Source organism: Apostichopus japonicus, chromosome 17 (genome assembly GCF_037975245.1).
Source record: "Apostichopus japonicus isolate 1M-3 chromosome 17, ASM3797524v1, whole genome shotgun sequence".
Classification (NCBI taxonomy): domain Eukaryota; kingdom Metazoa; phylum Echinodermata; class Holothuroidea; order Aspidochirotida; family Stichopodidae; genus Apostichopus; species Apostichopus japonicus.
Window position 1 is genome coordinate 34,884,987 of NC_092577.1, and position 52,467 is coordinate 34,937,453.

At 36.0% G+C, this 52,467-nt stretch overlaps 4 protein-coding genes and 2 long non-coding RNA genes across 7 annotated transcripts; all 6 read left to right on the top strand.

Annotated features, from left to right (window-relative positions):
• Positions 1–5,291: 5,291 nt before the first annotated feature.
• LOC139984927 (solute carrier family 35 member G1-like) lies at positions 5,292–10,535 on the top strand. Of its 2 annotated transcripts, none has more exons than XM_071999070.1 (3): positions 5,292–5,652; positions 6,707–6,823; positions 7,759–10,535. In XM_071999070.1, exons 2-3 carry the CDS (start codon positions 6,768–6,770, stop codon positions 8,735–8,737), a joined length of 1,035 nt encoding a protein of 344 aa, XP_071855171.1. In that variant the 5' UTR covers positions 5,292–5,652; positions 6,707–6,767; the 3' UTR covers positions 8,738–10,535. The 2 variants fall into 2 exon arrangements, with proteins under 2 accessions (XP_071855171.1, XP_071855168.1); XM_071999067.1 differs by having other exon boundaries at positions 5,324–5,648.
• Positions 10,536–13,221: 2,686 nt separating this feature from the next.
• On the top strand, positions 13,222–17,245 carry LOC139984928 (solute carrier family 35 member G1-like). Its single transcript, XM_071999071.1, has 3 exons — positions 13,222–13,709; positions 14,598–14,707; positions 16,193–17,245. Exons 2-3 carry the CDS (start codon positions 14,661–14,663, stop codon positions 17,169–17,171), a joined length of 1,026 nt encoding a protein of 341 aa, XP_071855172.1. The 5' UTR covers positions 13,222–13,709; positions 14,598–14,660; the 3' UTR covers positions 17,172–17,245.
• Positions 17,246–18,311: 1,066 nt separating this feature from the next.
• LOC139984930 (uncharacterized) lies at positions 18,312–23,138 on the top strand. The gene is made up of 3 exons (XR_011799233.1): positions 18,312–20,457; positions 21,536–21,654; positions 22,558–23,138. It is a non-coding gene; the product is annotated as an uncharacterized lncRNA (long non-coding RNA).
• Positions 23,139–26,437: 3,299 nt separating this feature from the next.
• LOC139954627 (uncharacterized) lies at positions 26,438–31,392 on the top strand. The gene is made up of 3 exons (XR_011788141.1): positions 26,438–26,959; positions 27,825–27,934; positions 29,427–31,392. It is a non-coding gene; the product is annotated as an uncharacterized lncRNA (long non-coding RNA).
• Positions 31,393–31,547: 155 nt separating this feature from the next.
• LOC139984931 (solute carrier family 35 member G1-like) lies at positions 31,548–45,170 on the top strand. Its single transcript, XM_071999074.1, has 3 exons — positions 31,548–33,689; positions 34,768–34,886; positions 35,792–45,170. The coding sequence occupies exons 2-3, from the start codon at positions 34,831–34,833 to the stop codon at positions 36,768–36,770; spliced, it is 1,035 nt and encodes a 344-aa protein (XP_071855175.1). The 5' UTR covers positions 31,548–33,689; positions 34,768–34,830; the 3' UTR covers positions 36,771–45,170.
• Positions 39,635–45,170, top strand: LOC139984932 (solute carrier family 35 member G1-like). The gene is made up of 2 exons (XM_071999075.1): positions 39,635–41,996; positions 43,339–45,170. Exons 1-2 carry the CDS (start codon positions 41,941–41,943, stop codon positions 44,315–44,317), a joined length of 1,035 nt encoding a protein of 344 aa, XP_071855176.1. The 5' UTR covers positions 39,635–41,940; the 3' UTR covers positions 44,318–45,170.
• Positions 45,171–52,467: the final 7,297 nt, after the last annotated feature.

A 52,467-nucleotide genomic window follows, 5' to 3' on the forward strand; every position in this document is an offset into this window, starting at 1 on the left:
CGCAAAATCCAACTAATCGAGAGTAACTTCCTCTGAATCTATGGGAAAATCTATGTTCAAAACTATTGTCATCACCTTCAAAACCTCAAGGACTAATTAGAAATTAACGTTTTAATATTCGCATCCAGAAACAGACCGCTGAAAAAAATGCGATTTCAAAACAAGACAACGATGACGTCATGTTAGGAACACATGTGCCAAGCCCAGGCATGTACCGGATGCGCGACGAGCATACTGTCACACATACACGCACATTTACACTGAGAGAACAACCACTATATAACGCTATATCGTTAGAAACTTCAAGTCAATTTCCGTGGACTTATACCAGTTTCTAGCAACTCAAATTGACATATACCTATTTAAATCGACATATCATCGATTTAGCTCATTAACATATGCCAAATCCCTATTTCGGTGATGATTGACATGTGAAGATACATCACGTGCAATCACCTGACAAGGCGGGCGAACAATTAAATAGTTCCAAAATTACGAAGCTAGCAAGGGTGTTCATCATGATTATGTCAATGGTAATTATGAGCAATTACTTGCAAAAAGGTTTCGGTGTAACAATAAGGCTGAAAAACTGATATGTCAAATTATGTGTAATTATCTCAATGCAAACTGGGCTTGTCTACTCAAACACGTGGAGCTATAGTATAGGAAAACACATGCAACTGCATAGGCCTACAGTATACGTACACAGATGCAATCACATACTCCAGTTACACCATAAGCAAAGATGATATTGTTCTGCAGTGAGGCCTACTGTAAGGTTACGTTTTACTGTAGCTAAATATATACCCAGGGGATTAACAATTACAGTATTCAAGCTCAAATCATGCATTCCAATGTGCTCGTGTTTATTTTCAATTATTCGCGCGTCTTGTCAGGTGACTACACGTGATGTATCTCCACATGTCAATCATCACCGAAATCGGGATTTGGAAAATGTTAATGATATGTCGATTTAAATAGGTATATGTCAATATGAGTCTCTAGAAACAGGTATAAGTCCACGGAAATTGACTTCTATACCGATTTAATTCGACATATCATCGATTTAAATGGTAGATGTCGATTTAAATGGACGTTTATTTTACATATCATCGACTTAAACTGGTATATGTCGAATTAAATTGGTATATATCGATTTAAATTGACATATACCGATTTAATTCGACATATCATCGATTTAAACTGGTAAATGTCGATTTAAATTGACATCGATTTAAATCGATGAAATGTCGAATTAAACTAGTATAAGTCGATTTAAATCGATGATATGAAGAATTAAACTGGTAGCCTATATGTCAAGTTAAATCGGTAAAAGTCAATTTAAGCTGCTGGAAACTGGTATAAGTCGAAGGAAATTGGTATATGTCGATTTAAATCGGTATAAGTCGATCTCCCACGATTTGAGTCTGATGGCCCGCCATAAGTCTATGTATCTGTACTGCATGAAAAACCAAATTATGAAAGTTCAAATGTATTAATGTGGGCCCATGATGTCCACAATAACAAGCAGTGATACATTGTACTGTTATGGTTACATTTGTTGTGAACGTACACCTTCCATGTTTCATGAAACATTCTTTAGTCTCAGACAATTTTTTTGCAAAACTCCAGGCCTTAGTACTAGCCTAATAATAAGTACAAAAGGACACATATGCCTACCTAACATGGCTGCATAATGCAGTTTACATCCACAAGCCAAACTCAGTATTCAACCAACCCTACTAGTAGTAGTACTACACAGCATACTGTACATGTATGATGTATTCTCATTAGCAGCACCGTGGTAGAACAATACATAGCCATCACACTTAACATATAAATTGTAACGATTCTATGGTTGTAAGTAACCGTAACACAACACACAATACGGTTTTCGCGAATTCCAACGACACATGCACAGAATGGACTGGATTTTTGAAATATTTTTCTTCGTTAAAAAATTCTTACCACGTTGTATGTTCCTTGCAATAGTTCCGAACGGTTTTCTACTTCGATATGTTGTGGAGCTTTTTCGGCTCGTTTAACAGGCTCGACCTGATACGGTTCTATGCCTAACAGCAACCCCTCAGGTCCACCTTCAACGTTCGGTTCACATGGGTTATGATCATCGCCTTCACTATCTGCTTCGAATATGAGACAGGGCACTCTAATTCTAGCAATTTCACTGCCTGGTGAAGAACCACTATCACTTTGAACTTCGGTTGCCGCAATTGGTTCTAAATCTGCCATTCCAAAGGAAAGTAAGATTTGATTTCGCGCTGAATTGTTATCGATTTTTTGTGTATTTATGTACATTTGTGTATGTGTAAGTACGTGTATATATGTTCGCAAGGGCGGCGGAACCGGGGGGGCACAGGGGGCACGTGCCCCCCCACTTTTCCTCAGGTTAAAAATGTGCCCTTTTTCTACATAAAAATTGAGGTGTCTCAAGTTAGCAAGAGGCCAGGGAACCAGAATGAACACTCGGGAAGGGCCGTTTCCGGCCATCTGAGGGGTTTGTAAAACCAAAAATTTTCTTGTACGCTCCGCGCCAACCTATGGTGGCGCTCCGCTCAGATAGTCGTGCATATACAACTTTGCAAATCCTGGCTACGCCCCTGACTTTTAATGCATTTCTGTGGGTCAAACTCAAAGCTATTTCGAATGGAAAAAATTGGTTAAGATATTAACAAGAAATAAACTCTATTTCGGAAGATTCCTACATTAGCAACTAGCATGATTTCCTTGTTTCCCAATTTGCACATTGGATATTGCAGTGCTAGTATGCATATTTTCCTTGAGGGGGGGGGGGGGGGGAGGGGACGTTGATGGAGTGATGTGTATACGCAAACAAGTTAATACAATAAGAGTTATCAAGGGTACTAAATATAAGGCTGCATCAGTCCAATCGAATTTCTGCAAAGTGCCCTTTGATGTCGGTGCCCCCCCAGATTAAAAGTGCTTCCACCGCCCTTGTATGTTCGGAGAAACCGGCGAGAGCAAATCATGTTCCCAACATGACGTCACATGTCGTCATGAAATTAGGAAAATTGTCTGGCGAACCAACTTTTCAAGCCCGAAGAGGGTAAGTTAATACTCAATTTTCGACTGGAAAAATCAAGTGTGTTAATGCCAAAATGGTTGATATATGTACTAGAGAACATGCTTAGATGAATCCCCAAAAGATAGGACATTAACATTTTCGTGCCATGGCCACTTTAACGGATATGGTCTACCAGTTCCGCTGCATAGAGGAAATTATTTCCGGAGGAAACATTTATACAAAAGCATAGTGGTTCCTAGTTTCACTTGCGGCGAAATTCCCATAGGCTCTTTATTGTTACAACTAGCGAAAACGTGGATAGGCCTTTACCCTGATTGCCTGACGGAGTGGGGTGTCGATAGGAGTGCTTTGAAGCGGTAGAAGGGGAGTTTGTGGAGGAAGCGTTTGGGGAGAATAGAGGTGGGGTGGGGGGGGGACTTTCGAAAATGTGCAAAACGGAAGAATGATACATTTCGGTAGAAACGAGATCTACAGGTGTATATTTTCTTGTATTTGTTTCTGGTATATATCATTGAGTGGGGGGGGGGGGGGTGGTGGATTCAATGTCATGTCGTTAGGTGTCTGTCACTACTGTAAGAACTGCTGACTAATGTGCATGTGAATATTACCGGCATATATGTAATTAAAAGATACATTTATGCAAACGTTTGATACGTCATAGTCTGAGAAGAAGAAGAAGAAAATATTCGGTGCTGGTAGCGTTTCTAGCACTGTTCCAGGTTGTGAGAAACTCAACTTTAAGATTTCTGTAAAACGCTTGAAATATCCTGTATAGGGCTAAATTAATGATGGGTTGGGCTCACCAATGCAGACGGCTTAAAGTTAATGTTATTGCCTCATGGCTGTTTCATCAATGCTACTTACTAAACAACAACAAAATAGTTTTCTGTTTTTACTTCATATTAACAACAAAGCGTCATTGGATTACATTCAACACCATTTATCCTTGGCAAATATGTAACAAAATGGAAGCATGCTATATTTAAAGCTATGAAAGTTTTATGTTTTCCCCATTTCAGTTTTGTGTTGCATCTGAGGAACTGATCTAATAGTCTGTGTGTATGACTAGGTAGCCCAGTCACTTTAATTGACACTCCTCTCTTGCTAAAGCGCCGTCACTTCTTTAAAACAAAGTGTTACAGAAAGCCTGGTATACAAATAACATGTACATATACTTACATATATAATTAATAAACCCCTTTCATTATACGTTATGTATTTACTTAATACAATCTAACAATCTAACATACATGGAAACAGGCCAAGTACGCCCTCATTAATTGGTACCTTTCTTCCTAACTCCTTTGCAATGTAAACGTTCAAATATGATATTTCGTAACCGAAGGTAAAAGTCAGATTTTTGTTGCGTTTTTATATTAATTTATACTTATTTAAATGACGTAGTTACCAGCAAATAATCAAATGTATAGGCTTTTTCTACAAACAAATCAATAGAAACATACTAGAGAATATACCGCATATGTTATGAACTGTATTCAGTCCGTAGACAATAGGTGAATTTTAAAGCGATATACCTAAAGTTAATTAAAGCTTAAACATAATAAAATACTGAAAGTGTTATGCATCTCTATAGTGAAAACCGCATCTTCATATCAATGGTTTATAGCAAAGATATCATTGTTTTTAAAGCCTGATCATATTTGTTGAATCCGTTCATCTGGCAACCACAGTGTAAATGATGCCATCATAACTATCGACTTTTTTGAAATGTTTTACTGTTGTTGTTGTGGTTTTTTGTCTTGATAAGGTTCAAAATCATTAATCGAATCAGGAAAATAATAATTCGTCAAACGAGTAGCATTTTAATAAAATTCTGACTACAGAGAACATTGACATCTATGCAATCATTATACTAAAATGCATCAGTTTTCACTGATTAATCAACAGGAGATTATGTTAGGGAATAGTTTTTCTCCCCGATAATATTAACTTACGAAAACCTTTTAAAGATCATCTATTCTATCATCGTACCAATAACACAAACCACCTATATAACTGTGATTCATTTTCTGAAGTAAGGAAGAGATACAATCTTTCCAAATATAGAATAAACTTTGAACAACAATATCTCGAGTTACGGACAAGATATTACGACGGGGGTGGGGAGGGGTTGCAAGTATATAACTCGTATATGATACTGTTTTCTTGTACTTTATGACAAGTATTATTACGATGTCTGCCACAGGATTACCACTTTAATCATTTCCATCTAACCTGTACATTTTATATATATTTTGTAATTAAATACCTGAAGTCAACAAGATGTTATATTCAATTTCATTTGAACCGAACGAAACAAGAAGAAGATGACAACCGCTGTACATATTTTTAATAATTACTATAATAACTGACAGACCAGCATACATATCTGGTTTTCGAAACTGAGATGAGACTAAACTGTGGGGTGTATAGCATCATTTATACGATATTAGTTGATACAGGAACATAACTTAACCTGACATCTTTTTTGAAACAAGAAGGACAATTCAATTAAGTATTTGATTATATGGAGTTAGTGATTGTATACGCATTCAGGGGAACTTAAAGAAAAACAAGGGATCAGGTGAGTGAGTAATGAATTGATTAATTTATGCATCAAATTTTCATAGAATTTGTAGATGATTGCGATGTTTCTGATCGATCTATATAAATATATTTTTAGACAAGTATGGAGTAAATGGGGATGAACGGGAACATTCTACAAAATTGTTATATTAATGTAAATGTGTTACCTGTATTTTTCATAACTAAATGCAAAAGATAGTCACCATGCAGGAAAAGGGTAGGCTTATTTTAGTTTAGATAAGTTTGATTATTATTGATCCATTTGTAATGATAACCTCATGTTTGATCGCAAAACTCTAAATTAGAGCCACGAAATAGTTTCCAGGGTTCGTAAATTTAAATATTGTGATGAGTTCGTGTCCCATAAATGGAAATTATGATTTCTTTACATTTTTCCTTTTCCAAACATCTGATTATATCGTGTCAGAGGCTGCGATTTTGGTGGAGTAACTTGAAAGGACAGACCCAGAGCACAATTTGATGAAAGAGAAAATATATTCCAGACATTGATGTGAAGCTTCCATCCACTTCTTAACAGCCGGTTTAAGGTTGACACGTTTTTGAACCAAAAGTAATTTTGAAACAAACATGTGCATGATGTTATAAAAGCACACACACTGAAAAATTTCTCTTAAAATTGACATCCAGAATTCCTACCTCAAACTTGAACAATATCTCAATAAATATGAAAACATCTCGCATATTCTTTGGGAAGGAAATATACCATTCCCTACCCATCCCCCATTTATCAAGACTTCGATTTTCAACAGACGTCGAACAAATACATCTTTATTTCGGGTATCTTGCAAGGTTTTTAAAACTATTTAAATTCTTTCTGATGAAATAGGATACAGACTCAGTGTACCCTTCATACATGCAAGGTATACTGCAGTTTTTCTTAAATTGTATCACAAAGGATTATACATGTTGTCAAAAACCTGAACAATTGATTACCTTTCTTCACAAACAATATAAAGTACAGGCCATTATAGCATATGGAAGTGACAGATTTGTGTAGTAATAATTTTTATTTTATTTTTGTGTATGGTTCTATAGCGTTAAACACGAAATCGTGACTATTATACCAGCAACAAAAATATCAGCCAATATCAGCTTTATGGAGCATATGGAGTCAATAAAGTTAATTGAGGAAGATGGATTTGATGATAAGAGGTGAGAAAAAATTATCTTTGGTTTTCTGTTTCATTTTTAATCTCACTCTCTTTCTTCTTCAATTAGATTATCTTTTTTCTTCTTCATGACCATATTTTGAGTAACAGTCCGTACATTTTTTAAAACTGACAGTGAAACGTAAACATGAAATACTCATTAATATAACTCATCGTGATAGATGCACACTAACAAGTTTGTTTAAGTGTTTTTCCTTAAAATATACCATTTTCTTTTTTAATTTCAACTATCATTGTCTCGAAACCCCCATTTCGAATTTCCATCGAATTTTCACGAGAATGCTTTAATACATATTCTTCGTTTATGAGTAAAAAATCAAGTGTCATGTGGACTATCGTTTTCACCCTGCACTGTATTGAAGATATATAATATATTTTAACAAAATCGATCATTATAAAGCGCAATTATTTTATTGGTTCTTCAAACTTAAAGTATTGTAACAACAAACCAGTTCTGCGGTTGGAATATGTTTAATTTCTTTCTCTCTTTAATGACCTAAAGTGAAGTCACAGTACCCAAAATATCAATTTAAGAAGTAAGAAATACATGATAGCTCATCCTCATCTGGCACACAAATGTTATTTTGTAGGAGGGAGGTGGAGGGGATGGTCGGAGGAGAATAATTCTCGATTCGAAATTCAAAAAAGAATTGGGAAAAAATGACAATTTGCTGGCCAACATAATGCAGGCTGACTGCACTTTGCTCACTTAGTGTAGTAGCGTAAATGACAAACCAGAAAAATAAGAAATCAGATGAACTATTGTTATCCGTTGATAAGAATTGTTCATCAAATGTGCATTTGGCTTGCCATGGACGTATCCTACTGATTACAATAAAGGTAACTTACACACTAGATAATAATACAATTCGATATTATATCATTTTATACATGAAATCAGTTTTCCTTTTTCTTCAGAGACGTGAATGAAGAAAGTAACCATGGTGATGAGGAGAGAGACGATTCGGTCGTTAAGAGAATCTGGAGAGCCACGTTGCACACTGTATCGGCGCGCCGCGGCGTATTTTATGCCATTACGGCGGGCGTTTTGTTAGGGTGTCAACTGTCCGCTGTGAAAGCAATCACGTTATCCCCTTATCAAATCATGGTTTTACGCAGCTTTCTGTTCCTCCCATGTATCATCTTCGTCTCCTGGAACAGAAGCAATGACTATGACGTCATAGATTTGATGTGTTACATCTCTTATGGAGTATTCAACTCACTTGGGTTATTACTTGCTTACGTTGCTCTACAACTTGCTCAAATCGGAAACGTCAGCGCTATCAGTTCAAATTTACCAATTCCATCTACTTTGCTTGCTTTTGTTTTTTTCAAAGAACCTCTCACCATATTTGGAGTGACCTTTCTAATCATTAATTTAATTGGCCTAATCCTCGTATCGCAACCGCCATTTTTATTTCCTAGTGGTGGCGAAGACGTCGCTCTGCAGGCGACCTTCGAAAACTCAAACGAATTCGTAGGTGCACTGATAGCTTTCATGAGCCTGATCGGGCTGTCTTTAGCTACGATCTTCACGAGAAAACTAACTTATCGAGGAAATGTCGACCCGGCTTTACTTTCTTTCATTCCGGGTACGACTGGAGTTGTGATATCAGGAGCGGTTCTACTTTTTAGTCAAACTTGGGATTATTTCCAGTCAGTAGAAGAAGGTTTTATTTGTCTACTTGTCGGGATTCTGTCTGCTGCTGGAAATTTATTGATCGTACTGGCATTAAAATATGAAGATGTCAGTTTAGTCACGATACAGTTTACGTTGAGTGCTCCAGTAGCCTTTGTTCTAGGATTAATACTATTTCAAGAGATTCCAGACTTCATATCAGTAATTGGAGCTACTTTAATTTTAGGTTCTACTTTTGGACTTTTGTGGAGAAAGTAAATGTGTTTCTTTTTATTAATCTTTTCCACGATAATTATGTAAGGTAGAATGCAGACTCTTTTTGGTTTTGTAAAAATATTAAAGTCGTCCATTAAATCGGACTGTATTTATACTGTATCTTTGTGTTATGCGTAAATGTTTTCTTTAAGTATGTGAACACTCAAGAAAGAGACGAATTTCGCAATGAATGTTGCAGTAATAATTTAATGTTGAGCTTAAATTCATGCATCTTGACGACAGATATATGAAGAAATATCTAACTGCACTGGAAGGGTGTTTAACGAACAGCGGGAGGGTGGTTGGATGGATTGGTTTGTGGGTGGTGAAATGTGTATTTTACCGTCCTGCTCGTATATGTTTGATGTATTCGCTGGTTTAAATCACATATTTAACCAAACTGAACACGCAAACAAAACACATGAGAACGGACTTTTATGTTTGCGTCTTTATTCTAAACGAGTAACACCGAACTGATCTATATATGATACATATTTATGTATATACAATCTGGTATAATGATATGTGGATGATAGGTCAACGGACGGACCAACGGGTGGTTTCTAACAACCCTGGGGAGACTGTATCAGAATACAAAAACTTGATCAATATACTACAATGTATAGTGTGCATCTAGCTGTTGATGATACCGGTCATGGGAACTTTGACAAAATAATTGTAACATTTTACATTATGTAAGCCCAGTGTCATTATATTGTGTGTGTCATGTGTGTTTAGGGAAATGGGTGAAAATTACCTGTAGCTATTGTTTCCACTCTCCTGTTGTCTGAACCGCCCCAACCCCCACACCACCCCCCCCCCCCCTCGTTTACTCTCTCTCTCTAGTCCAACCAGATCCCCTAGACATTATTATAACATTTTACATGAGGTAAACCCATTCATGTTTATATTTTGGTGCCATGTGAGTTTATCTTTGGGGAAAGTGGTGGAGATTAACTATTAACTATTGTCCACACTCCTCTATTGTCTTAACCGCCCAGCCCCTTCCCCCCTTCTCTCTCTGGCCCACCCTCGTGACAGACAGGCTTGAAAAGGAGTACCAATACGACGGCATTATCAATATAAAATATCATGGAGACAATGAACAAGGCTCCGTCCGCTTTTTCACCCTCCAAAAATTCCATTACACGGATAAAACAATATAATCAAACTGAATATATTACTTGCAGCATTCCAATAGCATGAGACAGACTCAGACTTAATATATATATATACATAGATAACCAAAAATTGTGCACCTATCTTCAGCTCTAACGTGTGCCGTAAATGTGGGTAACAGTGGGATCACGTGGGTAGGGGTGCATTCTCAATGGGAGCAAAACTGTCAGTTCTGCCAATGTATCAGGCGTCTGTAAACCCTTAATGAATGTATCCAAAAACTACAAAAACATTTCACACAACTATCTTGGTTTCACTGGGGAACACAAAAGGTCGCTTTCCAAAACCTGATGTAGAATTGTCGGGACGAACTGTACATCTTTCTTTGAAAGCTTTAAAGTGTAACACGTTTGCTTATTAGTACATCACTATATCAAGCTACAAACTATATTAAACTATCTCAGGCAGAAGCCAAAATATAAAATAGGAAAGCGTAATAAATATATAAAAAATCAGGAATTTGTAATGTATTATTAACTCTCCATTGAATTGAGCAAAATTTCACCTACTGATTAATATTGGAAAAATCGATCGTTATTAAGTCAAAAATATATTAAATGTTCTAGAAACTCGTCTTCCCAGCATACCAATTTAAAGAAAAGAACGACAAACCATTCCACGATATTAGCTCTGCTATTCTTGACTCGCAGGTAACCTAATCGTTTTGATTTGTATATCTGGAGAGACTATGTATCACATAGTATTTAACATTCATTGTGTTATTTTTATCAGCAGTCGAATGGACTTTGATTGTCTGAAAATATCAATTATCGGTAATTAAAACTGGGGTATTCAACCGAAAATAATGGATCAACAGATAATTAACGATATCCACTGTATCTCAACTTAATTGTTAATAAGCTTAAATTAGATCTTACGTTATATCTGGACTTTAGGACCTCGATGCCCCAGATTGGGCAGATACCAAATGAAGTTGTTACTGGCCATCTTTTTTCGCCAACTGTCTTTTACCTTTCACAACTTTTAGTGTTGTATTTCAGCTATCCAAATGAAGTTGAGATTAACTTGCTCTTTATTTTCAAAATAGTGTTAACATTTTGTGTAGCAGTTTTGAAGGCTCCAAACTTTGTTTCTCATCAATATTTTCGTTCCTGTGTTTAAAATCGATTAGGGTCCTTGGCTAGACCTATCCATATCCCTATGTATCTTTGTATTTTGTAATTAATAATTGCCTAGGCTATTATTTGCCCTTCATGCATAGCATGTTTGTATGCGATGTAGATAATATATTGCCAATCGCGTATTTGATTTTCAGGTATTTTTTGTTATGTTGATATTTTGTAGGACGACGCTGTAATTCTTTGTAATAAATGACAAAATCTCAATGGATACAGCAGTGATTTTGTTGAGGTTCTTGAGGTTGATGTGAGATACATCAATTTCATAGTGATCAGCAAGGCAAAGATGTAGAAACGTGGTATCGTCCAAGAATTCAATAATGTTGTTCGACATATTCCAGACAAGTTTCCCAAAACGAGTTATTCCAGAAAATGTATCCACGACTGTTATTTGATTTTAACTGATGTCCAGAACCAATTCCGGTATCAATGTGTTTAATTCCCTGTTCAAGGATAGAAAGTCACCTAAATTGAACTGTGTTAACGTATTATGAGATAAATGAAGCCTTCCAAATGGACTCAAATCTCCACAACTACTAATTTCATTGATATTCTTTAAGCCGAGACCGCTACAATCTAGTTTAAATGGGTATTTTCTTGATATTTTCGTAATACACCGACAAGACTGACCACAAACTGATTGAAAATTAGCTACAATACTCATCTTCCAAGTTAAAACGATCATCTCATACCAGAGCCAAAAAATCATTCGCGTCTTTATCTTGGAGAGAAGTTTCCAGATTCCTTTGCTCAAAGTAGAACTAAGTTATCGAAGGTGACTTTTACAGAAGATGTTTTCAAATTCACGAAAAGCAATAACGTCATTCGGGACGATAGACACATAGGCAAATAACAAGTAAACCAAATAGTCTACATGTACGATCACAAAGGGACAAATTAATATTTAGTTCCTCTTGTCAATGTATATGCGGGTTCTTTTGTATGCACCAGTACAATACGCTTGGTTTAACGCGAACACGGAACTATGCTGTTTTCATGATTACCATGTTTTAGTCTTTGTTTCACAGTAGGGTATTATATTTGGACTATTCTGTTTAGTCAAACCAATACAACATAAGTATGCACACAGTAACCGAACTCCCAAAATGTCTTGTGACTTGGCTATGTCTCTTTTTCAATGATATGGCTATAAGCCAGACCAACTGTTTACTACGTCATCTGTTCAACTTTAAATAATTAGAGGAAACATACTCGGAGTAAAACATCAAACAAAAGTTCTCGAAACCGAACTAGGTAGCCAACCACACAACAAACCGGAATGTATTGATGATATATGATTTTTTTATTATTTTTTTTGGCAAAGTCATGAGAGACAAATCGTCACATTTAGAAACACCAGTTTCACTTTAACGAATATGGTCTACCAGTTCCTCTCAGTGCATAGAGGACAATATTTCCGAAGAATTATTTGTACAAAAGCAAATTGTTTCCTAGTTTCACAAGCGGCAAAATTCCCACAGGCGAAAACGTTTACATAATACAATTTAACAATCTATGGAAACAGGCCAATTTATAATTATTTAAATGACGTAGTTACCAGCAAATAATCAAATGTATAGGCTTCTTCTACGAAACACATTAATTACTAGAGAATATACCGAATATGTAATAAACTGTATAGACATAGTCCATAGACGATGGGATGAATTTTAAAGCAATATATCTAAAGTTAATTGAAGAAGAGTGTTCTTTATTTCTATAAGTGAAAACCACAACTTCATATCAATGTGTTTATAGCAAAGATATAATTTGTTTTTGATAATCTGGTCCCATTTGTTGAATCCGTGCATCTGGCAACCACATTGTAAATGATGTCATCATATCAATCGATTTTTATTTAAATGTTTTCGAATCAGGATATAACATTTTGTCAAACGAGTAGAATTTTGGAATAAAATTCTGACTACAGTGAACATTGACATCTATGCAATCATCATTCCAAAATGCATCAGTTTTCATGAAGGTATCATCAGGAGATTATGGTAGGCAGTAGTTTTTCCCCTGATAATATTAACCTACGAAAACCTTTTAAAGTCATCTATTCTATCACCGTATCATTGCAACTGACAGACCACCTATATTACTGTGATTCATTTCCTGAAGTAAGGAAGAGATTAAACCTTTCGAAATATAGGATAAACTTTGATCAACAATATCTCGAGTTACGGACAAGTTATCGTCATGGGGTTTGCAAGAATATAACTCATGTAGAATACTGTTTTCTTGTACTTTATGACAAGTATTATTACAATGTCTGCCACAGGAATACCACTTTAAACATTTCCATTACTAACCTGCACATTTTATACATATTTTATAATTATATACACCATTGTAGTCGGTGTTAATGTAGTTTATTTTAATTGAATTCATTGATCAGAAGTGAACAAGATGTTATATTCAATTTCATTGTGATCCGGACGAAAGAAGAGGAAGAAGACAACCGCTGTACATACTTTTTAATAATCACTATAATTACTGACAGACCAGCATTCGTATCTGGTTTTCGAATCTGATATGAGAGTGAACGCCGACTGAGGGGTGTATAAAGATCATTATACTAGAGTTCCTTAATTATATGTGATTCAGTGATTATGTACGCATTCAGTGGAACTTGAAGAAAAATAGTGAATCAGGTGAGTGAGTTAGTTTTGAATTGATTAATTTATATATTAAGTTATTCCTATAACTTGTACATTATGACGATGTTTCTGATCGATCTATATTAATATATTTTAAGACAATTTTGGAATAAATGGGGATGAACGGGTGCACTCCACATCATTGTCATATTAATATTAATACGTTACCTGTATATTTCATAACTAAATGCAAATGACCGTCACCATGCAGGGCGCGGTATATATGCCTATTTTAGTTTAAATAAGGTATAATTTGCATATTTATTGTAGGTGGTTTTATTATTATTGATCCATTGATCATGTTTTATCGCGAAACTCTAAATTAGATCTACAAAATAATACCTGGGGTTCGTAAATTTAATATTGCGATGAGTTCGTTTCCCATAAATGAAAATTATGATTTCTTTATGTTTTTCTTTAATTTCCAAACTTTTCAACAATTCAAAGTACGGTATATAATTTTATCGTGTCAGAGGTTGCGATGTTGGTAGAGTAACTTGAAAGGATAGAGCAGAGGACAATTTGATGAAAGAGAAATAAATTCCAATCATCTTGGTGAAGCTTCAGTCCTTAAAGTTCCTAACAGCCGTTTACAGTTGACACGTTTTTTAATCAAATGGGATCTTGAAACAAACATGTGCACGATGTTATAGAAGCAAACAATGACAAATTTCTCTTAAAATAAACATCCAGAATTTCTACTTCAAAATTGGAGAAAACCTCAATAAATATGAAAACATCTGTAATCTTCTTTTTGGAAAGAAATTTCTGAAAGTATGACATTTCTTCACAAGTTGTTTAAAGTATAGGGCTATTATAGCATATGGAAGTGATAGGTTTATGTAATAATATTTTGTTTTCTATTTGTCTATGATTCTATAGCTTTAAACACGAAATCGTGACTATCATTTACCAGCAACAAAAATATCAACAAATATCAGCTGTATGGAGCATATGGAGTTAATAATGGAAGATGGATTAGATTATAACAGGTGAGAAAAAATATATTGCTTTCTGTTCTATTTATATCTATCTCTTTCTGCTTAATTAGATTCTTGTCTTCTCTCTTCATTTCCATATTGTGAGTAAAAGTAAACATGAATATACTCATTAATAAAACTCATCGGGGTCGTGGTCGTCATCATCGCTATCGCCATCGTCGTCGTCGTTGTCATCATCACATCATCATCATTATCACCACCATCATCATCATCATCATCATCATCATCATCATCATCATCATCATCATCATCATCGTCATCGTCATCGTCATCGTCGTCGTCGTCGTCGTCGTCGTCGTCGTCGTCGTCGTCGTCGTCGTCGTCGTCGTCATCATCATCATCATCATCATTATCATCGTCTTCGTCGTCGTCGTCGTCGTCTTCGTCGTCATCGTCATCTTCATCGTCGTCATCATCATAGGTGCACACTGACAAGTTTTTTTCAGTGTGTTTTCTTTAAAATCGACAATTTTCTTCTTTAATTCCAACCATCATTGTCTCGAAACCCCCATTTCGGATGCTTAATACATATTCTTCGTTTATTAGTGAAAATTAAAGTGTCATCTGGGCTATCCTTTTCATCCTGCTCTGAACTGAATACATATAATATATTTTTAATAAGTCGATAATTATAAAACGCAGTTATTTTATCGGTTCTTCAAACTTAAATATATTGCAACAACAAACCGGGTGGGTCTGCAGTGGAAAGATGTTTCTTTGCTTTCTATCTTTAATGACGTAAAGCAAAGGCACAGTACCCAAAATATCAATTTAAGAAGTTAGAAGTAAATCATAGGTTATCCTCATTTGCCACCCAAATATTATTTGGTAAGGGGGAGGCTGGAGGGGGTGGTTGGGGGAGAACAATTCTCATTTCGAAGTTCTTAAAAGAACTGAATAAGTTCAATATTTGCTGGCCACCATAATGCAGACTGACTGCACTTTGCTCAATTAGTGTAGTAGCGCAAATGACGAACCAGAAAAATAAGAAATCAGATGAACCATTGTTATCCGTTGATAAGAATTGTTCATTAAACGTGTTTATTTAGGCATTTGGTTGCCATAGACGTGACCTACTGGTTACAATAAAGGTAACCTACTCATTAGACAATAATAAAATTCCACAAAACACATGATAAGTTGCCTGTGTGGACGTAATACGCTACTACACAAACTGATCGTCATGATGTAAAAGTCGATATCCTATATCAGCTATTTGGGAGAAACCAGCAATTTGTTTTCTGGTACTACTTTGCATAACCAACAGAAACCGTGCTTTCCTATACTATTAATTTTCATGGCACTAGTGACGATTTTCATGGAGCGCTAAGCGAAGCGGGTGGGGACAGGAAGGGAGGGAATGTAAGAAGTTACAGATCCATTGGCAATCTGGAAAATAAGGTGTCAAAGTAAGAAGTGTGAAATAAGTCAATATTGTATCATTTTATACATGAAATTAGTTTTCCTTTTCTTCAGAGCCGTGAATGAAGAAAGTAACCATGGCGATGAGGAGAGGGATGATTCGGTCGTTAAGAGAATCTGGAGAGCCACGTTGCACACTGTATCGGCGCGCCGTGGCGTATTTTACGCGATTATGGCGGGCGGTATGTTAGGGTGTCAACTGTCCGCTGTGAAAGCAATCACGTTGTCCCCTTATCAAATCATGGTTTTACGCAGCTTTCTCTTTCTCACATGTGTCATCTTCGTCGCCTGGAACAGAAGCAAGGATTATGACGTCATAGATTTGGTATGTTACATCTCTTATGGATTATGCAACACACTTGGGATTTTACTTGCCTACGTTGCTCTACAATTTGCTCATGTCGGAAACGTCAGCGCTATTAGTTCAAATTTACCAATCCCATCTGCTTTGCTTGCTTTAGTATTTTTCAAAGAACCTCTCACCATATTTGGAGTGATCTTTCTAATCATTAATTTTATTGGCCTAATCCTCGTATCGCAACCGCCATTTTTATTTCCTAGTGGTGGCGAAGACGTCGCTTTGCAGGCGACCTTCGAAAACTCAAACGAATTCGTTGGTGCACTGATAGCTTTCATGAGCCTGATCGGGCTGTCTTCATCTACGATCTTCACGAGAAAACTATCTTATCGAGGAAATGTCGACCCGGCTTTACTTTCTTTCATTCCGGGTACGACTGGAGTTGTGATATCAGGAGCGGTTCTACTTTTCAGTCAAACTTGGGATTATTTCCAGTCAGTAGAAGAAGTTTTTATTTGTCTACTTGTCGGGATTCTGTCTGCTGCTGGAAATTTATTCCTCGTACTGGCATTAAAATATGAAGATGTCAGTTTAGTTACAATACACAGTACATTAAGCGCTCCAGTAGCCTTCGTTCTAGGAGTAATACTATTTCAAGAGATTCCCGACTTATTATCAGTTATTGGAGCTACTTTGATGTTAGGTTCTACTTTTGGACTTTTGTGGAGAAAGTAATTTTTTAATTTCTATTAATGTTTCTCACAATAATTATCAAAGATAGAATGCAGTCACTTTTAGGGATTCGAGTTTGGTTTCGTTAAAATAGTAAAGTCGTCCACTTAATCGGACTGCATTTATACTGTATCTTTGCGTTAGTTTTATGTTTTTTTTTTTAAGAACGTGAATCCTCAAGAGACAGTGTGTGACAAATTTCACAATGAATGTTGCAGTAATAAATGAAAGTTGAGCTTAAATTCATGCATCTTGACGACATATATCAGGAAATATCTAACTGCATTGGAAGGGTGTTTAAAGAAGAGTGGGTTGGTGGTTGTGTGGTTGTGTGGTAGAGGTGTATTTTACCGTCATACTAGTAGATGTATGACGTATCCGCTGGTTAAAATCACTTATTTAACCAACGAAACACGCCAACAACAAAAAACATGAGAACGGACTTATATTTTTGCCTCTTTATTCTAAACGAGTAAATGCCGAACTGTTCTAAGATGATACATATTTATGTATATACAATCTGGTATAATGATATGTATGTGATAGGTCAACGAACGGACCAACGGGAGGTTTCTAACAACCCTGGGGAGACTGTATCAGAATACAAAAACTTGATCAATATACTACAATGTAAATTGTGAATCTAGCTGTTGATGATTCCGGCCATGGGAACTTTGACTGACAGAAAAATTATATGAGGGACAAAGCGTCACATTTATAAACATCAGTTTCACTTTAACGGATATGGTCTACGAGATCCTCTTGCATAGAGGAAATTATTTCCGGACGAAACATTTGTTCCAAAGCATAGCGGTTCCTAGTTTCACTTGTGATGAAATTCACACGTGCTCTTTATTGTTACAACTAGCGAAAACGTAGATAAGCCTTTACTCTGATTGCTTGACGGAGTGGGGTGTCGAGGGGAGGGGATTTGAGGTGCATGGTAGAAGGGGAGTTTGGGGAGGAATGGTTTGAGGAGGATCGAAAGGATAAAACTTTCGACGATGTGCAAAGCGGAAGAATGATACATTTCGGTAGAAACGAGATCTACAGGTGTATATTTTCTTGAATTTGTCATATATCATTGAGGGGGGGGGGGGGTGGTGGATTCAATGTCATGTCATAAGGTGTCTGTCACTCCTTTAAGAATTGCTGACTTTTATGCACGTGGATATTACCAGCATATATTAATTAAAAGATAAATTTATGCAGAAGTTTGATTCGCCATATTCTAAGAAGAATAAGAAAACAATTTTGTGCTGGTAGCGTTTCTATAACTGTTCCCGGTTGTAAGAAACTCAACTTTAATATTTTGGTAAAACGCTTGAAATATCCTGAATAGGGCTAAATTAAGGTTGGCTTGGGCTCACTAATGCAGACGGCTTACAGTAAATGTTATTGTCTAATGGCTGTTTCAACGATGCTAATTACTCCCCCCAAAAAATCAGTTGCATCTGAGGAACTGACCTATTGGTCTGTGGACTAGGTAGTTTAGCCACTTTAATTGACACTCCTCTGTTGCTTAAGCGGTCACATCTTATAACAAAAATTGGAAAAGTGTTACAGAAAACCTGAAACAGATGCAATGTTTTTTGTTTTAGCGGTATACAAATAATAGATACAAATAATTACTAATATAATTAACAAACCCCTTTCATTATACGTTATGTATTTACATAATATAACAATCTAACATACATGGAAACAGACCAAGAATGCCCTCATGTATTGGTTTCTTTCTTCATAATCCCTTTGCAATGAAAACGCCCAAATATGATATTTCGTACCTGAAGGTAAATAATCAAATGTATTGGCTTCTTCTACAAATCACATTCCATCGTTTGAGATCGGAGAATGTTTAATCGAACCAAGTCAGCAAGCTCGCAACTTGGGAGTTGTGTTTGATTCGTCTTTAAGTGCTGACGTCCATATTGGTAAAGTATGCCAGAGAGCATTCCACAACATCAGGATCATTTCGATGATTCGACAGTTTATTAACTCCAAAACAACTGCCACTTTGGTGCAGTCGTGTGTTCTGTCACATCTTGACTATTGCAATGCTCTCCTCATTGGATTACCTAAACATCTTCTTAATAAGCTTCAACGTGTTCAGAACTGTGCTGCTAGATTTGTAACAAAAGCCAAAAAACACCAACATATAACACCAATTCTTAAGGAGCTTCACTGGCTTAAAATTGCGGACAGAATCAATTATGAATTTCTTCTCCTTGTGTTCAAAGCAAGGAATGGTTTAGAACCAAATTTACCTACAGGAGCTTCTCCAAGAATACAGACCTAGCAGGGTGCTTCGTTCAAGCGAACAACATATGCTATCTGTTCGCACTTCCACCTATGGGGATCGTTGCTTTGCTAGATCAGCTCCACAGCTCTGGAACAGTCTCCCCTTACATCTGAAAACACTCCAGCATGTGTCAACTTTCCAGAAAGAACCCAAGTCGTTCTTATTCATGAATGCGTATCCATTTGTTTGATAATTGTTGTGTCCCTTCTGTGTACTTTGCTCCTGCAGCGCTTCTGGGTTTTTTTTTTTAACTGGATACAAGCGCTTTACAAATGCTTATTATTATTATTATTACTATTAATTACTAGAGAATATACCGCATATGTAATGAACCGTGTCTAGACATTCATACCGTAGATGAATCGATGACTTTTAAAGCGATATATCTAAAGTTAAATGAAGCTTAAATATAAAACAAGGAAGAGATTTAACCTGTCAAAAATATAGGATAAACTTTGATCAACAATATCTCGAGTTACGGTCAAGATCTCGAGACGGGGTTTGCCAGTATATAACTCGTGTGGAATCCTGTTTTCCTTGAACAGGAATACCACTTTAAACATTTCTATTACCAACCTGCACATTTTATTTACATATTAAGTATTATTATAAACATCCTTGTAGTCGGGCTTTATGGAGTTTATTTTAATTGAATTAATTTATCTGAAGCCAACACGATGTTATATTCAATTTCATTGGATCCGGACGAAAGAAGAAGAAGATGACAACCGATGTACATATTTTTAATAATTACTATAATAACTGACAGACCAGCATACATATCTGGTTTTCGAAACTGAGATGAGACTGAACTGAGGAGTGTAGCATCATTTATACGATATTATTTGATACAGGAACATAACTCGTAATTCACTTAACCTGACATCTTTTTTGAAACAAGAAGGACATTTCCATTAAATATTTGATTATATGGAGTCAGTGATTGTATACGTATTCAGGGGAACTTGAAGAAATATAAGGGATCAGGTGAGTGAGTAATGAATTGATTAATTTATGAATCAAATTTTCCTAGAAATTGTAGATGATTGCGATGTTTCTGATCGATCTATAAAAATATATTTTTAGACAAGTATGGAGTAAATGGGGTTGAACGGGAACATTCCACAAAATTGTTATATTAATGTAAATGTGTTACCTGTATGTTTCATAACTAAATGCAAAATATAGTCACCATGCAGGAAAATGGTAGGCTTATTTTAGTTTAGATAAGTTTGATTAATATTGATCCATTTGTAATGATAACCTCATGTTTGATCTCAAAATTCTAAATTAGAGCCACGAAATAGTTTCCAGGGTCCGTAAATTTAATATTGTGTTGAGTTCGTGTCCCATAAATGGAAATTAGGATTTCTTTATATTTTTCTTTTCCAAACATTTCAAAAATTAAAAGTACGGTATATAATTATATCGTGTTAGAGGTTGCGAATTTGGTGGAGTAACTTGAAAGGATAGACCAAAGGACAATTTGATGAAAGAGAAAATATATTCCAGACATTGATGTGAAGCTTCCATCCACCTCTTAACAGCCGGTTTAAGGTTGACACATTTTTGAACCAAAAGTAATTTTGAAACAAACATGTGCATGATGTTATAAAAGCACACACTGAATAACTTCTCTTAAAATTAACATCCAGAATTCCTACCTCAAAATTAAACAATATCTCAATAAATATGAAAACATCTCGCATATTCTTTTGGGAAGGAAATATACCATTCCCTACCCATCCCCCCTTTATCAAGACGTCGAGTTTCAACTGACGACGAACAAATACATTTTTATTTCGGGTATCTTGCAAGGTTTTTAAAACTATTTAAATTCTTTCTGATGAAATAGGATACAGACTCAGTGTACCCTTCATACATGCAAGGTATACTGCAGTTTTTCTTAAATTGTATCACAAAGGATCATACATGTTGACAAAAACCTGACAAATTGATTACCTTTCTTCACAAATTGTATAAAGTACAGGCCTATTATAGCATATGGAAGTGACAGATTTGTGTAGTAATAATGTTTATTTTATTTTTGTGTATGGTTCTATAGCGTTAAACACGAAATCGTGACTATCATATACCAGCAACAAAAATATCAGCAAATTTCAGCTTTATGGAGCATATGGAGTCATTAAAGTTAATTGAGGAAGATGGATTTGATTATAAGAGGTGAGAAAAATTATCTTTGGTTTTCTGTTTGATTTTTAATCTCACTCTCTTTCTTCTTCAATTAGATTTTCTTTTCCCTTCTTCATGACCATATTTTGAGTAACAGTCTGTACATTTTTTAAAACTGACAGTGAAACGTAAACATGAAATACTCATTAATATAACTCATCGTGATAGATGCACACTAACAAGTTTGTTTAAGTGTTTTTACTTAAAATATACCATTTTCTTTTTTAATTTCAACTATCATTGTCTCGAAATCCTCATTTCGAATTTCCATCGAATTTTCACAAGAATGCTTTAATACATATTCTTCGTTTATGAGTAAAAAATCAAGCGTCATTTGGACTATCATTTCCACCCTGCACTGTATTGAAGATATAATATATTTTAACAAAATCGATCATTATAAAGCGCAAGTATTGTAACAACAGACCGGTTCTGCGGTTGAAATATGTTTAATTTTTTTCTCTCTTTAATGACGTAAAGTGAAGTCTAAGTACCCAAAATATCAATTTAAGAAGTTAGAAATACATGATAGCTTAACCTCATCTGGCACATAAATGTTATTTTGTAGGAGGGAGGTGGAGAGGATGGTCGAAGGAGAATAATTCTCGATTCGAAATTCGAAAAAGAATTGGAAAAAATGACAATTTGCAGGCCAACATAATGCAGGCTGACTGCACTTTGCTGACTTAGTGTAGTAGCGTAAATGACAAACCAGAAAAATAAGAAATCAGATGAACTATTGTTATCCGTTGATAAAAATTGTTCATCAAACGTGCATTTGGCTTGCCATGGACGTATCCTACTGATTACAATAAAGGTAACTTACACACTAGACAATAGTACAATCTGATATTATATCATTTTATGCATGAAATCAGTTTTCCTTTTCTTCAGAGACGTGAATGAAGAAAGTAACCATGGTGATGAGGAGAGAGACGATTCGGTCGTTAAGAGAATCTGGAGAGCCACGTTACACACTGTATCGGCGCGCCGCGGCGTATTTTATGCCATTACGGCGGGCGTTTTGTTAGGGTGTCAACTGTCCACTGTGAAAGCAATCACGTTATCCCCTTATCAAATCATGGTTTTACGCAGCTTTCTGTTCCTCCCATGTATCATCTTCGTCTCTTGGAACAGAAGCAATGACTATGACGTCATAGATTTGGTATGTTACATCTCTTATGGAGTATTCAGCTCACTTGGGTTATTACTTGCTTACGTTGCTCTACAATTTGCTCAAATCGGAAACGTCAGCGCTATTAGTTCAAATTTACCAATTCCATCTACTTTGCTTGCTTTTGTTTTTTTCAAAGAACCTCTCACCATATTTGGAGTGACCTTTCTAATCATTAATTTAATTGGCCTAATCCTCGTATCGCAACCGCCATTTTTATTTCCTAGTGGTGGCGAAGACGTCGCTCTGCAGGCGACCTTCGAAAACTCAAACGAATTCGTAGGTGCACTGATAGCTTTCATGAGCCTGATCGGGCTGTCTAGCAGTATTCCAATAGCATGAGACAGACTCAGACATAATAAATAAATACATAGATAACCAAAAATTGTGCACCTATCTTCAGCTTTAACGTGTGCCGTAAATGTGGGTAACAGTGGGATCATGTGGGTAGGGGGTGCATTCTCAATGGGAACAAAACTGTCAGTTCTGCCAATGTATCAGGCGTCTGTAAACCCTTAATGAATGTATCCAAAAACTTCAAAAACATTTCACACAACTATCTTGGTTTCACTGGGGAACACAAAAGGTCGCTTTCCAAAACCTGATGTAGAATTGTCGGGACGAACTGCACATCTTTCTTTGAAAGCTTTGAAGTGTAACACGTTTGCTTATTAGTACATCACTATATCAAGCTACAAACTATATTAAACTATCACAGGCAGAAGCCAAAATATAAAATAGGAAAGCGTAATAAATATATAAAAAATCAGGAATTTGTAATGAATTATTAACTCTCCATTGAATTGAGCAAAATTTCACCTACTGATTAATATTGGAAAAATCGATCGTTATTAAGTCAAAATTATATTAAATGTTCTAGAAACTCGTCTTCCCAGCATACCAATTTAAAGAAAAGAACGACAAACCATTCCACGATACTAGCTCTGCTATTCTTGACTCGCAGGTAACCTTTAAATAATCGTTTTGATTTGTTAATCTGGAGAGACTATGTATCACATAGTATTTAACATTCATTGTGTTATTTTTATCAGCAGTCGAATGGACTTTGATGGTCTGAAAATATCAATTATCGGTAATTAAAACTGGGGTATTCAACCGAAAATAATGGATCAACAGATAACTAACGATATCCTTGGTATCTCAACTTAATTGTTAATAAGATTAAATTAGATCTTACGTTATATCTGGACTTAAGGACCTCGATGCCCCAGATTGGGCAGATACCAAATGAAGTTGTTACTGGCCATCTATTTTCGTCAACTGTCTTTTACCTTTCACAACTTTTAGTGTTGTATTTCAGCTATCCAAATGAAGTTGAGATTAACTTGCTCTTTTATTTTCAAAATAGTGTTAACATTTTGTGTAGCAGTTTTGAAGGCTCCACACTTTGTTTCTCATCAATATTTTGTCGTTCCTGTGTTTAAAATCGATTAGGGTCCTTGGCTAGACCTATCCATGTCCCTATGTATCTTTGTATTTTGTAATTAATAATTGCCTAGGCTATTATTTGCCCTTTATGCATAGCATGTTTGTATGCGATGTAGATAATATATTGCCAATCGCGTATTTGATTTTCAGGAATTTTTTGTTATGTTGATATTTTGTAGGACGACGCTGTAATTCTTTGTAATAAATGACAAAATCTCAATGGATACAGCAGTGATTTTGTTGAGGTTCTTGAGGTTGATTTGAGATACATCAATTTCATAGTGATCAGCAAGGCAAAGATGTAGAAACGTGGTATCGTCCAAGAATTCAATAATGTTGTTCGACATATTCCAGACAAGTTTCCCAAAACGAGTTATTCCAGAAAATGTATCCACGACTGTTATTTGATTTTAACTGAAGTCCAGAACCAATTCCGGTATCAATGTGTTTAATTCCCTGTTCAAGGATAGAAAGTCACCTAAATTGAACTGTGTGAACGTATTATGAGAGAAATGAAGCCTTCCAAATGGACTCAAATCTCCACAACTGCTAATTTCATTGATATTCTTTAAGCCGAGACCGCTACAATCTAGTTTAAATGGGTATTTTCTTGATATTTTCGTAATACACCGACAAGACTGACCATAAACTGATTGAAAATTAGCTACAATACTCATCGTCCAAGTTAAAACGATCATCTCATACCAGAGCCAAAAAATCATTCGCGTCTTTATCTTGGAGAGAAGTTTCCAGATTCCTTTGCTCAAAGTAGAACTAAGTTATCGAAGGTGACTTTTACAGAAGATGTTTTCAAATTCACGAAAAGCAATAACGTCATTCGGGACGATAGACACATAGGCAAATAACAAGTAAACCAAATAGTCTACATGTACGATCACAAAGGGACAAATTAATATTTAGTTCCTCTTGTCAATGTATATGCGGGTTCTTTTGTATGCACCAGTACAATACGCTTGGTTTAACGCGAACACGGAACTATGCTGTTTTCATGATTACCATGTTTTAGTCTTTGTTTCACAGTAGGGTATTATATTTGGACTATTCTGTTTAGTCAAACCAATACAACATAAGTATGCACACAGTAACCGAACTCCCAAAATGTCTTGTGACTTGGCTATGTCTCTTTTTCAATGATATGGCTATAAGCCAGACCAACTGTTTACTACGTCATCTGTTCAACTTTAAATAATTAGAGGAAACATACTCGGAGTAAAACATCAAACAAAAGTTCTCGAAACCGAACTAGGTAGCCAACCACACAACAAACCGGAATGTATTGATGATATATGATTTTTTTATTATTTTTTTTGGCAAAGTCATGAGAGACAAATCGTCACATTTAGAAACACCAGTTTCACTTTAACGAATATGGTCTACCAGTTCCTCTCAGTGCATAGAGGACAATATTTCCGAAGAATTATTTGTACAAAAGCAAATTGTTTCCTAGTTTCACAAGCGGCAAAATTCCCACAGGCGAAAACGTTTACATAATACAATTTAACAATCTATGGAAACAGGCCAATTTATAATTATTTAAATGACGTAGTTACCAGCAAATAATCAAATGTATAGACTTCTTCTGCAAAACACATTAATTACTAGAGAATATACCGAATATGTAAAAAACTGTATAGACATAGTCCATAGACGATGGGATGAATTTTAAAGCAATATATCTAAAGTTAATAATTGAAGAAGAGTGTTCTTTATTTCTATAAGTGAAAACCACAACTTCATATCAATGTGTTTATAGCAAAGATATAATTTGTTTTTGATAATCTGGTCACATTTGTTGAATCCGTGCATCTGGCAACCACATTGTAAATGATGTCATCATATCAATCGATTTTTATTTAAATGTTTTCGAATCAGGATATAACATTTTGTCAAACGAGTAGAATTTTGGAATAAAATTCTGACTACAGTGAACATTGACATCTATGCAATCATCATTCCAAAATGCATCAGTTTTCATGAAGGTATCATCAGGAGATTATGGTAGGCAGTAGTTTTTCCCCTGATAATATTAACCTACGAAAACCTTTTAAAGTCATCTATTCTATCACCGTATCATTGCAACTGACAGACCACCTATATTACTGTGATTCATTTCCTGAAGTAAGGAAGAGATTAAACCTTTCGAAATATAGGATAAACTTTGATCAACAATATCTCGAGTTACGGACAAGTTATCGTCATGGGGTTTGCAAGAATATAACTCATGTAGAATACTGTTTTCTTGTACTTTATGACAAGTATTATTACAATGTCTGCCACAGGAATACCACTTTAAACATTTCCATTACTAACCTGCACATTTTATACATATTTTATAATTATATACACCATTGTAGTCGGTGTTAATGTAGTTTATTTTAATTGAATTCATTGATCAGAAGTGAACAAGATGTTATATTCAATTTCATTGTGATCCGGACGAAAGAAGAGGAAGAAGACAACCGCTGTACATACTTTTTAATAATCACTATAATTACTGACAGACCAGCATTCGTATCTGGTTTTCGAATCTGAGATGAGAGTGAACGCCGACTGAGGGGTGTATAAAGATCATTATACTAGAGTTCCTTAATTATATGTGATTCAGTGATTATGTACGCATTCAGTGGAACTTGAAGTAAAATAGTGAATCAGGTGAGTGAGTTAGTTTTGAATTGATTAATTTATATATTAAGTTATTCCTATAACTTGTAGATTATGACGATGTTTCTGATCGATCTATATTAATATATTTATAATTTTGGAATAAATGGGGATGAACGGGTGCACTCCACATCATTGTCATATTAATGTTAATATGTTACCTGTATATTTCATAACTAAATGCAAATGACCGTCACCATGCAGGGCGCGGTATGCCTATTTTAGTTTAAATAAGGTATAATTTGCATATTTATTGTAGGCGGTTTTATTATTATTGATCCATTGATCATGTTAGTTCGCGAAACTCTAAATTAGATCTACAAAATAATACCTGGGATTCGTGCGATGAGTTCGTGTCCCATAAATGGAAATTATGATTTCTTTATATTTTTGCTTTTCCAAACTCTTCAACAATTCAAAGTACGGTATATAATTTTATCGTGTCAGAGGTTGCGATGTTGGTAGAGTAACTTGAAAGGATAGAGCAGAGGACAATTTGATGAAAGAGAAATAAATTCCAATCATCTTGGTGAGGCTTCAGTCCTTAAAGTTCCTAACAGCCGTTTACAGTTGACACGTTTTTTAATCAAATGGGATCTTGAAACAAACATGTGCACGATGTTATAGAAGCAAACACTGACAAATTTCTCTTAAAATAAACATCCGGAATTTCTACTTCAAAATTGGAGAAAACCTCAATAAATATGAAAACATCTGTAATCTTCTTTTTGGAAAGAAATTTCTGAAAGTATGACATTTCTTCACAAGTTGTTTAAAGTATAGGGCTATTATAGCATATGGAAGTGATAGGTTTATGTAGTAATATTTTGTTTTCTATTTGTCTATGATTCTATAGCTTTAAACACGAAATCGTGACTATCATTTACCAGCAACAAAAATATCAACAAATATCAGCTGTATGGAGCATATGGAGTTAATAATGGAAGATGGATTAGATTATAACAGGTGAGAAAAAATATATTGCTTTCTGTTCTATTTATATCTATCTCTTTCTGCTTAATTAGATTCTTGTCTTGTCTCTTCATTTCCATATTGTGAGTAAAAGTAAACATGAATATACTCATTAATAAAACTCATCGGGGTCGTGGCCGTCATCATCGCTATCGCCATCGTCGTCGTCGTTGTCATCATCACATCATCATCATTATCACCACCACCATCATCATCATCATCATCATCATCATCATCATCATCATCATCATCATCATCATCGTCATCGTCATCGTCATCGTCATCGTCATCGTCATCGTCATCGTCATCGTCATCGTCATCGTCATCGTCATCGTCATCGTCATCGTCATCGTCATCGTCATCGTCATCATCATCATCGTCGTCGTCGTCATCATCATCGTCATCGTCATCTTCATCGTCGTCATCATCATAGGTGCACACTGACAAGTTTTTTCAGTGTGTTTTCTTTAAAATCGACAATTTTCTTCTTTAATTCCAACCATCATTGTCTCGAAACCCCCATTTCGGATGCTTAATACATATTCTTCGTTTATTAGTGAAAATTAAAGTGTCATCTGGGCTATCCTTTTCATCCTGCTCTGAACTGAATACATATAATATATTTTTAATAAGTCGATAATTATAAAACGCAGTTATTTTATCGGTTCTTCAAACTTAAATATATTGCAACAACAAACCGGGTGGGTCTGCAGTGGAAATATGTTTCTTTGCTTCTATCTTTAATGACGTAAAGCAAAGGCACAGTACCCAAAATATCAATTTAAGAAGTTAGAAGTACATGATAGGTTATCCTCAATTGTCACCCAAATATTATTTGGTAGGGGAGGCTGGAGGGGGTGGTTGGAAGAGAACAATTCTCATTTCGAAGTTCTTAAAAGAACTGAATAAGTTCAATATTTGCTGGCCATCATAATGCAGACTGACTGCACTTTGCTCAATTAGTGTAGTAGCGCAAATGACGAACCAGAAAAATAAGAAATCAGATGAACCATTGTTATCCGTTGATTAGAATTGTTCATTAAACGTGTTTATTTAAGCATTTGGCTTACCATAGACGTGACCTACTGGTTACAATAAAGGTAACCTTCACATTAGACAATAATAAAATTCCACAAAACACATGATAAGTTGCCAGTGTGGACGTAATACGCTACTACACAAACTGATCGTCATGATGTAAAAGTCGATGCTGTATATCAGCTATTTGAGAGAAACCAGCAATTTTTTTGTCTGGTACTACTTTGCATAACCAACAGAAACCGTGCTTTCCTATACTATTAGTTTTCATGGCACTAGTGACGATTTTCATGGAGCTTTAAGCGAGGCGGCTGGGGACAGGAAGGGAGGGAATGTAAGAAGTTACAAATCCATTGGCAATCTGGAAAATAAGGTGTCAAAGTAAGAAGTGTGAAATAAGTCAATATTGTATCATTTTATACATGAAATTAGTTTTCCTTTTCTTCAGAGCCGTGAATGAAGAAAGTAACCATGGTGATGAGGAGAGGGATGATTCGGTCGTTAAGAGAATCTGGAGAGCCACGTTGCACACTGTATCGGCGCGCCGTGGCGTATTTTACGCGATTATGGAGGCGGTATGTTAGGGTGTCAACTGTCCGCTGTGAAAGCAATCACGTTGTCCCCTTATCAAATCATGGTTTTACGCAGCTTTCTCTTTCTCACATGTGTCATCTTCGTCGCCTGGAACAGAAGCAAGGATTATGACGTCATAGATTTGGTATGTTACATCTCTTATGGATTATGCAACACACTTGGGATTTTACTTGCCTACGTTGCTCTACAATTTGCTCATGTCGGAAACGTCAGCGCTATTAGTTCAAATTTACCAATCCCATCTGCTTTGCTTGCTTTAGTATTTTTCAAAGAACCTCTCACCATATTTGGAGTGATCTTTCTAATCATTAATTTTATTGGCCTAATCCTCGTATCGCAACCGCCATTTTTATTTCCTAGTGGTGGCGAAGACGTCGCTTTGCAGGCGACCTTCGAAAACTCAAACGAATTCGTTGGTGCACTGATAGCTTTCATGAGCCTGATCGGGCTGTCTTCATCTACGATCTTCACGAGAAAACTATCTTATCGAGGAAATGTCGACCCGGCTTTACTTTCTTTCATTCCGGGTGCGACTGGAGTTGTGATATCAGGAGCGGTTCTACTTTTCAGTCAAACTTGGGATTATTTCCAGTCAGTAGAAGAAGTTTTTATTTGTCTACTTGTCGGGATTCTGTCTGCTGCTGGAAATTTATTCCTCGTACTGGCATTAAAATATGAAGATGTCAGTTTAGTTACAATACACAGTACATTAAGCGCTCCAGTAGCCTTCGTTCTAGGAGTAATACTATTTCAAGAGATTCCCGACTTATTATCAGTTATTGGAGCTACTTTGATGTTAGGTTCTACTTTTGGACTTTTGTGGAGAAAGTAATTTTTTAATTTCTATTAATGTTTCTCACAATAATTATCAAAGATAGAATGCAGTCTCTTTTAGGGATTCGAGTTTGGTTTCGTTAAAATAGTAAAGTCGTCCATTTAATCGGACTGCATTTATACTGTATCTTTGCGTTAGTTTTATGTTTTTTTTTTTAAGAACGTGAATCCTCAAGAGACAGTGTGTGACAAATTTCACAATGAATGTTGCAGTAATAAATGAAAGTTGAGCTTAAATTCATGCATCTTGACGACATATATCAGGAAATATCTAACTGCATTGGAAGGGTGTTTAAAGAAGAGTGGGTTGGTGGTTGTGTGGTTGTGTGGTAGAGGTGTATTTTACCGTCATACTAGTAGATGTATGACGTATCCGCTGGTTAAAATCACTTATTTAACCAACGAAACACGCCAACAACAAAAAACATGAGAACGGACTTATATTTTTGCCTCTTTATTCTAAACGAGTAAATGCCGAACTGTTCTAAGATGATACATATTTATGTATATACAATCTGGTATAATGATATGTATGTGATAGGTCAACGAACGGACCAACGGGAGGTTTCTAACAACCCTGGGGAGACTGTATCAGAATACAAAAACTTGATCAATATACTACAATGTAAATTGTGAATCTAGCTGTTGATGATTCCGGCCATGGGAACTTTGACTGACAGAATAATTATATGAGGGACAAAGCGTCACATTTATAAACATCAGTTTCACTTTAACGGATATGGTCTACGAGATCCTCTTGCATAGAGGAAATTATTTCCGGACGAAACATTTGTTCCAAAGCATAGCGGTTCCTAGTTTCACTTGTGATGAAATTCACACGTGCTCTTTATTGTTACAACTAGCGAAAACGTAGATAAGCCTTTACTCTGATTGCTTGACGGAGTGGGGTGTCGAGGGGAGGGGATTTGAGGTGCATGGTAGAAGGGGAGTTTGGGGAGGAATGGTCTGAGGAGGATCGAAAGGATAAAACTTTCGACGATGTGCAAAGCGGAAGAATGATACATTTCGGTAGAAACGAGATCTACAGGTGTATATTTTCTTGAATTTGTCATATATCATTGAGGGGGGGGGGGGGTGGTGGATTCAATGTCATGTCATAAGGTGTCTGTCACTCCTTTAAGAATTGCTGACTTTTATGCACGTGGATATTACCAGCATATATTAATTAAAAGATAAATTTATGCAGAAGTTTGATTCGCCATATTCTAAGAAGAATAAGAAAACAATTTTGTGCTGGTAGCGTTTCTATAACTGTTCCCGGTTGTAAGAAACTCAACTTTAATATTTTGGTAAAACGCTTGAAATATCCTGAATAGGGCTAAATTAAGGTTGGCTTGGGCTCACTAATGCAGACGGCTTACAGTAAATGTTATTGTCTAATGGCTGTTTCAACGATGCTAATTACTCCCCCCAAAAAATCAGTTGCATCTGAGGAACTGACCTATTGGTCTGTGGACTAGGTAGTTTAGCCACTTTAATTGACACTCCTCTGTTGCTTAAGCGGTCACATCTTATAACAAAAATTGGAAAAGTGTTACAGAAAACCTGAAACAGATGCAATGTTTTTTGTTTTAGCGGTATACAAATAATAGATACAAATAATTACTAATATAATTAACAAACCCCTTTCATTATACGTTATGTATTTACATAATATAACAATCTAACATACATGGAAACAGACCAAGAATGCCCTCATGTATTGGTTTCTTTCTTCATAATCCCTTTGCAATGAAAACGCCCAAATATGATATTTCGTACCTGAAGGTAAATAATCAAATGTATTGGCTTCTTCTACAAATCACATTCCATCGTTTGAGATCGGAGAATGTTTAATCGAACCAAGTCAGCAAGCTCGCAACTTGGGAGTTGTGTTTGATTCGTCTTTAAGTGCTGACGTCCATATTGGTAAAGTATGCCAGAGAGCATTCCACAACATCAGGATCATTTCGATGATTCGACAGTTTATTAACTCCAAAACAACTGCCACTTTGGTGCAGTCGTGTGTTCTGTCACATCTTGACTATTGCAATGCTCTCCTCATTGGATTACCTAAACATCTTCTTAATAAGCTTCAACGTGTTCAGAACTGTGCTGCTAGATTTGTAACAAAAGCCAAAAAACACCAACATATAACACCAATTCTTAAAGAGCTTCACTGGCTTAAAATTGCGGACAGAATCAATTATGAATTTCTTCTCCTTGTGTTCAAAGCAAGGAATGGTTTAGAACCAAATTTACCTACAGGAGCTTCTCCAAGAATACAGACCTAGCAGGGTGCTTCGTTCAAGCGAACAACATATGCTATCTGTTCGCACTTCCACCTATGGGGATCGTTGCTTTGCTAGATCAGCTCCACAGCTCTGGAACAGTCTCCCCTTACATCTGAAAACACTCCAGCATGTGTCAACTTTCCAGAAAGAACCCAAGTCGTTCTTATTCATGAATGCGTATCCATTTGTTTGATAATTGTTGTGTCCCTTCTGTGTACTTTGCTCCTGCAGCGCTTCTGGTTTTTTTTTTAAACTGGATACAAGCGCTTTACAAATGCTTATTATTATTATTATTACTATTAATTACTAGAGAATATACCGCATATGTAATGAACCGTGTCTAGACATTCATACCGTAGATGAATCGATGACTTTTAAAGCGATATATCTAAAGTTAAATGAAGCTTAAATATAAAACAAGGAAGAGATTTAACCTGTCAAAAATATAGGATAAACTTTGATCAACAATATCTCGAGTTACGGTCAAGATCTCGAGACGGGGTTTGCCAGTATATAACTCGTGTGGAATCCTGTTTTCCTTGAACAGGAATACCACTTTAAACATTTCTATTACCAACCTGCACATTTTATTTACATATTAAGTATTATTATAAACATCCTTGTAGTCGGGCTTTATGGAGTTTATTTTAATTGAATTAATTTATCTGAAGCCAACACGATGTTATATTCAATTTCATTGGATCCGGACGAAAGAAGAAGAAGATGACAACCGATGTACATATTTTTAATAATTACTATAATAACTGACAGACCAGCATACATATCTGGTTTTCGAAACTGAGATGAGACTGAACTGAGGAGTGTAGCATCATTTATACGATATTATTTGATACAGGAACATAACTCGTAATTCACTTAACCTGACATCTTTTTTGAAACAAGAAGGACATTTCCATTAAATATTTGATTATATGGAGTCAGTGATTGTATACGTATTCAGGGGAACTTGAAGAAATATAAGGGATCAGGTGAGTGAGTAATGAATTGATTAATTTATGAATCAAATTTTCCTAGAAATTGTAGATGATTGCGATGTTTCTGATCGATCTATAAAAATATATTTTTAGACAAGTATGGAGTAAATGGGGTTGAACGGGAACATTCCACAAAATTGTTATATTAATGTAAATGTGTTACCTGTATGTTTCATAACTAAATGCAAAATATAGTCACCATGCAGGAAAATGGTAGGCTTATTTTAGTTTAGATAAGTTTGATTAATATTGATCCATTTGTAATGATAACCTCATGTTTGATCTCAAAATTCTAAATTAGAGCCACGAAATAGTTTCCAGGGTCCGTAAATTTAATATTGTGTTGAGTTCGTGTCCCATAAATGGAAATTAGGATTTCTTTATATTTTTCTTTTCCAAACATTTCAAAAATTAAAAGTACGGTATATAATTATATCGTGTTAGAGGTTGCGAATTTGGTGGAGTAACTTGAAAGGATAGACCAAAGGACAATTTGATGAAAGAGAAAATATATTCCAGACATTGATGTGAAGCTTCCATCCACCTCTTAACAGCCGGTTTAAGGTTGACACATTTTTGAACCAAAAGTAATTTTGAAACAAACATGTGCATGATGTTATAAAAGCACACACTGAATAACTTCTCTTAAAATTAACATCCAGAATTCCTACCTCAAAATTAAACAATATCTCAATAAATATGAAAACATCTCGCATATTCTTTTGGGAAGGAAATATACCATTCCCTACCCATCCCCCCTTTATCAAGACGTCGAGTTTCAACTGACGACGAACAAATACATTTTTATTTCGGGTATCTTGCAAGGTTTTTAAAACTATTTAAATTCTTTCTGATGAAATAGGATACAGACTCAGTGTACCCTTCATACATGCAAGGTATACTGCAGTTTTTCTTAAATTGTATCACAAAGGATCATACATGTTGACAAAAACCTGACAAATTGATTACCTTTCTTCACAAATTGTATAAAGTACAGGCCTATTATAGCATATGGAAGTGACAGATTTGTGTAGTAATAATTTTTATTTTATTTTTGTGTATGGTTCTATAGCGTTAAACACGAAATCGTGACTATCATATACCAGCAACAAAAATATCAGCAAATTTCAGCTTTATGGAGCATATGGAGTCATTAAAGTTAATTGAGGAAGATGGATTTGATTATAAGAGGTGAGAAAAATTATCTTTGGTTTTCTGTTTGATTTTTAATCTCACTCTCTTTCTTCTTCAATTAGATTTTCCTTTCCCTTCTTCATGACCATATTTTGAGTAACAGTCTGTACATTTTTTAAAACTGACAGTGAAACGTAAACATGAAATACTCATTAATATAACTCATCGTGATAGATGCACACTAACAAGTTTGTTTAAGTGTTTTTACTTAAAATATACCATTTTCTTTTTTAATTTCAACTATCATTGTCTCGAAATCCTCATTTCGAATTTCCATCGAATTTTCACAAGAATGCTTTAATACATATTCTTCGTTTATGAGTAAAAAATCAAGCGTCATTTGGACTATCATTTCCACCCTGCACTGTATTGAAGATATATAATATATTTTAACAAAATCGATCATTATAAAGCGCAAGTATTGTAACAACAGACCGGTTCTGCGGTTGAAATATGTTTAATTTTTTTCTCTCTTTAATGACGTAAAGTGAAGTCTAAGTACCCAAAATATCAATTTAAGAAGTTAGAAATACATGATAGCTTAACCTCATCTGGCACATAAATGTTATTTTGTAGGAGGGAGGTGGAGAGGATGGTCGAAGGAGAATAATTCTCGATTCGAAATTCGAAAAAGAATTGGAAAAAATGACAATTTGCAGGCCAACATAATGCAGGCTGACTGCACTTTGCTGACTTAGTGTAGTAGCGTAAATGACAAACCAGAAAAATAAGAAATCAGATGAACTATTGTTATCCGTTGATAAAAATTGTTCATCAAACGTGCATTTGGCTTGCCATGGACGTATCCTACTGATTACAATAAAGGTAACTTACACACTAGACAATAGTACAATCTGATATTATATCATTTTATGCATGAAATCAGTTTTCTTTTTCTTCAGAGACGTGAATGAAGAAAGTAACCATGGTGATGAGGAGAGAGACGATTCGGTCGTTAAGAGAATCTGGAGAGCCACGTTACACACTGTATCGGCGCGCCGCGGCGTATTTTATGCCATTACGGCGGGCGTTTTGTTAGGGTGTCAACTGTCCACTGTGAAAGCAATCACGTTATCCCCTTATCAAATCATGGTTTTACGCAGCTTTCTGTTCCTCCCATGTATCATCTTCGTCTCTTGGAACAGAAGCAATGACTATGACGTCATAGATTTGGTATGTTACATCTCTTATGGAGTATTCAGCTCACTTGGGTTATTACTTGCTTACGTTGCTCTACAATTTGCTCAAATCGGAAACGTCAGCGCTATTAGTTCAAATTTACCAATTCCATCTACTTTGCTTGCTTTTGTTTTTTTCAAAGAACCTCTCACCATATTTGGAGTGACCTTTCTAATCATTAATTTAATTGGCCTAATCCTCGTATCGCAACCGCCATTTTTATTTCCTAGTGGTGGCGAAGACGTCGCTCTGCAGGCGACCTTCGAAAACTCAAACGAATTCGTAGGTGCACTGATAGCTTTCATGAGCCTGATCGGGCTGTCTTTAGCTACGATCTTCACGAGAAAACTATCTTATCGAGGAAATGTCGACCCGGCTTTACTTTCTTTCATTCCGGGTGCGACTGGAGTTGTGATATCAGGAGCGGTTCTACTTTTTAGTCAAACTTGGGATTATTTCCAGTCAGTAGAAGAAGGTTTTATTTGTCTACTTGTCGGGATTCTGTCTGCTGCTGGAAATTTATTGATCGTACTGGCATTAAAATATGAAGATGTCAGTTTAGTCACGATACAGTTTACGTTGAGTGCTCCAGTAGCCTTTGTTCTAGGAGTAATACTATTTCAAGAGATTCCAGACTTCATATCAGTAATTGGAGCTACTTTAATTTTAGGTTCTACTTTTGGACTTTTGTGGAGAAAGTAAATGTGTTTCTTTTTATTAATCTTTTCCACGATAATTATGTAAGGTAGAATGCAGACTCTTTTTGGTTTTGTAAAAATATTAAAGTCGTCCATTTAATCGGACTGTATTTATACTGTATCTTTGTGTTATGCGTAAATGTTTTCTTTAAGTATGTGAACATTCAAGAAAGAGACGAATTTCGCAATGAATGTTGCAGTAATAATTCAATGTTGAGCTTAAATTCATGCATCTTGACGACAGATATATGAAGAAATATCTAACTGCACTGGAAGGGTGTTTAACGAACAGCGGGAGGGTGGTTGGATGGATTGGTTTGTGGGTGGTGAAATGTGTATTTTACCGTCCTGCTCGTATATGTTTGATGTATTCGCTGGTTTAAATCACATATTTAACCAAACTGAAAACGCAAAACAAAACACATGAGAACGGACTTTTATGTTTGCGTCTTTATTCTAAACGAGTAACACCGAACTGATCTAAGATAATACATATTTATGTATATACAATCTGGTATAATAATATGTGGATGATAGGTCAACGGACGGACCAACGGGTGGTTTCTAACAACCCTGGGGCGACTGTATCAGAATACAAAAACTTGATCAAAATATACTACAATGTATAGTGTGAATCTAGCTGTTGATGATACCGGTCATGGGAACTTTGACAAAATAATTGTAACATTTTACATTATGTAAACCCAGTGTCATTATATTGTGTGTGCCATGTGTGTTTAGGGAAATGGGTGGAGATTACCTATAGCTATTGTTTCCACTCTCCTGTTGTCTGAACCGCCCCAACCACCACCCCACCCCACCCCGACCCCACCCCCTCGTTTATTCTCTCTCTCTAGTCCAACCAGATCCCCTAGACATTATTATAAAATTTTACATGAGGTAAACCCATTCATGTTTATTTTTTGGTGCCATGTGCGTTTATCTTTGAGGAAAGTGGTGGAGATTAACTATTAACTATTGTCCACACTCCTCTATTGTCTTAACCGCCCAGCCCCTTCCCCCTTCTCTCTCTCTCTGGCCCACCCTCGTGACAGACAGGCTTGAAAAGGAGTACCAATACGACGGCATTATCAATATAAAATATCATGGAGACAATGAACAAGGCTCCGTCCGCTTTTTCACCCTCCAAAAATTCCATTACACGGATAAAACAATATAATCAAACTGAATATATTACTTGCAGTATTCCAATAGCATGAGACAGACTCAGACATAATAAATATATACATAGATAACCAAAAATTGTGCACCTATCTTCAGCTCTAACGTGTGCCGTAAATGTGGGTAACAGTGGGATCATGTGGGTAGGGGGTGCATTCTCAATGGGAACAAAACTGTCAGTTCTGCCAATGTATCAGGCGTCTGTAAACCCTTAATGAATGTATCCAAAAACTTCAAAAACATTTCACACAACTATCTTGGTTTCACTGGGGAACACAAAAGGTCGCTTTCCAAAACCTGATGTAGAATTGTCGGGACGAACTGCACATCTTTCTTTGAAAGCTTTGAAGTGTAACACGTTTGCTTATTAGTACATCACTATATCAAGCTACAAACTATATTAAACTATCACAGGCAGAAGCCAAAATATAAAATAGGAAAGCGTAATAAATATATAAAAAATCAGGAATTTGTAATGAATTATTAACTCTCCATTGAATTGAGCAAAATTTCACCTACTGATTAATATTGGAAAAATCGATCGTTATTAAGTCAAAATTATATTAAATGTTCTAGAAACTCGTCTTCCCAGCATACCAATTTAAAGAAAAGAACGACAAACCATTCCACGATATTAGCTCTGCTATTCTTGACTCGCAGGTAACCTTTAAATAATCGTTTTGATTTGTTAATCTGGAGAGGCTATGTATCACATAGTATTTAACATTCATTGTGTTATTTTTATCAGCAGTCGAATGGACTTTGATGGTCTGAAAATATCAATTATCGGTAATTAAAACTGGGGTATTCAACCGAAAATAATGGATCAACAGATAACTAACGATATCCTTGGTATCTCAACTTAATTGTTAATAAGATTAAATTAGATCTTACGTTATATCTGGACTTAAGGACCTCGATGCCCCAGATTGGGCAGATACCAAATGAAGTTGTTACTGGCCATCTATTTTCGTCAACTGTCTTTTACCTTTCACAACTTTTAGTGTTGTATTTCAGCTATCCAAATAAAGTTGAGATTAACTTGCTCTTTTATTTTCAAAATAGTGTTAACATTTTGTGTAGCAGTTTTGAAGGCTCCACACTTTGTTTCTCATCAATATTTTGTCGTTCCTGTGTTTAAAATCGATTAGGGTCCTTGGCTAGACCTATCCATGTCCCTATGTATCTTTGTATTTTGTAATTAATAATTGCCTAGGCTATTATTTGCCCTTCATGCATAACATGTTTGTATGCGATGTAGATAATATATTGCCAATCGCGTATTTGATTTTCAGGAATTTTTTGTTATGTTGATATTTTGTAGGACGACGCTGTAATTCTTTGTAATAAATGACAAAATCTCAATGGATACAGCAGTGATTTTGTTGAGGTTCTTGATGTTGATTTGAGATACATCAATTTCATAGTGGTCAGCAAGGCAAAGATGTAGAAACGTGGTATCGTCCAAGAATTCAATAATGTTGTTCGACATATTCCAGACAAGTTTCCCAAAACGAGTTATTCCAGAAAATGTATCCACGACTGTTATTTGATTTTAACTGATGTCCAGAACCAATTCCGGTATCAATGTGTTTAATTCCCTGTTCAAGGATAGAAAGTCACCTAAATTGAACTGTGTGAACGTATTATGAGAGAAATGAAGCCTTCCAAATGGACTCAAATCTCCACAACTGCTAATTTCATTGATATTCTTTAAGCCGAGACCGCTACAATCTAGTTTAAATGGGTATTTTCTTGATATTTTCGTAATACACCGACAAGACTGACCATAAACTGATTGAAAATTAGCTACAATACTCATCGTCCAAGTTAAAACGATCATCTCATACCAGAGCCAAAAAATGATTCGCGTCTTTATCTTGGAGAGAAGTTTCCAGATTCCTTTGCTCAAAGTAGAACTAAGTTATCGAAGGTGACTTTTACAGAAGATGTTTCCAAATTCACGAAAAGCAATAACGTCATTCGGGACGATAGACACATAGGCAAATAACAAGTAAACCAAATAGTCTACATGTACGATCACAAAGGGACAAATTAATATTTAGTTCCGCTTGTCAATGTATATGCGGGTTCTTTTGTATCCACCAATACAATACGCTTGGTTTAACACGAACACGGAACTATGCTGTTTTCATGATTACCATGTTTTAGTCTTTGTTTCACAGTAGGGTATTATATTTGGACTATTCTGTTTAGTCAAACCAATACAACATAAGTATACACACAGTAACCGAACTCCCAAAATGTCTTGTGACTTTGCTATGTCTCTGTTTCAAAGATATAGCTATAAGCTAGACCAACTGTTCACTACGTCATCTGTTCAACTTTAAATAATTAGAGGAAAAATACTCGGAGTAAAACATCAAACAAAAGTTCTCGAAACCGAACTAGGTAGCCAACCACACAACAAACTGGAATGTATTGATGATATATGATTTTTTTGTGTGCAAAGCCATGAGAGACAAATCGTCACATTTAGAAACACCAGTTTCACTTTAACGAATATGGTCTACCAGTTCCTCTTGCATAGAGGACATTATTTCCGAAGAACCGTTTGTACAAAAGCAAATTGTTTCACTAGCGGCAAAATTTCCACAGGCGAAAACGTTAACATAATACAATTTAACAATCTAACATACATGGAAACGAGCCAAGTACGCCCATTTTATTTGTTTCTTTCTACATAAGCCCATTGCAATGTAAGCGCTCAAATATGATATTTCGTACTTGAAGGTAAGGTGCGTGTTTTATATTAATTTATAATTATATACATGACGTAGTTACCAGCAAATAATCAAATGTATAGGCTTCTTCTACAAAACACATTAATTACTAGAGAATATACCGAATATGTAATTAACATGTATAGATATTCAGTCCATAAACGATGAGATGAATTTTAAAGCGATATATCTAAAGTGAATTGAAGCTTAAATATAAACAATGCTGAGAGTGTTCTTTATCTCTATAAGTGAAAACCACATCTTCATATCAATGTGTTTATAGCAAGATATAATTTTTTTTATAATATGGTCATATTTGTTGAGTCCGTGCATCTGGCAACCACAGTTTAAATGATGCCATCATATCAATTGAACTTTTTTAAATGTTTTACTGTTCTTGTTGTTTGTTTGTTTTTTGTCTTTATAAGGTTCAAAATCATTTATCGAATGAGGATATAATATTTCGTCAAACGAGTAGCATTTTTAATGAAATTCTGACTACAGACAACATTGACATCTATGCAATCATCATTCCAAAATGCATCAGTTTTCATGGATAATCAAAAGGACATTCTGGTAGGGAGTAGTTTTCCTCCCTGATGATATTAACCTACGAAACCCTTTTAAATTCATATCATTGTAACATTGACACAGACCACTAACAGACCACCTATATTACTGTGATTCATTTTCTGAAGTAAGGAAGAGATTTTACCTTTCAAAATATAGGATAATCTTTTATCAACGATATCTCGAGTTACGGACAAGATATCGGACGGGGTTTGCAAGTATATAGCTCGTGTGTACTTTATGACAAGTATTAATACGATATCTGCCACAAGAATACCACTTTAAATATTTTCATTACTAACCTGCACATTTTATATGTATTTATAATTATATGCATCATTGTAGTCGGGTTTAATGAAGTTTATTTTAGCTGAATTCATTTATCTGAAGTCAACAAGATGTTATATTCAGTTTCATTGGATCCTGAAGAAAGAAGAAGAAGAAGACAACCGTTGTACATAATTTTGATAATCACTATAATAACTGACAGACCAACATTCATATCTGGTTTTCGAATCTGAGATGAGACTGAACACCGACTGAGGGGTGTATATACTACAGGTCCTTTATACTATAAAGGAACTCTGCGCTGTACGGTATTGTTTGATTCTATAGCGTTAAACACGAAATCGTGACGTTCATATACCAGCAACAAAAATATCAGCAAATATCAGCTTGATGGAGCATATGGAGTCAATACAGTTAATAAAGGAAGATGGATTTGACCTTAACAGGTGAGAAAAAAAAATGATTTATGGTTTTCTGTTTCTTTCTTAAATCTCTCACTCTCTTTCTACTTCAATTAGATTTGTCTTTCCCCTCTTCATTACTATATTTTGAGTAACAGTCTGTACATTTTATAAAACTGACAGTCAAACGTCAACATGAAATACTGATTAATAAGACTCATCGTGAACATGATCGTTGTCGTCGTGGTCGTCGGCGTCGTCGTCATCATCGTCATCATCATCATCACCATCATCATCATAGATGCACACTAACAAGTCTGTTTCAGTGTTTTTCTTTAAAAATCTACCATTTTCTTCTTCAATTTCAACTATCATTGTCTCGAAACCCCCATTTTGGAATTGCATAGAATTTTCACAAGAATGCTTTAATGCATATTCTTCGTTTATGAGTAAATAATAAGTCTCATCTGGACTATCCTTTCCACGCTTGCACTGAATTGAATTTTTATTATATATTTTAACAAAATCGATCTTTTAGAACGCAGTTATTTTATTGGTTCTTCAAACTTATTGCAACAACAGACCGGTTCTGCGGTTGAAATATGTTTAATTTCTTTCTCGCTTTAATGACGTAAAGCGAATGCACAGTACCCAACATATCAATTTAAGAAGTTAGAAATACATGAGAGCTTATCCTCATCTGGCACACAAATATTATTTTGTAGGACGGAGGTGGAGGGGATGGTCGGAGGAGAATCATCTCGATTCGAAATTCAAAGAAGAATTGGAAAAAAAAATGACAATTTGCAGGCCAACATAATTCAGGCTGACTGAACTTTGCTCACTTAGTGTAATAGCGTAAATGACAAACCAGACACAAAAAAACCCCATTGTTATCCGTTGATAAGAATTGTTCATCAACCGTGTTTCTTAAAGCATTTGGCTTACCATAGACGTATCCTACTGGTTACAATAAAGGTAACTTACACACTAGACAATAATACAATTCCCCATTACACATGATAAGTTGCCTGTTTGAACGTGATACGCTACTACACAAATTAATCGTTATGATGAAAAAGTCGATGCCCTATATTAGCTATTTGGAAAAAGGTAACCAGCAAGTTTGTCTGGTGCAAATTTGCATTACCAACATAATTGACAAGAAGAAAGTTTTTTTTCTATACTAACAGTTTTTTATAGCACTAGAGACGATTTAATTGATTTTAATTGAGCGTGAAGTGAGGCGGGGTCGGGACAGGGAAGGAGTGAAGGGGGAAGTTAAAGATACATTGGCAACTGGCAAAGAAGGTGTCAAAGTATGAAGTGTGATATAAGTCAATATTGTAACATTTTATACATGAACTTAGTTTTCCTTTTTCTTCAGAGACGTGAATGAAGGAAGTAACCATGGTAATGAGGACAGAGCTGGTTTCGTCATTAAGAGAATTTGGAGAGCCACGTTGCACACTGTATCGGCGCGCCGCGGCGTATTTTACGCCATTGCTTCGGGCGTTTTGTTAGGGTGTCAACTGTCCGCTGTGAAAGCAATCACGTTATCCCCTTATCAAATCATGGTTTTACGCAGCTTTCTCTTCCTCCCTAGTATAATCTTTGTCGCCTGGAACAGAAGCAAGGATTATGACATCATAGATTTGATATGTTACATCTCTGATGGAGTATTCAACGCACTTGGGATATTACTTGCTTACGCTGCCCTACAGTTTGCTCATGTCGGAAACGTCAGCGCTATTAGTTCAAATTTACCAGTCCCATCTGCTTTGCTTGCTTTTGTATTTTTCAAAGAACCTCTCACCATATTTGGAGTGACCTTTCTAATCATTAATTTTATTGGCCTAATCCTCGTATCGCAACCGCCATTTTTATTTCCTAGTGGCGGTGAAGAGTTCGCTCTGCAGGCGACCTTCGAAAACTCAAACGAATTCGTAGGTGCACTGATAGCTCTGATGAGCCTGATCGCGATGTCTTTATCTACGATCTTCACGAGAAAACTAACTTATCGAGGAAATGTCGACCCGGCTTTACTTTCTTTCATTCCGGGTACGACTGGAGTTGTGGTATCAGGAGCGGTTCTATTTTTTGGTCCAACTTGGGATTATTTCCAGTCAGTAGAAGAAGGTTTTATTTGTCTACTTGTCGGGATCCTATCTGCTGCTGGAAATATATTGATCGTACTAGCATTAAAATATGAAGATGTCAGTTTAGTCACGATACAGTTTACGTTGAGTGCTCCAGTAGCCTTCGTTCTAGGAATAATACTATTTCAAGAGATTCCAGACTTGATATCAGTAATTGGAGCTACTTTAATTTTAGGTTCTACTCTTGGACTTTTGTGGAGAAAGTAAATGTGTTTCTTTTTATTAATGTTTTTCACGATAATTATGTAAGGTAGAATGCAGACTCTTTTTGGTAATGTTAAAATATTAAAGGTGTCCACTTAATCGGACTGTATTTATACTGTATCTTTGTGTTTTCTTAAAGTATATGAACACTCAAGAAACAGGGTGAGACGAATTTCACAATGAATGTTGCAGTAGTAAATCAATGTTGAGCTTAAATTCATTCATCTTGACGACAGATATCAGGAAATATCTAACTGCATTGGAAGGGTGTTTAAAGAAGAGTGGGAGGGTGGTTGGATAGATGGGTTTGTGGGTGGTGAAATGTGTGTCTTACCGTCTTACTAGTATATGTATGATGTATTCGCTGGTTAAAATCACATATTTAACCAAACTTAACACGCAAAACAAAACACACGAGAAAGGACTTATATTGCGTCTTTATTGTAAACGAGTAAATGCCGAACTGATCTAAGATGATACATATTTATGTAAATACAATCTGGTATAATGATATGTAGGTGATAGGTCAGCGGACGGACCAACGGGTGTTTTCTAACAACCCTGCGGAGACTGTATCAGAATACAAAAACTTTATCAAAATACTACAATGTATATTGTGAATCTAGCTGTTGATGATTCCGGTCATGGGAACTTTGACAAAATAATTCTAACATTTTACATTATGTTAACCCAGTGTCATTATATTGTGTGTGCCATGTGTGTTTAGGGAAATGGGTGGAGATTAACTATTGTCTCCACTACTCTATTGTCTCAACCGCATGGACGAATGGACTTGATTGTCTGATGATATCAATTATCGGTAAAAAAAACTGGGGTATTTAACCGAAAATAAATGGATCAGCAGATAATTAACAATATACTTTGTTTCTCAACTTAATTGTAAATGAGTGTCAAGTAGCTCTTACGTTATATCTGGACTTTAGGACCTTGATGCCACAGCTTGGGCAGATACCAAATGAAGTTGTTACTGGGCCATCTATTTTCGCCAACTGTCGTTTACCTTTCACAACTTTTAGTGTTGTATTTCAGCTATCCGAATAAAGTTGAGATTAAATTGCTCTTTTATTTTCAAGATAATTGTTTGCTGCTCTTAGGGTAAGTATGTAAAAATCAGAGCTATTTAAAATACTGACTATGCTGTCTTTTTACAACGGCCTAACATTTAGTCTAAGGTTAAAGATAAACCTACCGAAGATACCAAGTCGTGGAACCGGTATCATACGCTGCGATGTGTATAGACTCTCACAAGAAAGTAGATCAACTATCAAGCTTAACTCATCGTTAACTATTTCCATGGAATAATTGAGGGTCCAAATTTTGTGTAGCACATTTGAAGGCTCCATACTTTGTTTCATATCAATATTGTCGTTCCTGTGTATAAAAAACGGTTAGGGCCCTTGGCTAGACCCATCCCTATGCATCTTTGTATTTTGTAACTAATAGCCTAGGCTATTATTTGCCCATTATGAATAGCATTTTTGTATGCGATACAACATAAACTATTGCAGAATTGGTTCATTGGTCCATGATTGACACACTGAGGTTAACCTGTTTAAATGACAAGTGAGAGAGGCAGAACTAATAGAGTAGGCTATCTAATCCTAGTCAATTAATGTGTTTACAGAATTCTCTAATAAGAGGTAAGGTAAGTTTCAGTTGTCAAAATGAGCTATAAATGAATAATTAACTGTAAAGAAGTGCATTGTTAAAGTTTTCAAGCAGAATTTACTTAGTGATATTTAATTCATTAGGTGGCTGATATATCAAATTGTTGGCTTGTGCTCACTGATGATTTATCACTAAGGCAAAATGTCAAATGTATTTCACTGAGGGGGCTGCAGGATCCAGCAGCCAAGCTGCGTAGGGTGCATTCCCGTGGTCGGCAGTTTCACAGTACACGCGCTGCAGGTCTTTCGCTCGAATATTCTGTATTGTTTGATAGCCTTGCTGCGGCAGGACTTTGCAGCTGCTGCAGCTTTCATTTTAAACACAGTACCTGACACATAATGACCATTAAGTATTTACTCAACTGTGGGACCTCATCTGACCTCAGGTTCAATAAGTCACTGACCAAGACGAAATAAAGACACTTGAGTAAGTCAAGGTTGGTGTAAGCCATCATACATTAGGTATAATTAGATATAGGAGATAATTATGGATGTTGACGCTGCTTTGAATCAACTAGTCATGCTCAGTGCTGTCGCAGACAGCCGACGAGATTATAAATGAGAGCTGCAAAAGAGAGACAACCATGCATCGTCTTTCTTTCACGTCGTCTCTGAAAATCCTAAATTTGTTGTTAACAGCCGTACAGAAAACTTACCCATCCAAGAGAGGGCCACAGAAGATGAAAGTTTGTGGTACAGTGGATTCACCTGCAATCTTAGTTACTGACCCATTGACGTAATATTTAGACTTGTTCAAGTCATCTGTATTGTATTACGTATAAGGAGTATGAAAATCTTGATAAAATAATAACATTAATCTTAGCTATTCTTGTCTATTAAGGTGGTACATCTCTAGACAGGCATGACTTTGGCATCATGGAGAGGGATTCATACCGCATTACGGTGTCAATTTTAGGGTGTAAAGAAAATTATAAGATAATGAATATTGAAATCATATTTTGAAAATGCATTAAGTTAACAAAATAATGATGAGTAAGATTTCATAAACGCTTCTTGGTTACTCAAGATAATCTGCCAAAGAGATGATTGTGTTTTGATTTGCGCAAGCGCACTGCAAGTATTAGTAAGATTAACGATTATAGGTCAACAATTACACTTATAAATGTTCCATGTTACACCGAAGATGTCGTTTTGAATTTGTTACAACTTGATGAAACCACAATCGATCGTTGATGGAAAACTAATTACTAAATATACATGATATATTACTTGGTTCCATATGAATATTCATGTTCTATTCGTTAATCCATTCTGAATATTCATAATCTATTCCTTTATTCTATTTGGAATATTCACGATGTATTACTTAGCCACTCTGAACATTCATGATCAAGTTAAACAAACGCAAAAGACAACTTGAATTCAAAATTCTCAATGTTTGATAATTGGTTGATAAGTTCCCCGACTTTGATTTCTCTCGTTAATATTCAATGCTAAATACCTGTCGTCGTGGTCATCAATAAATTCGTAATCCAATTGACTGTCTTTGGTTTCTTCATGACCTCTCCCTGAGATATTGTAGTAACGTGCTGAAGAGGCGCCAGCTTGTATTTCTCTCGGAAGATTTCTTTCATACCTCGGCGGACCAAAATTACCTTTTCCTTCATTTGCTCTGTGTTTAGAATCGTTCTGATATATGCCCTCGTTGTCATTTTCCTGATGACCAGCTGGTCCAACCTTTTTGACATTAACTACACTTTCTGGTTTAGTCACATTTAACTTAGATGTTGACGGTTGGCGTATTTCGTTGACTGAGGCGGTACCGCGTTGTTTTGATGCTCGATAATACATGATACAGGTTATAACCAACGCTGCAGATACTATTATTACCAACATCGATAGAACGACAAGTGCTGGCAGAGGATTGCCGCCTTTTTGGCCCAACTCTTCTTGCCGTGTTGGAGGAGTCGTTTGGTCGTCAACTGTCGGTGATGTGCTGGATGGATATAATAACACCTCTATTTCATGCTGAGCACCATTCGAATTTGTACATGTATAACGGCCTTCCCACTCGGTATCCATGCTTTCTATCACTAGTGGTTGATTGGTACGAACTGATAGTGAAGACTTGATCAAGTCGTTTCCCAGATAAATCATCCAATTCACGTCACCGGAGGTATTTGGACAAACGATCTCCACCCTTTCACCAACACGAGGATTAAGAACGGTAAAACAGCCGAACTCATTTTGTGACAACGACAGGAGGGTTCGACCCTTTACATGGAGAGGTTCCTGACAAAGAGGTCCAACTGACTCAGGTAAGCCAAGAAGAATTCTCAGCGAGGAATTTTCATTCGCGATAAACCTTTGAAGGCAGTCACAGTTCCATGGATTTCCTTTCAAATTTAAGCTGTAGATGACATTTTGCCAATCGCGTGTTTGATTTTCATTTAACATTTTTATGCTGTTATTTTGTAGGTCGACGCTGACGTTCTTTGCAATAAATGACAAAATCTCAATGGATACAGCAGTGATTTTGTTATTGCCGAGTAGAAAAATGGCGACCCGGTTTTGCTCGGTTCGTTCAACGATACGAACCTTCTTGAGGTTGTTGTAGGATACATCAATTTCATAGTGATCAGCAAGACCAATATGTAGAAACGTGGTATCGTCCAAGGATTCAATAATGTTGTTCGACATATTCAAGACAAGTTTCCCAAAACGAGGTATTCCAGCAAATGTATCCACAACTGCTATTTGATTGTAACTGATGTCCAGAACCAATTCCGGTATCAATGTGTTTAATTCCCTGTTCAAGGATAGAAAGTCACCTAAACTGAACTGTGTTAACGTATTATGAGAGAAATTGAGCCTTCCAAATGGACTTAAATCTCCACAACTACTAATTTCATTGATATTCATTAAGCCAAGACCGCTACAATCTAGTTCTAATGGCCTTTTACTCGATACTGTCGTAATACACGGACAAGCTGACTGACCATAAACTGATTGAAAATTAGCTACAAAGGTCATCGTCCAAGTTAAAACGATCATCTCATACCAGAGCCAAAACATCATTCGCGTCTTCATGTTGAAGAGAATTATCCAGATTCCTTTGCTCAAAGTAGAACTAAGTTATCGAAGGTAACTTTTCAGAAGATGTTTCCAAATTCACGAAAAGCAATAACGTCATTCAGACACATAGGCCAATAACAAGTAAAAACAAATAGTCTACATGCATGATCACAAAGGGACAAATTAATATTTAGTTCCTCTTTTCAATGTATATGCGGGTCCTTTTGTATCCACCAATACAATACGCCTGCATGGTATAACGCGAATAAGGAACTATACCGTTGGCATGATTACTACGTTTTAGTCTTTGTTTCACAGTATAGGTTATTATACCTTGACTATTGTGTTTAGGCGAACCAGTACAACATAAGTATACACACAGTAACCGAACTCCCAAGATGTCTTGTGACTTGGCTATGGCTCTTTTTCAATGATATGGCTATAAGCCAAGCAAACTGTCTACCATGTCATATCCGTTCAACTTTAAATAATTAAAGGAAACATACTCGGAGTTTAAAAGAAAAACGGAAGTTCTCGAAACCGAACTAGAAAGCTAACCACACAACAAACTTGAATGCATTTATGATATAGTGATTTAAAATTTTTTTTGGCAAAGCCATGTGAGACAAAGCGTCACATTTATAAACATCAGTTTCACTTTAACGAATATGATCTACCAATTCCTCTTGCATATAGGAAATTATTTCCGGAGGAAACATTTGTACAAACGCAAAGTGGTTCCTAGTTTCACTAGCATGGAAATCCCCACAGGCTATTTATTGTTACAACTTGCGAAAACGTGGATAAGACTTCACGCTGATTGCTTGACGGAGTGGGGTGTCGAGGGGAGGGGTTGGAAGCGGTAGAAGGGGAGGTTGTGGAAGAAGCGTTTGGGGAGGATGGAGGTGGGGGGGGGGGAGAAACTTTCGACAATGTGCAAAGCGGAAGAATGATGTCATTGTGGTAGAAACGAGATCTACAGGTGTATATTTTCTTGAATTTGTCTCTGGTATATATATCATTGAGTGGGGGGGGGGGGGGGTTCAACGTCATGTCGTGAGGTGTTTTCCATCCCTGTAAGAATTGCTGATTTATATGCATGTGAATGTTACCAGCATATACTAATTAAAAGATAAAATTGTGCAAAAGTTTGATACGTGATAGTCTGAAAAGAAGAAGAAGAAAACATTCGGTGCTGGTAGCGTTTCTATAACTGTTCCAGGTTGTGAGAAACTCAACTTTAAGATTTCGGTAAAACGCTTGAAATATCCTCATGGCTGTTTCATCGATGCTAATTACTCAACAACAACGGAATCGTTTTCTGTTTTAACATCATATTAACAACAAAGCATCTTTGGATTACAGTCAACACCATTTATCCTTGGCAAATATGTAACGATGTGCAAGCATGCTATATATTTAAAGCTATGAAATTTAAAGTTTTAAATCTTTCAGTTTTGTATTGCATCTGAGGAACTGACCGAATAGTCTGTGTGTTAGACTAGGTAGTCCAGTCACTTTAATTGACACACCTCTGTCATTTCTTTAAAAAAAAATACAGAAAACACGAACAGATAGCAATGGTTTTTCTTTTAGCGGTATACAAAAAAGCTACATATAATTACATATATAATTAACAAACACCTATCATTATACGTTATGTATTTACATAATACAATTTAACAATCTAACATACATGGAAACAGGCCAAGTACGCCCATGTATTTGTACTTTTCTACATGAGCCCTTTGCAATGTAAACGCTCAAATAAGATATTTCGTACCTGAAGGTAAACGTCAGATTTTTATTGCGTATTTTATATTAATTTATAGTTATTTAAATGACGTAGTTATCAGCAAATAATCAGATGTATAGGCTTCTTCTACAAAACACATTAATTACTATAGAATATACCAAATATGTAATAAACTGTAGGCCTACAGACATTCAGTCCGTAGGCGATGGAATGAATTTTAAAGCGATATATCTAAAGTTGAAGCTTAAATATAAAACAATGCGGTGTCGTTTGATTCAGGAACCTAAGTCGTAAATCACTTAACCTGACATCTGTTTTCAAACAAGAAGGAAATTTCCATTAATTATTTATTTATATGTGAGTCAGTGATTGTAAACGCATTCAGGGGAACTTGAAGAAAAATAGTGTGATCAGGTGAGTGAGTGATGAATTGATTAATTTATGTATCAAATTATTCCTATAACTTGTAGATGATTGCGATGTTTCTGATCGATCTATCTAAATATATATTTAGATAAGTATGCAATAAATGGTGATCATACGGGAACACTCCAAAACATTATGACGTCATAGATTTGGTAGGCCTATGTTATGCATAAATAAGAAAAGCATTTCACACAACCATCTTGGTTTCACTTGGGAGCACAAAAGGTCGTTTTACAATACCTGATTTAGAATTGTCGGGACGAACCGCACAACTTCTTTCAAAGCTTTGAAGTGTCACACGAGTAGTCTATATTGTGCGACTTCACCACCCCCCCTGGGACCCTCTACTGGGAGCCGAAGGCCCCCGTTTTCGGGGACCCAGTTTTCTGTATTGGGAGCGGAAGGCGCCCGTTTTCTGGGGTTACCGTTTTCCGGGAACCTTCTCCACATTGTAATTTCGTTATGTTAGATGACCCTCTGCAAGTTTTTTTTTTCGAGGCCCCTTTTTTTCGGGCCGTTTCGGGAGCCTTCGTTTTAGCTTGTAAGAGTAATATATATATAGGTATCCATAAAGTATATTTGTTAAAGTATATATAGGCCTCGTTTTTGCTTTTGTGTTTGTTTTAATTTAAAAGTACTCATGAATATAGTCAGGGGCGGGATTTGAGTTGTGAAAGTGGGGGGCAAACCTGCCAGCAAGACTATCTAAGCGGAGCGCCACCATCGGTTGGCGCGGAGCGCCACCATCGGTTGGCGCGGAGCGTACAAGAATTTTTTTGGCCTTACAAACCCTCCAGATGGCCGGAAACAGCACTTCCCGAGTGCTCTAAGCTGCATGTACGCATCCTTGAAATATGAATCTCATGTCTGCAATTGTATCTAGATAGTTAATTATCGTTTAAAAATTTGAAGAGGATTGATAGTAGAACATATGGTCAGATGGTGATGTACAACTTTTGTTATACGTCACTATCTAAGCGGAGCGCCATCATCGGTTGGCAAGGAGCGTCGAAATTTTCGATGAAAGGTATCGGTAAAATTAGCATCCATATAGGCTTTAAATTGCATCCAAACAATTAATGAACGTGTGTAAATTTAGGGAGGACGGATAGAAGAACTTATATGGTGATGTACAACTGAAGCTTATACGTTACTTTTAAGGCGGTGCACCACCAACAGTTGGTAGGCGCGTCAAAATTTAATCAAAAAGGAAATCCTACATCAGCAAAAATGACACCTCTGGTAAC

Bases quoted from the DNA above. Each gene is read 5' to 3' on its own strand.
- LOC139984927 (XM_071999070.1), top strand. From the start codon at position 6,768: ATGGAGCATATGGAGTCAATAAAGTTAATTGAGGAAGATGGATTTGAT. The intron at 6,824-7,758 runs GTGAGAAAAAAT...CTTTTTCTTCAG, and splicing joins GATGGATTTGATGATAAGAG to AGACGTGAATGAAGAAAGTA.
- LOC139984928 (XM_071999071.1), top strand. From the start codon at position 14,661: ATGGAGCATATGGAGTTAATAATGGAAGATGGATTAGATTATAACAG. The intron at 14,708-16,192 runs GTGAGAAAAAAT...CCTTTTCTTCAG, and splicing joins GATGGATTAGATTATAACAG to AGCCGTGAATGAAGAAAGTA.
- LOC139984931 (XM_071999074.1), top strand. From the start codon at position 34,831: ATGGAGCATATGGAGTCATTAAAGTTAATTGAGGAAGATGGATTTGAT. The intron at 34,887-35,791 runs GTGAGAAAAATT...CTTTTTCTTCAG, and splicing joins GATGGATTTGATTATAAGAG to AGACGTGAATGAAGAAAGTA.
- LOC139984932 (XM_071999075.1), top strand. From the start codon at position 41,941: ATGGAGCATATGGAGTCAATACAGTTAATAAAGGAAGATGGATTTGAC. The intron at 41,997-43,338 runs GTGAGAAAAAAA...CTTTTTCTTCAG, and splicing joins GATGGATTTGACCTTAACAG to AGACGTGAATGAAGGAAGTA.